This window comes from Bidens hawaiensis, unplaced genomic scaffold (assembly GCF_021521415.1).
Source record: "Bidens hawaiensis isolate Kalapana, Puna unplaced genomic scaffold, B.hawaiensis_p1.1 tig00033471_1, whole genome shotgun sequence".
In the NCBI taxonomy this organism is placed as follows: Eukaryota; Viridiplantae; Streptophyta; class Magnoliopsida; order Asterales; family Asteraceae; genus Bidens; species Bidens hawaiensis.
In genome coordinates this window covers 81545-153633 of record NW_027495725.1, presented here as the reverse complement: position 1 = coordinate 153633, position 72089 = coordinate 81545, and the positions used below count along the sequence as shown (strand labels likewise).

The window sequence follows — 72089 nt, the reverse complement described above, 5'->3', positions numbered from 1 at the left end:
GCGGGTGCATACCTCTTCAAGCCCCCCAGTCTAATGTGTGTCTTGTCTCGCGCGAGCGAGGTAAGATAGATATTAGACTTAATAGTTTGCCCTTTTAACAGGGTTTGTCTTTTCTTTTTCATTTCTCATATGTGCGTTGCGCGAAATTCTATCCCTTTGGTTAAAACGAATCGTCAATGCACGTGGTTGATTGATGCTGACATGCATCAGAGATGGAGACGTTGTGTCAGACCTTTCACGTGCTCGAGGTGCTACAGTTGCCTTTCACGTCTCCTCATACAGTGTCAGGAACACGTGTCGCGCTTATGTTGGCCTACGCCTGCGCGTGGGGGCGCGTGAGCGTAGATCTGATTATTACTTGTTTCTCTCTCTCCCCTGGGCCTATAAAACCAAACCTTTTGAACGGTTTTTTCTTCATCTCCATTGTCATTTTCAGAGCTTTTGCTTCTTCAATTTACATTCCGATTAAGAGCCTTTATCTTTGCTTCCAGATTTCCGTGCTTAAAGTAACCATATTGTTCGATTCGCAATTGTATGTCTGATAACCCAGACACCACAATTTCCCCTAGTAAAGGCCGTGTAAAATCAGTGGTTATGTCTACTTTGAAGAAGACCGGCAAGGGTAAACGGGTTGCCGAGGCCTCGTCAGAGGGAGGGAAGAACAAGGCGGTGAAGAGATGGGATGAGATTCCCTGCAAGTTGAAACAATCTGACTTTGATAATCTCGTCGCCTCTCAGGGTTTTCTCCCTGAGTATGGCTATCTGCTCCCGGCGACCGGGCAAACGGCGGCGGATCCTCCCGCCGGCTATATCTCTTTATACTCTCATTTTTTCACCCACTGTAATCTTCGTCTTCCAATGACGAGGTTTATAGGTGCGCTCCTCCAGTTTTACGGGATTCATATATCTCAGATTCATCCCTGTGGACTAGTGCGCAAGACTCATTTTGAGTTCATGTGCAAAGCTCAGCGCGAGGAGCCCACCCCTCGGCGATTTCAATATTTTTATAAGCCGAAAATCCAAGATTCTTGGTTCTCATTCACACCGCGCAGTCAGAAGGTTAAGTGCTGCACTGTTTCCTTCAAAAGCCTTCATGACTGGGCTGAAAAATTCTTTTATATCAAGGCTGGTGTGATTCCCATCCGCATGACTATGCGGGCGATTACTTCCGCGCTCGCGGATGATGACGTTCTTAAGAATCCATCTGGCGCGTGGGTTAAGAAGTTATCTGCTGAACCATCCCCCGCCAGGAAAATTTGCGAGGAAGCGTTGGTGGGGGTTGGCATGAGCAAGAGGTGGATTGACAGCGGGACTGAGCCTGTCATCCATGTTGATGGCTCAAGTGGGTTGTTTGTTCATTGCATTAATTTTGCGCGAGTATAATTCGTTTTGCTGATATCACTTGTCTTGTTTTATGCAGAAAGCAAGGAATACATCCACGCCGCCTATGACGAGCATACGGAAGGTGGCTCTGTCGCGCTGAGCGCTGGGGAAGTTGCTTTCCCTGATCGCTTCGATGATATGTTCATCCCTGTCGACTTAGAATTTTGTTTTGACAGCGATGCGCCTGGTAAGCCTTTGTATTTGTGCTTAGGCCCTTAGAGTACCAAATTTGGTTTTAACATTTCTGTTGCGCGTATTGTAGATGCGCTCGCTAATTATGAGTTGGAGCTTGTGGAAGAGGAAGTGGAGGAGGAAGAAACTGAAGCGCAAAAACTCAAGCGCAAGGCTAAAGGCAAAACTGGCGCAGGGGCCAGTAAAAAACAGAAAAAAGATGATGCCTCTGTTGCCCAGAATCTTCCTCCTACTCAGGCGAAGGGACTTGAGAAAACCAAGGGTTTTACTTCCCAGTTTTCCTCTTCTTCTTTGCCTCGTGGTGTGGGCAATCCTCCAGTCCACACGAGGTATGGTGCTGCCACCTCATCTCTTCGCGTGGCGGACAAGGGAACCGGCGCTGCGCCTGCTGTTCCGTCTTCTCCAACAGGTATACTTTGTTTATATTTTGTGGTTTTATGAGCGTGATTCCGATAAGAGTTATTAATGAAGCTTTGTACACTCAAATGTTTGTAGAGCCGGCAACGTTGGTGGCTCAACCTCAGGCGCAGCAAGGTGCCGAGACTACGCCGAATGTTATTTTGAAGTCCCCTGTTTTACCCTCGAGAAGGGGGAAAATGGACTTCATGGCGATGCTTAATTCGCGGACTACGGTGCGCCAAGGTATTTATTGCGCTTTTATTGTCTGATTTTTTCCTTTAGTTCAAGTCATGAATCATTTCTCCTTGTTGGTTTTTTAATAGGAATTATAGCTGGCACACAAGCTGCTGGTGGCACTGCTAGCGCTGGCGCCTTTAGTTCTGCTCCTGCTCCAACAAGTACTGATTCTCCTCTCATTGAGATCACTAAGGAGCAGGAGACTATATTACGCGCTGATCTAACAGCGTCAAGACCTCCCTCACCTCCTCCTGCGCGCAGCCCTCGTGAGACTATTTTTGATTTTTCCAAGTCGCAGGAGAAGAGACCTGTTATGGAGGATGATGAGGAGGTCAATTTTGAAGATTCTGATGGCGGCCGCGTAAGTCCTATAGCGCCACGAGATTTCGTGGCGCAACCTTCTTCTCATGGGGCAGGCAGGAGCCCATCAGCTGGCGCTAACCTTTCTGCCGGTTCTCCGCAGGTATAAGTTTATCTTGCTCCGCTGTGCAGACTTCCAAATTAGTGTTTAGATAACTAAAACGTTTCTTTGCGTTGCTTTGTGTTTGTAGGGAGCCGATCACATATACCGCCCGAGCTGGAATATCACTGAAGAGAGCTCATTCCAATCCATGGGCGTGTGTGAAGACTTTTGGGCTCACTCTGTTCCTCCAGCTGAAAGGAGGTTTCAAGAGGACCGCGCTCGCGTGGACTTGCTTAATGACCACCTTTTTGCTGGGTCTGCGTTTTTTGCTGCCTCCCAAGAGCTTCGCAGTGATTATATAAAGGTACGTGATGCCCTTGCGGAGGCCAAGCAAGAGGCTAAGATTTCTGCTTGGAATCTTTCTGATGCCCGAGAGAGGGCTGAGAAACTCTAAGCAGAACTTAGCGAGAACCGGGCAAGTGCCAACGCTGCTTTTGTGAAGCGCGGGCTTGAGCTGCAAGCTGCGCGGGAGAAGCTGCAAGCGGCAGAGGCAGACGCGGCCAAGTACGCGCGTCGAGCGCGTGACCTGGAGTTGGAAGCAGAGGCGCGTGACCAAACTATTGCGCAGGTTAATACTGACAAATCTTTATTGGAGAGTGAGGTTGCGCGCCTGAAGAAAGAGCTCGATGCTGCGCGAGCGGAAAAGAATGAAGCCTTGGCGGCAGCGGCGTCTGACAAAGAAGAGCTAAAACAAGCCAAGGAAACTGTTGAGTTGTTAAACTCTCAGATCCCTGCTCTTGAGACGTCTGTTTCTTCCCTCGCGCAGGACCGTCAATGGCTGATTTCACAGGGTGTGACTCGTTGCGCTTATGCGATGAAATATTCAGACGAGTTTCAGACCCTTGTGATGGATTGTAATGCGGCGTCGCGCTTGGTGGGTCGAGCTGAAGGGTTTAAGAATGGTTATGAATATGGCATGCTGAAGAAGAATCCATCCGACTACCCTTATCAGCTCGACGTTGTCTGCGCTGACATGGTTGAGGTGGGGGAGAAGTACCTGAATACTCCAATTGTCATCCTTGAGCAGGTATTTTAACCTTAATGAGTTTACTTGACTTATTTTCATAATCTTTTGTACTCATACTGTTCCTTGTGACTTGCAGATAGCCGCGCTTGCTGACCAGCCCGATCTTGGCGCTTTAAAGAAATTACTTGATGAATGTGAAGGGACTGGTGGCAATGATGATGGCGCGGGCAACGCTACCTCTGCCAGCGGCTCTGGCGTGGCTAAAGGACCTACTCCTGACGCTATCATAATAGAAGACGACTATATTCAAGACGAACAGCTTGATTATGGTAAGTTTGGAGATGACGAGGAGCGGGCTGCGCCAGATGCTGAGGGAGGAAGTAATGATGAGGACGATGAAGAGGCTGATATTGATATAGAGACTTGAAAAGCCCTTCTTGTGTATATTTTTTTTTTGTATTTGTAGTTTTTACCTCATCATTTGTAAATTTGTAAACTTCTATGTTTTTGGAATGAAATTTTATTTTTCCCTTATTCGCATCTTGCGCATTCCCAATTCATCTATTTATATTGCATGTTTGTGCTCGTTGAATATAAGGTATGCTTACACATTGAAACTTGGACAAGGCTGTAAGGAAATTATTTTATTTAATCCTTAACAGTTGTCATATTTCAAGTTATTTTGCAATATTCTGAATATGCTGACACGTGCCTTAGCATTTCATTGTTCCTCTTTTGCGCGACGTTATCGTGCATTTATTATAGGGAATTATGAATGAGTTTTTTAGCCTTTACGTGTCAGTATGTGTTACTCTGCTTATATCTATTATAATCCCATGCGCGGCCCCGACCTGAGACCATAACAACTATGCTTTGGCATGTGCTTTGCCTTAGTTGTGCTTAGGTATTTTTATGGTCCAGCTGCGCAATACGTAGGATGGATGCTATGAGTAATTTGAGCTAAGGCTCATATTATTGGGCTAAGGCCCTGAGCTAAGGCTCATATTATTGGGCTAAGGCCCTGACGTTTTAGAGTTAAAACTCGTTAATGCGTTTGAACTTGAAGCTCGCGCATGTATGTTTTACTTCGTTTTATTTTTAGTTTGATGTCAATACAATGTTGTCATATTGCTCAAAATTAATAAAGGGAAGTGTGAAACATGTATGCAAAAGGTAATAAAACGCATATTAAGAGAAAATAGCGCGTATCATTATTCATAATGGCTTAAAAAACCTTGATTACAAATTTGACCACATTTACATGAAACATTTTCTAAGTTGTTTCTAAGTTGTGCTGCGTTCCATGTGCGCGGGATCTTCTTTCCATTTAAATATTTTAAAGCGTATGCGCCTTTTCCCAATTCTTCCGAGACTTGATAAGGTCCCTCCCAGTTGGGAGACATCTTTCCCGGGGGTATTGCGCGACTAGCTTCATTGTTTCGAATGACAAAATCATTCTTCTTGAAGTGGCATTCTTTCACGCGTTGATTGTAATATTTTTCTAGTTTTTTTCTTGTATTTGGCTTCACTGATGATAGCCGCCTCTCTGCGCCCTTCAAGTAAATTGAGATCCAACCTCCTTTCTTGCTCATTATCCGTCTTACTCATCATGAGCACTCTATAGGATGGGCATCCAATTTCTGCTGGAATCATAGCCTCCGTTCCATAGGTTAGGCTGAACGGGGACTCGCCATTGCTGGTTTTGCTTAATGTCCTGTGCGCCCACAGGACATTAGGTAACTCCTCGACCCATGAATGGGACTCTCCCTCCAACCTTTTCTTCAGCCCATTCAGCAAGCTCTGGTTCGCGCGTTCCACTTGACCATTCCCTTGAGGATGGTGTACTGAAGTGAAGACCTGGTTGATGCGCAATTTCTTGAGCCAACTGGATATCTTCCTGTCAGTGAATTGTTTGCCATTGTCGCTCACGATTTCCATGGGCAGGCCAAAACGGCATACGATGTGGCTCCAAATAAATTGCTTCATTGCCTAGGCTGTGATTTTTGCCAGTGGCTTGGCTTCAACCCATTTTGTGAAATAGTCTACTGCCACTACCAAAAACTTTACTCGCCCTGGCGCTTGCGGCAAGGGACCCACAATATCGATTGCCCACTTGTGGAAAGGCCATGCAGAGGTCACCGGAATCAAGTTGTTCTTTGGTCGCGTGGTATTTGGCGCATAGCTCTGACACTCTTTGCATTTTTGGATCTCTTTTAACGCGTCCAAGTACATGCCTGGCCAATAGTAACCTGCGTTCATTGCCTTGGCGACCACCATGCGCGGGCCAGCATGTATTCCACAGATTCCTTCGTGTATCTCTCTGATCACATAGCTTGCTTCCTCAGCGTCTAGGCATTTCATGAGTGGTCCAAGATAAGAGCGTCGATATAACGTACTATCGAGCAATTCGTAGTTCTGCGACTTGTGTCTTATCTTCCTCGCCTGTGCGCGATCGTCTGGTACCTTTCCCTCCTTCAAGAATTCCATTATTGGAGTTATCCATGATGAAGGTGTCGTATGAATTACAAGAACAGACTTCGCTCCCACTGACGGGGTTGCTCATTACTTCCACCCTGACATCTTTGCCAAAATGATCGAAGCTGGTTGATGCCATTTTGCTTAGCGCGTCGGCAGACTTATTTTCACTGCGCGGAATGTGTATGATTCTGGAAAAGTCAAATTGTTCGGTGAGTATCTTCGCCTGCTCTAGGTACAGAGGCATGGTGTTCTCCTTGGCATCATAAAGGCCATTGACTTGTGCTGCTACCAGGTATGAATCTACATGAGCCTCTAGCTTTTCAACTCCGAACTTGTGCGCGATGCGCATACCAGCCAGCAGGGCTTCATACTCAGCTTCATTGTTGGTGCTCTTGAAATCCAACCTGATTGCGTAGGTATACTCATGATTTTCTGGATCCACCAGTTTGAGGCCTGCGCCGGACCCTTCGTTGTTTGAAGCTCCATCAGTGAATAATCTCCAAACGTTTTCTTCATTATTGGCTTGCGGAGGGTCTACTTCGCGCTGAGCCTCTTCGACTTTTCCTTCAGGGATTTCCGCAATGAAATCAGCTAAGACTTGTCCCTTGATTGCTGGACGAGGCTTATAGGTGATCGTGTGCTCCCCTAATCCAGCGCCCATTTTGTCAGCCTTCCTGAGAGCGCGGGAAGTCGCAAGACTTGCTGGATGTTGTAATCAGTCAAGACTTCAATAGGATGACCATTGAAATATATGTGAAGCTTGCGCGACGCATGCGTTAGTGATAAAACTAACTTTTCTATGATGGTGTAGCGCGTCTCAGGATCTGTCAGCACCCGACTTACATAATAAATTGGTGTTTGGATTCCCTTGCGATCCACCAATAATACTGCGCCAATGGCGCGCTCTCCTGCTGACAGGTATGATGTTAAAGTTTCACCAGGTAGTGAAGCTGTGAGCACAGGCAGATTTATCAGACATTCTTTTATCTCACTGAAAGCTTGCTCGGCCTCAGGCGTCCACTTGAATTGGCTTTTTTTTAGGAAATTTCTCAATGTGTTAATGAATGGGGTAGATTTGCTTGCATGGTTTGCTAGGAACCTGTTAATTGATACCAATCTACCATTCAACTTTTGAACTTCCTTCATGGTGGATGGTGAGGGCATGCTGAGGATAGCCTCCACCTTCTCTGGGTTCACCTTGAAACCATCCTTGGTGACCATTACGCCGAGAAATTTCCCTTCTTCCACACCGAATGTGCATTTGCTCGGGCTGAGCTTCATGTTTACTTCCTTTAGGCGCCGAAGGGTTTCTTCGATGTCTTTGAGCATTTGTTTTTCCTCCCTGCTTTTAATCACCAAATCATCCACGTAGACTTCTAAGTTTTTTCCAATCTGCTCGTTGAAAATTGCGTCCATGAGTCTTTGGTAAGTGGCTCCTGCATTTTTCAAACCAAAGAGCATTTTTGTGTAACAGAAAACACCCTTGTCAGTTCTGAAAGCAGTCTTATCTTCATCCTGTGGTGCCATTTGAATTTGGTGATAGCCCTTATAGGCATCCAGGAAACATTTGAGCTTGAATGGCACCACAGAGTCCACCTTCATGTCATTGTTTGGGAGGGGGCAACAATCTTTTGGACACGCCTTGTTGAGGTCCTTGAAATCAATGCACATTCTCCATGACCCATTGCTCTTCTTTACCATCACAGGATTTGCTACCCATGTTTGATATCGTATTGGGCGAATGATATTCGCGCGCAGTAGATCTTCTACTTGCTCATTCATGGCCTTTGTCTTCTCGTCTCCCATGACTCTTTTCTTTTGAGCAATTGGCTCCACGGACTTGAATGTGTTGAGAGAGTGCTGCGCCAGGTCTCGCGGAACCCCAGTCATATCAGAATGTTGCCACGCGAAGACTGACATATACGTTGTGAGCAATCTTTTCATTCTCACTCTTGTGTCATCTGATATCGTAGCTCCTATTGTGATTGTTTGTTCTGGGAATTTTGGGTTGAGAATCCATTCCTCTGGCGCGTTGTTTGCCACTGGAAGCTTCATTCTCCCTTCTCGAGGTATACTTGTTACTGCGCATAAATGATCTCGATACACAAATGTTACTCCTGTTGGTGTTGGGAACCCCAACGCGCCATGCGCTGGTGACGGTATGGCGTTGAATTGGGCAATCATTCCTCTACCCAAGATCATACTATGGCATGAAGTGGTGGGCAAGACCAGGAAGTTGACAATTTCAGCTCTCTTGTGCTTCTCATCCCCCATAGTTAGTTCGAATTGTATCTGACCTAGGGGGTGAATAATTTCGTTTGAGACACCTGAGATTGGTGCACTCACGACTTCGAGCATTGCTTGGTCTTCTGGATCCAACTTCCTGAAACATTGCTCATACATGATGTCTGACTCACTACCGGTGTCCACCAGGACTCTTGACACCTCATAATGAGCGATGTGTGCAGTGATGACTAGAGGACTGCTGATAGACGGGCCTCATCTGATTCTTGGAAAGATTACTTGTTGCTCGCGCCAATCCCCTTGAATTTGCGGGCTTCTCTTCCTCGATCTTTGCCCTTGCCTTCTTCCTTCAGCTACACAGATTCTTTTGAATTTTTTACTGGCTGAGGCTCCGTCTGGTTGTTCGTTCTCTGGTCTTGGATTTTTTACCAGGTGATCCAACTTGCCTGATTTCACATCTTTTTCGATCGCATCCTTCAAATGATGGCATGCATCGGTGTTGTGCCCTGTAGATTTGTGAAACTCACAATATTTGCCACTGTTCGGTGGTCCCTTATGGAGTAATGGCATGGGGTTTTTAAACTAGACATTCTCTGTGCTTAACACTTGCGAAGGAGTTTTGGTAAGGGGAGTCCATATTCTTGGTAGAGGTCTGTTAGGTTCTCTGCCGCTTTCCTTCTTGTCACCTTCTCCGCGATTAAGAATGTCTTTTTGGGGTTGGGGTGAACTTTGTTGCGCTTGCTTTTCTGCAGGAGAATAATTGGTTTGTTGCAGCCTGGACCATACGGAGTTTTGTTTGCCCCTCCTTTCATTGTTGCGTGGTGCTACCGTTTGATGCCCTTTATCTCTTGCTCTGTCTTGGGCAATTTGTTTTTCATTTCGCGCAAAGACTCGCGATGCTTCCATAAGCTTAGCCCAAGTGGTTGGCATGCCTTCTCTGCTCACGAGAGCTCTACGGAGTTGATCACTGCGCGCGCCTTGTATAAAGGCCACGCGTAAGAGTTGTTCAGTGATGCCTCCAATTGCAAGAGATTCCTGATTGAAACGAGTTATGTAGTCTTCAATGGTTTCATCATTCCTGCGCACGCAGTGCATGATGTCATCGGGGTCGCGCGTGTGTCTGCGCTGCTGTACAAAGTGAGCCTGGAACTTTTCCAATAGCTCTTCGAACCCATCGATTTGTCCTGTCGGCAAGCTTTCGAACCAGACACGCGCTGCCCCCGTGAGGCAGCGAGCAAACATGTGACACCATGTTGGCATCGTCCAGCTTTCTAGGTTTCCAGTGTTGTAAAAACCTTGTAAGAAATCATCTGGATCTGTTGTACCATCGTACTTGCCTAAACCACTTGGCATCTTGGTTTTGTGTTGAATGGGAGCCTTCGCAATGCGCTCAGTGAATTTTGAATGTTTTACCAAGATGGCTGGCCTATATGGTGTGGTTACGTCCACTTGCCCTTTCGCTTGTGGGTTGTATGGTGTGTATAGATCCATATCAGCTTTGGCTCCAGGTGCTATGTTCATGTGTGCGCGAAGCTGTGAACCTCATGCATGAGTATCTCGCGTCTTCCTCATGCTGTGCACCTCTTCCTCATCACTAATATCAGCGTGTTCGGTGTGAACAGAATGACCGTCTTCCGGCGCGCGCGTCTTTTTTGTTGTTCCCTGAATAGTTTGTTTATCAAATGCGAGCCTTTGTGTTAAGTCGGCTAACTTTTTGTGTTTTACCAACTCATTGTATTTGTCCATTAAACGCCGTTGTTCGTTTATGAGCCATTCTTTAGGGTCATTGGTTTCAACTTCCGGACCCATTGGTCCCTTTTGTTTTGTACCAGTAAGATTTTGGAACGTGAGATCGTCTGGGGGAGTTTCAGTCTGGCTATGAGGTGTTGTGTTGAAGGGATGGTTACTGGTGGTGCGCGCAGTGTCACGCGGCGCCCTCAGAACCTGATGTCCCTCATTAACATCCTCAAGCTCATTATCCTCCAGAACTTGATCATTGTTTCGAACACCGGAAACCATGGTGAAGATTTTCAGAGAAAACTGATGAAATAGTGGTTTTGTTGCCGTGGTCCCACGGATTGCGCCAATGAAGAAGCGTGGATCGACTTACTTGTATACGATCAACGTTCCTCGGGTATGAATGTGCTATATCACCGATGGTTTTCCGAGATACGAGTTCTTCCACCTACAAAATGAGCAGCACCGTGAGCTTACCCCTCAGAAAGGGACAGAGGGGTCCTCTTTGGGGTAACCCTCCGGTGTGAGAATAAGATATTGTAGGAAAAGATAAGAATGTGAAAATGAGTAAAGGATTCAGAATACATTTCTTGCTTGACCCCAACTGTGGAGGTGGTGTGGTATTTATAGTATTAGGGTTTCCAATGATTGGGCTCAGACCCAATTAGGGCCTTTTTGGCCTCCTCCTATTGCTTCGCGCCACGTGTACTTAGGACACCTGGTGTTTTTTCATTGATTATTCTCTGACCAAGGTATTTTACCTGACCCATGTGCCATCACGTGGTGGCACATGGGTTTTGCTGAGTTGTCCACCCTTTATTGGCAGCTGTCAACATCAGCACATTCTTTATTCCTTAAAAGATACCTTCTGGAAGGTTGTCTGATGAGTACAATCATGGTTTTCCTTATCCTGATTTAGATTAGACTATTGTCTCATTTGTTGTGTTGTCCTTTATGCGCCTATCCCGGGGATGCGCAAGGTCTTCTCTTTATGCGCAGATGTTTCATGCGCAGACGTGATATGCGTGAGCATGTGATATGCGTAAGCATATGTAATATGCGTGAGCATATGTGATATGCGCCACGCGCAGATGTGATATGCGTGAGCATATGTGATGCGTGAGCATATGTGATATGCGCCACGCGCTTAGGTTTTGGCTTTGTGTCTTCATGACATCCTGATTTCAAGCCTCGTCTATATCTTGTGGGTTGACCCGCCCCGCTCGATGTTAAGGCGGGTGCATACCCCTTCAGTTTCTTTCTTTTTTAATCATTATCAATTTTCAACTTTGTTCAAGTTGATCATTTTCTAACATTGGACTTTTTAGGAAATATAAATACCAAAATACACAAACGACGAAAGAAAAACACTAAATAATACCTAATAGTCCATGTTTTAAACTTTTAATATTGTGTGAAGTAACTTTCAACTTTTATATAATTATTTTTATTTAATTTTTAAATGTATTTCATTTTTTTTGTTCATTTTTTTGTGATTGCCTATATAAATAAATACAAGTTATTAAGGGTCATTTTTTCAGTATATGTTTGGACCGTTTGGTTCACATGTCATATTTATCCTTGATTTACACATTTTTAAGGATTAGTTGGATTATATCAGAATTAAGTTGGTAAATAAAATAACTTGTTATTACTTATTAGAACGAAAGGAAATGGCATTCTATAAGCTTTAAGAATTTGCAAACCAATTAGGCAATTACTATAATTCTTTTTCTGCTAAAGAAATGCTACAAGCATTCATAAAATAATCATCAATTTAAGTGCCCAAATCTGGTTTCGCAAGCTTTGTTGAAAAAACCATTTCGGTTTATAAACCGGTTTGACCAGACTTTAACCAAACCATTTCAGTTTATAAACCGGTTTGGTTTGGGGAATAACCGGTTTTGCACACCTCTAATGAGAGTATCTAAAACTCTAAATATATGGAAACTTATTAGGGGCCCAACAAGCGAACCTTGGACCATGGTACTCAATTGCCAATCTGGCCCAACCCAGCCCCAGGTCCAAGTTAACCCACCTCATGAAAGTATATGGTTGGTACTTGGTAGCGATGGCAACGAAATATGAACTCAATAGGAATACCAAAAATCCGAAATATTTGGGGCGGGTAATACCTGTCCCATTAGGATATGAGTCCGGAATGGGATTACTTTTGAAATTTTTCGCGTGTTTAGAATGGGTATTGGATTTGTAATATGCCCGTTTATTCGACCCGATTACCTGATAACATGCCCCCATTTACCTGAGTATATGCCCGAATAACCCGAAATTTATTTATTTATTTATTTATTGAACGGCTAACAAAGATAGATAGTCTAGGTACTCTGTACGGGGTGACCCCTGGCAAAAGGTCACTACCAACTAGCCAACCCAGCCCTAAGGAGCCCTTAAACGTCTCCAAGTTAAATCCAATTTTAGGGAAAACCCACCCGTCTGAAGGCCCACTGGTGGTAAAACCCGAACGCCTTTAGAATCAAAGTAGAGATCACAAAGATCACAGTCTTCCTTTATTGAGCCACACATATCCCCTCAAAGTGTTGTAAGTGAGGATTGAATTTGGGTCTACATTTAGAAACTCAAACTTCCTGCCAGTACACCATATTGAAAAGACATTTATTTTAAAATACAAATACCCTAAATCCATGTTTATTTATATCAAAGTTAACATAAGAAGAATAAAGCAGAAAAGAAAAAAAAATGAAACACAAGATAAAATTTTTCTTCTAATTCGTCAACTTTAATCATTATGCGCATTGGTTTCTATGCTATTACATTGGTTTTGAAACCACTATGTTGTAGGACTGTATGTTGTCGTTGAAGCTGGAATCCGAATTTATCTAATAATATTGTGTTATGCAGTGCTGACGCCGAAGCCACCACTGAAGCCACCTGAGCCTGTTGTGGTTCATGCGAACGATGGCTTCAGTAAATTTTATAATTTTTTTAATTTAAAACAAGAATATATATTAAAATATCATTTTTATGATAAAGATGAAAATTATATAAATAAAAAAAGATATTAATAACATTAGTTTTAATATATTAGTATAAAACTTAATATAATACTAGATTTTTAATAATATAAAAACACCCGCATCTTTTAAAATACCCCAATTTTACCAAACACCCCCATCTTCTCCACCAAACACCCCCCATCTTCTCCAATAGCCACTTTCCTCCTTCACCATGTTTCTTCCAACAAACAAGTCATTATGTTCTTTCTTCCTATTCACCAATTTCAAAATAAAAAAAGAAAAGAAAAGAAAAGGCATCATCCCTTCACCAGCTGCGACTAGGGTCGCCCCGGCTCTCACCGACGGGTCTGCTATGGTGTTCGCCACTGACATGCCTAGTTTCGGCCACTCGCGGCACAGGTGAAGCCACCACAACGCACAGTCTAAAATTAGCTTGCGCTGTGTTCCCGAGTATACTTATGGAGAGAAAGGAAAGGAAAGTTAGGTTTTTCCCTTCCTTTCTTTTCTCTCCTTTTTCATTTCTTCCCAACTTTCTTTCCTTCCTATTCTTTCCAGTTTGGAAAGAAACCAATCTCCACCAATTTACTCTTTATTTTCCTACCTTTTCTTTTCCTTTCCTTTCTTTTCTTTCTTTAAATGAATCTCTGGAACACAGGTATTCTTCTTTTCTTTCATTTCTCTCCTTAAATGAAACTTGGTAACACAACCATCTCATTATTTCCATTCATTTCATTTCCTTTCCTCCATTAAGTATAAACTCAGGAACACAAGAGCATTTTTAGCCTATTCCTTTTACTTTTGTAAGGAGGGGTGAGTAGATGAGAGGAAAAATGTTATATGAGAGCATTCTCATTCAATTCTCCATCTCCATCTCTATAATTACACTAAAAACACTATCTTTTCTCTCTTATTTTCAATTAAATAATACGTTTTTATACTTTTATCATTACATTTTCTCTCTCATTCACTCACAACCACTTTCAAAAACATTAAAAAATTATAAAGATGAACAGTGTGCTTCTCCAAATTTAACCATGAACAGTAACATTTTCTCTCTCCTCCTCTCACAACCATTTTTAACCATCTCTAAAAAATGGAGAACCCCCTCACATAATTTGAAAAATCCACTGGAAATGCTCTGAGAAAGTTAAATTTGGGGTTTCATTATTCACACCATATAATTTTTTAATATTTTATGAAAATAGTTGTAAGTGGAGGAGAGAGAAACAATAATGATAAAGATATAAAAAATATTATTTAATTGAACAGGAGAGAGAAAAACAGTAATTTTTAGTGTAATTATATGATATATATAGGTATATGATAGAGAATAGGATGGAATGCTCTTCTCTCTCATTCTGTTACACTTTTTTGTATATAATATTCTTTTATAAAATATGGTTCATTTTTTGATGATCTATTGCTAATATTTTTTTTATTGATTAATAGCTATCTGATGTGACTGATTACTTATATTTTGTCAAACCCGATAAATTTGAGCCCGGTATACCCGACATGTATTTTTAATTAACAAACAGGCATACCCGAAACCCAATGGGAATTCCCGATATCCGACAAATACCCGATGAGTTCAGAACGAATTTGGGACGGGCTTTATTAATCGTGTATGGGTTTGAGAATACTTAAACACATCCTGAGACTGGCCCATTGTCATTCCTAAATAGGTTGGTTTGAAGGCAGTGTTTTAAGAGAAAATATAAAACTACCTTATTGGGTTTTACACATGGGATTGGGTTTACTAAGGTTTGGCCCATTAAAGCATGACCCGGCCCTAGTTCCTTTTTTTAGACAACGATATTGCAGGCTTGCAGCCATCTGATAGGGAGGACCACACAGAACAGGAGACAGGATGACTCTACATATACATAAATTGATAACGACTTAATCGCCCAAATTTTAGCATGTTTATTGAATATTGATTTGAACATGTTTATTGAAACATAATTAATCCTAATGTTAGTAAAACATATTAGAAAAGACCCTAAACATAAAACGAACACAACTTGGTTACGAAAGCTAATGGCGAGCCAGATCATGTGGCAAACGCCATTGTCGATTTGACCCAGTTGTCAGACTCACAGCTTACATCAATTGGAGCTCCAGAGCTCATCACTGAATCTTTTTCACCAATTTTAGTGATTCCATAACATTTTCTTTACTTTACAATAAAACGTGTAAATCACTAGAAATAGCAACCACCATGATAAAAACATTTCCATATATGCATTCCATAACACAAAACTGTATAGACAAAATGTGCTAACTTGACCTGACCAACAAAAATTCAAAATCATCTTCACCATCAAATTCTACTTCACAATCACCATATTCATCATCAAAAGTACTCACAATCATCCTCTTCTTCTTCCGGACGCGTAAACGCCTCTTTCCTCACTCTATTCCCAACTCCAGTCACCTTCTTCTTGCTCTTCGCACACGACTTCTTTCGTCCCACGACCGCCTTCTCCACCTCCACCTCCACCTTCACACCATCATTGACTCCACTTTCCTCCTCAATCTCATCATCAGAAATTTCAACAAACTTTTCATTAACTTTCAGCTTCGGCTTATTCACCGGCACAAACGGGTTCCAACTCCCGTTCCGAACCCCCAACATCACAAAACCCGAACACACATACTTCCCAACCTCCAAAACCTGAACCGGAGGCGGTTCGATCTCTAAACCCGTAAACGCCTTACCGCATTCGTCGTTCGGGCATTTTAAACAAAGCTCCACATAAACCCTAGGAAACTCAAACAGATAATAACAGTACGGACACACAGTCCAAAACTCATCCTTCAATTCATCATCATCATCGTCATCAAGTTTCTTCTTCTTCAAAGCCTCATCGAATTCACTCTTCTTCAAAGGATCCGATAACACGTGCCACGCGTGACTAACAACATCCAACGCTTCATTCGCAAAGGCGAATTTGTTAACGCTAGGGTTTAACAGTCCGTACAACTGATCGTATTTCCGTTTGATTAGAACAGAGTCGTGTGAGTACCGGTTGACTTGCATTACCTGGTACCAGTCGGGAATACTTCCGGCGAGTAAGACGGCGGCGACGGCGAGGATCTCGTTGACGCCGGGGAAGTGAGGGTTGAGTTGGTGGGCTTGGAGGGCGTATTTCCGGCAGTCGTCGAAATGCCGGCGCCGGAGGAATTGTTCCGACAGCCGGAGGAGGATTCTCGGGTCGGATCCAGGTGTGGAGTCCATTGGGTTGGGTAGGGGAGAGTGTGGGGAGACTGTTTGTTTATTAATGGAGGATGATGGGATATATGGAATCTGGGCCGTTGATTACAGCTGTCAGTGTCGGATGAAAATGGTTCAGGTGGTGTGGATGCTCATCAAATAATCGTAGGGGCGTAAATACATAGATTAATTTTCCTAAACTAGGGGTTTTTAGGAAAATCCAAATTTGAACCGAAATAAAAAAAAGTGGATTGTTCAGATTTTTCGTTTAATTGAATAAATAACATGTTTTTAGCTGTAGTTTCTTGTATTGTATGGTTATTTTGTTGGAACCAGACCCAATAGCATGAATGAAAAATTTGATCTCGACCACACGCAAAGAAAAACGCCTAAGCCCTTCACGTCACGCGACGCGGTGCTAGTAAGCGTGAAAATTCGTTTTCAACGAGCTAGTCTTCCAGCTTGACCAATTAAACACTCAAATCCATTACATTGACTTGTCTGATTGATAAGGAATGGACATGGACCATTTCCCTCCATTATAACACCAATTCCCATCATCCATTCGGTCTTTGCATAAATTAAGCGTTAGCTCGTGTTTTGACTCATTAAACGAATTGAGCTCGTATTGAACAAAATTATCAATATATAATCATGCTCTTACCTTTGCCCAGGCTTTACCGTAACTCAATTCACTCTAAATTACATTCTTGTTCTTCATTTTGGTGCTCAAGTACACTTAACTTTCAAAAGTCAAAACTAACCATCAATCTATTCTCTCTAGTTCCTCCTCCCCTGGTAATTAACTACTGTTTTTGTTTAATCTTCACCCCTGGAATGAAACTCCTCTGTCAACTCCATTTGATTGAGGTGTTTCATCCTCCAATTTGATTCAAGTTCGATTATATGGTTCATTAATGAATTTGGGACTTTGATTCATATAATAATCTAATCATGTTAAGGGTATTTTTTACATTTTGAACTTGTAGGAACTAAACTCAGCTTATTTCCCGGTTCGAGTCCGACAAAACCGAACTACTCGCTTATTTACTTTAAACTAACCAGTTTCGCTATTTCATTTCGGTTCGCTTATTTTTAATCGAACCGAAACCATCAAGCTTGACTAAGAATTATTTTAACCAAGTTTCATAAAAAACGAACCTTATTAACTAAAACTCGTTAAGACACTTAATCTTTTCCATATATTATCTTTACCCCGTTTCTCATCCAAAAACCCTAAACCATGAATTGAACCTTCAAACTTCGTACTCATTTATTTTAATCCAGTATTGATTATGTATGCTCAATTAACTAGGATGGCTCGTCATTCCGAACCAAACCGGTTCACTCACTTAAATCTATCTCATACTCGAACACACATGCTTACATGCGAATAGACAACCCTTTTTTTACTTTTAATGTCTTTGGGGTGTGACATTATTTTACAAAACAATTCATGACTATGTCTTTGCTTGTGATAATGCGTACATTGTGATTATGATATCGGCTATGTGTTTATAGCTTTTGGTTGTAGCGGTTGCTCTGCACATAGTTTATTTTCAATAATGAACACACCTTACGCATAGTTCATTCTCAATAATGAGCGCGCTTTTCCTCATAGTCCATTCTCAATAATGGACACACTTGTTTGTTACATTTTCATTACATTCTTATTATACATCAAATGACATGTGAATTGTATTTTCTCATATTACATAATATAAATCTTATGTGTGCTCACAACATTATGTTATTTTCATACATGTTACATATACTAATTGTTGAAGTATTTCAAGAAATGATGACCAATAGATCAGCTATGGACCTAGGATAAATAAACGAATATTAGCGATTGTTTTATTATGTTTGATTTGAAATTTGATGTACTGTATGAACCTTAATGCAACATGAATAAATATTATTTTAAATAGTGTTTGTCGGGGTGTGACAAGAGAGGGGATGATATGGAAACTCATGTGAGTTGAAGAAATAATCCTAAAAGCTTATTTTCAATCACATGTTTAAAGTGAAAAATTAATTTATGTGATTGTAAATAAAAGTTAATAAAAATGTAAAAGTTAATTACTTTTTTCATCTCTTCATAAACACATATATATAACAAATTGTTGTCTAAATTTTTAGTTTTTTACTTTGCCTATTTAATGTAACATGATACATTAGTTATGCTAAAGAAATAAAAAAGAAATTTAATTGTTTCGTTGAATTTATCTGAGTTTTCTCGACTAAAATAAGTTTTCTTTTATATATTAATTTTTTTATAGAAAACTTGGAGGATTCCGACTCTTCAAAACCATAGTAACGAAAATAACTTTTCTTAAAAGAACATTGATAATAGTCAAGTATTTCTTTAAATACATTGGAACTCAAAAAGTGGTGATTTAGGTTTTTTCTCTTTTCAGTAATTCGGTTGATTGAAATATAGATCAAATTCAAATTTCAGAACTTGAAAAACTCATTTGAACCGGTTTTTCAAATATTATTTGAATACATTCTAGACTTTCATATCAGAATAATTCATTCAGATATTATAACCCGAAACCGATCCAATAATCATTCTTGTTAGTATGATAAGTGGAACAAGAGGATCGATGCCCGTAATTTTATAAGTTGTTGAATTAGTCTGTGTAAGCTGTAACTTCAAGTTTCAAATTCTTTTTTATTTTTTACGATAAAGTGTAATTTGTTGCTAGACACTCTTAAAGGCATACCATCTCTAAACAATCTACCTTACTCAAATTCTAACCTCCCTTACAATAGCGTTGCCCATATTATAAAGCATGAACCTGAGCCAGATATCAAACTCAAGAACCACCCCGAAAAGAAGCTTCGAGCAAAACCCCATACCACCCATTAAAGTGACAATGACTTTAAATTTCAACCTCTGACTGTTACTATCTTTCCAAAATATTTGTAAAAAATAGTTCAATATGAAAAAAAAAAATAAACATAAAAGTTCATATATTCCTTCATGAAAGTCTACGGTCCTCATTACTCAATAATTCTTTGTAAAGATTATGAAGATTATTCTTATCACACACATAGAATGGTATCATATGCCATAAAAAATTACACAAAGGTAAATAGTAGTACACCTTCTGTCTCTTCGGTTTCCTTTTATACAACAGTCCTTTCTTCAAGGCCCCAAGAACCAGACCACCTCCCCCAGTTCACCCCTCATCCCTGACAATAACTCGACAACAAATAAATTCACTTCAAATCTCACATTCAGCCTCCAAACCTTCCATCTGATCTTCATGCTTTTTTTCATTATCTTTTTTATTTCTCAAATTTCTTGATTAATAATAACACCCCACCTTAACTAATCATCATCTTGACCATCTGGATTGGATAATAGAAGGTATCGGGTAAACCACTGATCTAGGGTTACTAATTTAAACCACTGATTTGTACTTATATCTAATTTTGGTAAAGAAAAATGCTATCTTTTTGTTTCTTTTTCCTTTTTTGAAACCTACACAATTAAATGTTTCCATTCATAGAAAATTACCCTTGATTTGAACACTGGCTTATTCATTGTTTTCTTAGTGGATTTGGATGCCAAAAATGGCTTGTGGCAGTGGAAGTATGATGGTTAGGGAAAAAGTACAGATTAAAAAAATTGATAATGCTACAGCAAGAAGGGTGACTTTCTCCAAGAGGAGAAGAGGGTTGTTTAAGAAAGCTGAAGAGCTTTCTGTGCTTTGTGATGCTGATGTTGCTGTTATTATCTTCTCCTCTAATGACAAGCTCTTTCATTACTCCAGTTCAAGGTATTAGGGTTTTTATTTTTATTTTTATTTTTTTTGTGTTTTTTTGCGTGTCAGTGTGTGGTATTATCATATTTTAATGTGTGATGCCTCATAATCTTTTGTGTACTTGTTTCTCTTGTATTTTGTGTTGTAGGGTTTATAATGAAGTTCTTTAATCAGGGTTTAGGATTCACTGTCTAGTTTGTGTGTTTAATTTGATTAAATTAATGCTTTGCTTATGATCTGATTGTCTGGAATCTAGTTTTCACAATGGATGTGAGACTGAGATTAACTTGGTTTGTACTTTATTCTGGTATAGTTGTTTGGCTGTTTTTATGAGCATTCATATGTTTCTTGGATTGTTTTTTATGACATAAGGGGTAGCAGCGCAACTTGTTGCCCGCTTGCCTTCTGTTTCGATGTAAAAAAAAGACATAAGTTATAATTCAGATGCAAGTAGCTGTAAATGAAAAACGCTGTTCAAAGGGGTGGAAGAGAGGGGAGGATGGTTCTATGTATGCACTATTTTTTACTGATTTTGTGATTCAAACCTATGATCTTTCTGTCACAAATGGAATTCAGATGAGTTGTTTAATAGATCTAAAGTAGCTTAGAGAAGAAACATTATCAGATGTCATTGTTCTCATGGTATTATGGCTGTTCTTTGAGATAAAATACAATTGTTTTGTGAGAAGTGTGAGAAGGCTTTAAAATAAAGCACACTACCTATACCATGTAAATAGGAAACTATACTTTAGAAACTACTAATCTCAACCACTAGATCATAGATCCAAGAGCCTAGATCTATTCTTATGCTTCTCACAAAACTGTTGTTTTTTATGTTAACGCTACCTTATATATGTATATATAGGTTGCAAATCGATGCAATTAAGATGTTTAGTAGATTTAAGTTAGCTTGGGCGAGAAGTAGAAGAAACAAACTCCTTTACATGGTCACATGCTATTTATACTTAGTGTCTTAGATTCCATTTATATGAAATGTTTGAAGCATGCTATATTTGTTACATGGTCACATGCCATGGAGATGTCAAGTATCTAAAGCATCTTTAGATAAAGGAGCACTAGAGGAATATGTGTATTCAAAGAATGGTGCACGTAAATAAGTAATTTTAATCGGAAAAGTTTAAGAAAAACAAGTAACTCATTTAATGCGATGTCCTTTAATTTCTAAAATGTAAAAAGAAAGGAAACATTTTGTTTGGCACCGTGGGAAGAGACTCAAAGAGGGCAATACAAACCTAAAGATTTTCGCAACTAAGCTTTTAAACAACCTAAAGAACTAGAGTTTGATATTCATTATTTAACTCTAGAATTTTAGGAAAAAAGTTGCTATATACCATATGACCTAAAAATGTCTAGCAATGCATCTTTCTAACAGAACACCCGCTGGTGCATTTATAAACTCATGTTATAGAAAAAGAATCACTGTTAGCTACGTGCAGATTTAGATACACTCTCGAGGCAAACTATGTTATTGTTCTCTTGAAGTTCTCCATCTATGAACATGTAACAAACTGAGCGATAATTTATATAAATTGATAGACTGTTTAGATCTTCTAAATTATATGTAATACTAATGATTTGATTGCGAAGGCTATGATCACGTGATTTTGTGGCATAAACATCCAGTGTACATATTAGTGTTTTTAATGCACGAATTTTCTTTTGCAGTATGGAAGAAGTACTTGAAAGGCGTAGCTTGCACTCAAAAAATATTGAGAAGTTAAACCAACCTTCTCTTGAGTTACAGGTAAGAATGGCCTTTCTCTTCTTGCTATGCAGATACTTCACAATTGTTATAATCATTTCTTTGTGTCTTATTGAGGCTTAAAGGAACCCATAAGGTTGTGACGGCCATTGAGCCAACTACTCTAGTCAAATCATAAAAATTAACCTTCACAAAGTATAGCTAAAAGACTGTAATAAAAAAAACATCTCTTTACTTTTAGTTTATTGCAATTTGTATTCTCATAAAATATGATGATCAAGTCTTGGATCTTTAGTTGAAAATTGATATTACATCACAATAATAACTATGGTCATGAATTTGGGAGTCAAAAAGGGATATAAATTCCTACTTTTTGTTTCAATGCAACCTATGTATAAAGATCTTGTTTTGTCATTCAGCTGGTTGAGGACACCAACTATGCCAACTTGAGCAAAGAAGTTGCTGAAAGAACCCTTCACTTAAGGTATACATTCATTAACGCACATACATGAATACACAGCTAGGGGAGGCTCAACTTTTTGGATGGCCCAAAGTAAAGATTGAGACCGGAACATGAACACTTAATCTAACAAATATTTATGTTCATGTTCGTTTATTTAAAAATGAACATTTGTGTTCGTTTGTTTAAAATCTAAATGAACATAACTGAACCAAGATAAACGAATATATATGAATATATATGAACAAATGTAAATGAATATATAAATAAAGACAAACGAACATAAATGAAAACACTTAAATGAACACAAATTAACAAATATACAACCTTTAAGTAGCTAGATGACTTATCTAGATAATATTTTAAGTATTTTCTATTAATACATAAACAAACATAAATAAACAGACATATACGAACATAAACGAACGTTGATGAACATAAATGAACGAACGGAACATGTGTCCATGTTCGTTCGTTTAATTAAATGAACACAATTTGTTTGTTCATTTTCGTTTGTTTATTAAATAAACGAACATAAACGAACTTCCCACCAAATAGTTCAAGGACAGTTCACCGAGCGTTCGGTTCGTTTACAGGCCTTCATCCAATAATACAATTTAGTTTATAATAAGAGTTTATATTTAATAATTAATACACATAAATTAAAGATGTGGCATTGTTATTACACTTCTTAAAGTATCATATTAATACCAAAATTGAAAAAACAAATTTAACTACAAAAAAACTAAGAAAAAAACTTCATTTTTTTATATTAGATTTTAGAATGTTGGTCTTCTTTTATTTCCTATGATCTTTTTGTGGAAACATAAGAATTTGGAATATATATGTTTTAGAAAATAGATTAAAGTAATTTATGAAAATTTGGGGCCCTCTCAGATTTGGAGGCCTAAAGCGGTGGCTTAATTTAGGTGCGTCCACTGTGGAGCTGCTCTTTTATGTGAAACAACTGTCTCTATATGTGTGTGTGCTTATGCATATGCATGTATGCTGTTTGCTAACGAGTGTGATTCTTTATTAAAAACAGGCAGTTGAGAGGGGAGGAGCTACAGGGATTAAGTATTGAAGAGCTGCATCAGCTTGAGAAGTCGCTTGAAGCTGGATTGAGCCGGGTTGTTACCAAAAAGGTGTAGTTGCTTTGTATTAATTTATGGTTATTTTTTCCTTCTGTATCAGGCAAAACTTGCAAATTTTACGATTTTTCAAAAGCTTTTAGGTTACGTTTACCTACATGTTTATTATCTCATGCAACGGTATTTTACATCATTTTCTAAACTATGTGTCTATTCAAATGTTTTAGTTGAGTAAATACCTTCTAATTTTCACTAAACTGCAACAATATCATCTAAAGCATTTTTTTTTGTTTGCAAATACATAAAGTTCTGAACACTTTTCATATAAAACGAAGTAAAAAAAGGTGTACAGATCATATGGTTGAATAAAGTTGATTGAGAAATGCCAAGAAGAGAGCCTTGCGAATGAGTCTTTGGACATGAGCTTATTTATAGTTCTACTGCATGTTACAGGGTGAGGTGATTATGAACGAGATTTATCGTCTTCAAGAGAAGGTCAGAACTCGAACTTAGTGATTTCATTTTTATACTTTGTTCTTAAGATAAATCATATATAAATCGTGTTAGAAATTTGTGACACATAAGGACATACCACTGCCTTTTAGTTTTGCAGAAGATCATTGTTTTAAGTCAATTATAAAACATGCAGGAAGAGAAACTCATGGAGGACAATGACAAACTAAGACAAGAAGTAGGAGTCATGTTCTCTAAGGCTAAGCTAGTTTTCTTTCTGTTTCCCATCTCTATTTGTATTAAGATAACAACACAAAATGTTTTTCTTTGCCACCTGTTCCTCATTACATTAAGGGTGTGGTTTAACATTGTTAAAAGTTGTACGAGTTTTTTAAGATGTTTTAACCAATTGTTATACTTTAAAGATGATTACAAGAAACACAAAAGCTACACAAAAATGGGTTGCTAAAGAAAAACATTTTTTGTTTTGTTTGACTGCTATATTTGTTTTTTCTAACATCTGAATGGTGATTGAAGCTTTTGACGATGTCTAATGCTCAAAAACGATTGATTTGTGATTCTGCTGATGATGGGGAATTATCAGAATCTACAGATATCTGCAACTCTGCCGGTACTCCACAAGATTATGAAAGCTCCGGTACCTCCCTAAAGCTGGGGTGAGCAAATTTCCTGGTATTTGGTTATTTTCTAAATTATAATATGCATTAATTAGTTGAGGGCTTGTCCTTTTATTTAATAAAAACCTGTCCTTTTAGTTGGTGTACATGCATGTAGTTTCAACTACATGTTTGATGGATCGAAAATGTTTTATAATTACATTAATCACATCATTTGTGGTGATGGTGCAGGCTACCTAACTCAAGGTGGTGAGAGCTTTATAGGATTTCTATAACTATCAAGTATGTAAATGCCCCCCCCCCCCCCTTCTCTCTCTCACATTTGGAGTTATGGTTGTTGGATGTACAATCCATGTTCTATTACAGACTGCTACAAATAAAAATAAATAAACGGTTGCAAACTATTAACGGTTTTTGTATAAAAGTTGCTCGCTACCATGGCGTTTAATCCATGTTTTGGATGATGCGTAAACATAGAGATGGATTATAGTGTGCGGACAACTGTGTTTAATCCATATTTTCTTACCATCCAAGAATGAATACCTTCGTTTAAGCGTATTTTTGGTGTTGAAAGTCTCAATTCTAAAAATTGCTTCTCAAACTTATGATATACTTATGCCGAGTGGCGTTTGATCTCTTCCGTTGCTTCTGATGTACTTTAACGGCTGATATATGCTGTTCAAAAAAATTAAAATACAAACTTGGCTAATATATCTGTATTGAAGCTGTTTGACCTTTTCATCAAGGATTCAAGGATCACAATTAACTTTCTGAGTTAATTATAGGGTCATGTTCTAACTTAAGCAACATGTTTGCTATCAATGATTTTCGATTTATAGCGTTTTGACTTCTAACACTAATTATTTTAAAAGCTTTCGGAAATCCTATAAATTGACGATTTTATTTTTTTAAATCAGATTCATATAAATAGTGATTTAAGATTACTTTTATAACCCGTCTGGGCCTCAACACTTCTGTATAATAACCTTTTTTTAATTTGTTTTTGATCGTGTTGCAATCAAAATTTACTTTTGTCTTTTGTAATCGTTTTAAATTCCTAATTTATTTATTAAAATTTACATTCCTAATTTTTTAATATATGTGACCGTATGGAGAACGTATGTTAGAATTTGACAATTAAAATTTTGTTTATTATCAAAATTATGAGGAGGGTCCATTAAAAGTTTGACTTTCAGTTAGCGTTTTTTTATGAAAGATTGTCTTGTTTCACACCTCAGCCTACAGCGGAATGCCGGGACGTGAACCAATTGTTTACAGCTCACAAGACACTATCATAACAATATATATATATATATATATCACAATTTCAAATTATTCTATTTCATATAATCAACAAAATGCCAATACAATTACAATAAATCCAAAAGAGATAAACCAAACCACTAAACAATTTGTGTTTTTACTGATATAACCTAAAGTCCAAACTACGTCTTCAAACACTTCAATCAACCAAGATATCCTACAATATACGTAAAAGTTAGAATATATTTGTCAACACTAGGTTGAGCAAGTAATCACCAGATTAAAATAATATATAAATATGATAAAAGTACGAATCATGCTATAATGAGTATCAACAATTAAATATAAACAAATAGTTGATGTCGTTTGACCATGATTAATCGAACACAATCAATGGCTACTAAGACTGCACAAATAATAAGTAGAGTTGTTGTTTGGCTATGACCCATCGAACACGATCTATGGCTACTAAGACGACGTATGATCATACTAAATGAGAAATACTGTGATGGACCTCTTCGATGCGATAAAGTAAACAATTAAACAATTAGCATATAGCACTTAATTGATCAACCACACAATAACAATGATTCTTGATTGAGAAATATAAAATATGAAACAATGATATAGTATGCATAAAGTCCCCAAAAAAGTGTTTAAAACAGTAAAATAGGGGAGTGATTACTCACCTTGATTGATAAATGAAAAGACCGAGTGTTTGATTATGCTGGGGTGAGTCATAACGAGTAATCTTAAATAAAAGAAATTTTATATGGGTTTACACTATGAATGTCAAATAAATTTAAAAGATTGGTGAAAGAAACAAAACTTGTAAAGGAAACAGACTAGATGCAAAAACAGATTTTGACAACAATATGTTAGAACTTTCGGACGCGTCTTTAAAATAGTAAACAGTTTTATAAAAATATGATATTTTATAGTAGACTGAATCAATGTGTTCCGAACAACTTTTGTTTAGAAAAGTTTTTTTTAATTTGGCCCATAAGTATGATCATACTTATTGTAATTGTATGATCATACGTCGCCCAACAAAGAAGGTATGAATCTGCGCACTTTTCGTGCGATGGCTGTTCTGGAGTCGCCTGGATGAACTAATATGAGATTTAAACATGGTTGAAGAACTAACTCGATGAATTAAATATTGGAATCTAGTTTTGGTCGTTTTTGAGATTTAACCAATTAGTTAATGGTCCGATTAGCTTGGTCATTGATTGTTGTCCAAAACAAAAACATTACCATAGGAATTGTTTTAGTTGTTTTGAGTGTGATTTTGATATGATGATACTAATGAGTACTACATATATGAACATGTAACATCAATATTACCTTGGTCTTGTATAAGAAATAAATTATTCAAAACACAAAATAAAATTGTAAGAACGATTAAGGGTGACTTTAGCATATAACCAGATAATCTCCTTATTCTTTTGTCTCCTCAACAAGACACATCATGACGTATAGATTATGTGGGGTCATTGACATGAATATATGATGGTTTTGCCACCATGTTAATTGAAAAGAATAACTAGAATGAAGGGAACATAAAAAAATACAACTTGTGTTTCAAAACGTCTTGCTTACCTTGTGTTTTTGATAAAATAGGGGAATATGAGAAAATTGAATATGGAGTTGAGAGGAGAGATAGGTGAACAAATTTGGGGGATAGGGTTTTATCTTTATAATTTTTAATTATTTTTTTTTGTAAAAACATATGTATGGTAATCTTGGTGAATAAGTTGTGTTTGAAATATGCTAGAAAGATGTTATTCTATTAATAAAAGATGCCAAATAAAATACTATAGATAAAAATTAATTTAGGATGACCATAACTATTTATGTTACATGCTAAAATATTAATCTAGGTATTCCCGGTTCAACGTGACAAATTAATGATACACATGTAAACAATGAAATGAACATACAATCGCGTATTTGCATGTACGAAAACAATGTTAATAACTCGAAATGTTTAATTGATTAATCAATGATAATAATAATAATATAGATGATGAACGAGAACTTTCTTAATGTCCTCATGCGATTACACAAAGAACAAGTTTTCGCAGAAAGTTTCGAAGTTGACAGTTTTAACCCTAGACTTTGATTAAATGCAATAATGACATAAAATACGACAAATTGACTTCGTGGAATATTCCAAAAACATAAACGGACATAAAATGAAAAGTTATCATAATGGATATAGATAATAAACCAAAAATTTTAACGGGTCAGATTTCGGGTTCAAAAATTGACAATTGTTACATCTTGCTTTTTGCCATTTACTGTAACAGCTATTTATATTCTCACACTACATAATATGATAAAGTTATCAATCGAAGACAATACTCACCAAATATGTACATGCCATTCCTTTGAAAGAATGTATCCCCTAGACCGGCAGAAAAATGATATCGCCAGATGATTGACAACAATCAACAATATAGCATAAAACCTTTTGTGGTTTGCAGGCTCAACTTTTGACTAAGACAAGTCAAAACACTTCATATTTAATAGTATCACGCTACGTATCAGGCCACCGCTATATGGTTTTCAAATCACGATACATCTTGGTAATATATATGGTTTTCAACAAGTAACAACTTAACATCACAAGTGTTAGGAATCTATATTTTCATCAAGATTTTTAATCGGACCACCAATCCGTTCTCCTTTCATAGTTTCATCTTTAAAACATCAAATTGAGCATTCAAACAGATAAAACGTTACCGACATCGCCATCCTCATCAACTCGACATGAATAGAATAACACTTCGTCTCATAGTTTCCTTGTCTTGGTTGGATTATAATATTTACATTACAATGTGTTAAGAATCCGAATGTTACAACATATGATATATGATGCACGCCTGTCGTATAAGTAGTAGAATAACGATGTCTCCATGCTAAGCATCCCCTAATGCAACATAGTTTCAATCATCAACTAATTAATAAATAACAACAATGCAATTCCTTTCATTTGAAAAAATAAAGGCCAGAGTTTCACTGCTCTAGCGGTACCTAGTGAATTTCTTTAGGGAAGGTCGTTGGTTCGAGTCTCGTTCGTGACAAATTGTCGCACGCGAGTCAAGGAATTTTTAATATTCTATGAATTTAGTTAACATAAAATGAAAATTGGTACAGAATTGACTATTGAGGTTTCGTTTATGGATATAATACAATAATTGCATCACGAGTTCAGGATTAAACCATGAATGGAATCAGGTATATTGCTAGGATTTTATGTGATTAATTTTATGCAGATTTTAACAGACATTAAAATTGGTAACCGGCGTGGCAAGGTTTCTGCAGAGTTGGGGACGGTAAACACCGCGCCGGGGCGGTACATGGTTACTGGTGGAATGCTTGGATTTGTGTGTGTGTGTGTGTGTTGGGGGGGGGGGGGGAAGGGGGTTGTTGCCTGACGTGGAGGTGAGGTGGAGGCTATAACCGCCCCTGGACAGTAACCACAACATGTGGTCTAAAGTCAAATCACTGAAACATGTCACTCTAATTTGTTCTGCACAAGTATGATCTTCAATCGTCCTGTTAAAGTCAACAAACCAGAATGCAGGGCAACGGGTAACCCACTAAGAGTCTTAAAATTTCGCACACATAGTAATCACAAGCACACATCTAGGCGAAGAGAAGTACCTCATGTGGACACAAGAGCAAGACCTTCCTCTTAGGCATTGTCTTTCAAAACATTAAAATTAAAATTTCTCTGTATCTTATATATAGAGAGAAAAATGTTCAATACATAATCAGTACAAAACCACTAGAACCGCTTAGACAGTTATACAGTGTTGAGCAAATGCAGTGGGTGATTGAAATAAAAACAGTTACATAGTTTCATAACAAACTGATGCATTAAAACTAAAAAATATGTACAAGTGTTTGTGTTTCTCATTTCTCACAGTTCCACTTACACTACTAGAAGTGTATTATGCAGCTCTCGTGGTTTTGTATAAAAAAGTTGTGATGCATAGAGCGCGCCATATATAGTGATGATATCTAACGACAACATTGGATATTTAGGAACCACCTGAGTCACTCACTAGTAAATACACAATCATTCAAAATGACTACTATGGTCACACGCTAACGGAAACAACAATTGATGAACGTATCTGATGGTGCAATGCCACAGATTGTTGACTGACTTAACTATGGATCTAAGTGCTGCAAGTGGCAAGTACCCGTAACAAAATCTAACTCGGCCCGTATGTTCGACCTCGCATTCTCATCTACTTTTATCACATACCACAGAATCTATAACCATAATTTGAACTAGTTATAACCTCTTGCTCGAATAATAATTTAATTTCCTTAAAAGGGTACTTTAAATCAACAAATTTAGGCAACTTCTTTAACTTAATTTCAAATCATGATCCAATTTCAAGCACTAGCATTTCGTCGAACACCTTCCGTGCATTCAACAAAGTTACATTTCATACACACAGACTAAAAGACTACACCTTTGATCTAGTGCTTCTTTCTTCTACCAGGAAGCTTCTCAGTTGCTAATCTGTATATCCAGTAAACCTATTCTTGAAAAAAGTTAATATTAATTACTGGAAAGTGGTGATCTGGTAATTAAAAGAGAAGGGCGTACCAAAGCGAGTACATGAGCGGCTATGAGAACAACGACGACGAAGGGGACGACTTGAAGGATCCAAGGCTGAATGGAGGCTTGCTGCTGCTGAGTAAGATTCGCCATTAAAGGGGCGGAGAAGATGATGATGAAGAAGCGGTTGTTGAAATGAGTCAGATTTGGGAATGACCCTTTTCTCAAGGTTTATTATGAATAGCTTAATGGAATATAATATATCTTAAACTGAAAGAAACAAGGTTTTTTTTTTAAGAATCTCTCGTGTATACCTATATTTCGGGGTTATGTCCAAGGTCAACACCATCAGACCGTACCTCTCTGATTAGCGGAAACCAGATGAAATCCGTGAACCATCGCCCCCTGTCGGGTTCAATCTCGAAATTAAAGTTCCGATTCGTCCCTTCACCCATCTGTCTTTCGAACCGGCCTAAGTGGGAATCAACTCTGCGTCTCAACAATCAAAATTCATTTTTTTTCAATATAAATTAATAAATTATCAATCCTAAATATCAATAATAATATTTATAAAGTTTATTTATTAGATAAATTAACTATTAGGGGCCTTTTAGATGAGTTGGACTTTTAGAGCCGGTTTTTCTATAGTTAATAAATAAGAGATTAGTTTTCATAATCTCTTAACGTAAATTTAAAAACTTCATAGACCTGAAGGCTGGGCACCTCTCCTTTCTTTTTTTTATCGCCACCAAATAGCAGCCGCACGTTGTTGCTGCACACCACCGCCTGCTGCCGCCCCCTTCCGCTATTGTTTCCGAACACCACCGTAGCTGCGAATTGTTTTCGTTTTGTCACCCAGCGTAGCTCCTTAACTCTCGGTGTCTCGACTGGTTATTCATTAACTGAGGTATATATTATTTCATCAGTAGTTGTTAGATAAGTTGATTTTATTATTATGCTCGTATATGCATCGTAACTATGATCCTGTCGGGTTTTATTAAGTGTTGATTATTTGTCTATTTTCGTTGTGCATATTAATTAATTGGTATTATCTAATATATTATTGAACCGGGTTGGATAATACAAAAGTTTGACTAATCAGAGCTTTTGTTACAACATACGAGCCAGAGTACCGATCTTTTAACCAGAATTAGAACACAAACTTGAATTAATTTAAAGTTTTCTAGATCTATTTAATTACGGGCAACATTAATTTTGGTCAATATTTTAATTGTTTTGCTTGACTAAAAGATTGCTTGATTTATATTATGATTGTTATAAAATATGTAAATCTTGTCTGACCTTGTTTTATGGTTGTTGATTTTATTCAGTGTTTGGTTTTGGACATCTTGATGATTCAAATTTGTAATAGACAATGTTTTTTTTCCTTTATTATATTTTTGTAAATATTATAACAAACGACTACCCAAAGACAAAGACCGAGGACACTAATATTGGCAAGTTCTCCATAATTGGATTAAATTACCGGTTACATCTCACTTTGTATCTATGAAAGACATAATAGAATACCCATTAAAGCACAAGAGAAATAAAGAGGAAGGCGAGGTGTTACAAGCTTTTTCAACGGTGATTGTTGGATCGTATGAAAAACAAGTAATGACATCATATTTAACAACCATTCCTTCTCGATGGCTAAATTGGGGCATGACATAAAGGCTACCACATTCTTATGGGTTACAAAAGATCAGGCCTTAAATAAGAGAAATAGTATAAATTCAACTTTGTTAATTTTCAGTTATAGGTCATTTCATGTGTTAGTTTGGTTAGATTAAGTTTTTACTTTCATTCCTTTGCAATTTACGGCTTGTTGTGAGTTTTCTCTCGTTTTCCTGTTATAATATTGGCAAATAAAAAAAATTAGATTAAAGAAGACACATTTGGGTCATAAATTAATAACTTTATAATAGTGACACCAATGCCCGGCCTAGGCGTTCATGAAGTCCATTTAGACCGCTCCGTTCTATACATTTATTATTCAAACAAAATACACCAAATGGACATGCCAAGTTGCCAACTTTTACTTCCATATACATTTCTTTGAAAACAGATCGGCTCTAAACTCAACTTTGACTTTTTATCATAGTTGACATTTTGACTGTTAGTTTTCAATGGCAAACTTCTTTGCAGTTGACTTTTTGTCGGTTGCCTTTCTTGCCATCGCTTTTTCCTTTTTCAAAACATCTGCCCCAAATCTTTTACTTCATATCTATATTTGTAACAATACATATACTAAGATGGTGAGAGATAGGGAGTGTGCATCTCACCCTGAACATCTTTCACGATTTCTTTTATTTATATCAGTGTCATATCATTTTATCTCAATCCATCTTTTAATCGTGAAAATGTAAATCGTTCACCCCTAATCCATTTGTCACTCATTTAAATAAATAAAATTATAGAAAACTAAAAACTAAATTAACATTATTTTTTAAAACTTAAAAATTCATTAAAATTACATAATTCATAAGACACCACAAAACATAAATTTAAATTACTAACTTCATAAAAAAATTAAATTAATCCTTCACATCAGATTTGCAGGTGTCGGAGTCATGATGTTGAACCACAACCGGAACCATAAACCCGGTATGATCTTTTAGAACATTCCATGTGGCGATGTAATTAAAACTATTGTTCGTAACTTGGTTTCAATACTAAATGCGTCTACTTCGATCGGCGCGTTTGACAGTGTCGCTACTTAAAATGGTTGAATTTCATAACATTGGCTTTTAAACTACCCTTCCACTTTTAAACCCTTCCACTTTAACAGTGCGGATAACAGTTTAGGTTTGATATGTTGATAGCTTATACATTTGTTCATGTTATTTAAAGACAAATTGTAATATTAATTTTGTTGTGTTATGTTTATTCAAAGTTTAAAAACTAATATGCATGTGTTAACCCAACTTTTGAGACTCATTGAGTTCGTAGTGTTTAAGTACACTAAGTTATGGTATCAAGTATGGTCCAGGAAACAAAGTTTTGAACGAGTTTAGCAACACCATCAAGTAAAAAACATTTCACTTTTGAAAAACCTCAATGAGTCGATCATATTTCAAACTTAAGATCATAATATCAAACTTAACCATCACCCTTATATCATTGGACTAGAAGACTCAATTACGTTTATTTTATCTTGAGTAAAGTGCCATTTTCGTCCTTGCGGTTTAGCAAATAATGTGAATTTAGTCCAAAAAGTTTATTTTTTGCATATGGACCCTCCACGTTTCCCAATTCTTGCCAATTACATCCAACTCACTAACTCCGTTAAATTGAATCGTTAACTCAGGGGTAGACATGTCTTTTCACTATTTCTTTATTACATGAGTACAGTGCCAAAATCGTCCCTGAAGTTTGGTCACATTTGCTAATTTCCTCCAAAAATATTTTTTTTTCGCAATTAGACCCTCAATGTTTCCCAACTGTTGCCAATTTCGTCCAATTTGTTAACTCGGTCTAAATTTCACGTTAACTCAGGGGTGTTACTATCCTTTTACATATTTGTTTACATTGTTATTATTATTACGCTGAGCTAAACCCCTTATATGACTAAAACTAAAGAAGAATAAACAAACGGATAATATGTTGGATTTAAACATAGGAATCGTGAAATGTTATATATGTCATCAAACAAACACATAATAACAATAATGTAAACAAACATGTAAAATGACAGCAACGCCCATAAGTTAACATTGAATTTAGACCGAGTTAACAATTTGGACGAAATTGGCAACGGTTGGGAAAAATCGAGGGTCTACTTGCGAAAAAAAATATTTTTGGACGAAATTCGCAAATATGACCAAACCTCAGGGACGATTTTGGCACTTTACTGATATAATAAAGAAATAGTAAAAAGACATGTCTACCCCTGACTTAACGATTAAATTTAACGATGTTAGTGATTTGGATGTAATTGATAATGAAAAACATGGAGGGTCCATATGCAAAAAATAAACTTTTTGGACTAAATTCGCATTATTTGCCAAACCAAAAGGACGAAAATGACACTTTACTTGTAAAATATCCATTTTGTGACATCAACATACAACAATGATACATGATATATATGATGTTGTATAAATCTATTATAAAAATATATTGATATTCATGCGCAGCCATTGGATATTATTTGTCTAACAGCTGTAATGACAGTTGGTGGGCCACGGCTCCACACTGCCGCGCAAGAATGCATGCATTTAGTTGACATTTTATTTTACAATAAATGCTTATGAAACGAGCCACGCTATATTACATAAGTTATTATATAACCATTAGTCATTCTCATTTATTCATTATTGAACCAAAGACAAAGGAGGAGCCATGATTAAGTGGTGGTCCTATATAAGGTGGCAGATGGTGGTGGTTGCCACCGTGTTCATGGTTTTTTTCACAGTTCCGGCGAGTTCACAGCCCCAAACAAACGTACTAATTCAATCATGTAGTACAGTCAACGCCACAAACCTCCTAAATTTCTTCAGTAATCTTAATGATACTTTTAAAGATATCCGTAGACAATTATCAAATAATAACACCTACTTTGCTTCCTCAAATATGCCAAGTAATTCGGATCCTGTTTATGTAATGGCTCAGTGTAGGAAGTATATGTTGACAAGCGACTGCGTCAGTTGTTTTGATGTCGCGGCTAGTTTGATACGTAGTTGTGCTGCTTTCAACGGTGCCCGAACAGTACTTGACGGCTGTTCGCTCAGGTGAAAACTCGTCCACTTTGTTACTTTTTATGATTTAATTTCATGCAACTCTTTCTTCTAAATGAATTCAACAATTTTTTTTTTACTTCCTCATACTTAAACCCAGAATATTTAAATGTTTAAGAGACTCCGTTTTTGTCACTGATTAACCAACCCCAGGACTTCTATATTCAGCCCCAGGTTCACATGTTAAAACCATTAAATCACCACTAAATTGGAAATCAGACTGAGCCAGTTTGTGTATATGTGAACCTGATTTATTAACCAACACTGTTATCTTTCTTATGTGACACCAGACATATGCAATCTAATTATGTCCAAAGCATACATGCATGCATGCAAGCAAATTACATAACTTGTTTAAGGGGCGTTTATTAACCACCTAAAAAGTAAAACATGCATATCCAAACTGTTTTGACGGTTTACGGTTTGAAACATGAAACCAATCGTGTAAACCAAACATATATGATACATTTGACATTTACTATTTATTTTACTTGCATTTTGTCAATGCGAAATTGTGCATTTACATCATATTGATATAAAGATACGTATAAAGTTATTTATTCACACACGCTACATGGCTCCCATAATTTATTTGACCTTAAAAAGTTATTGAAAGCTATATCATTTTAATATTTTTTGTTTTCTCTCCTTTCAGATCTCAGATTTGATTATGTTGTAGACTTGTATCTAATTTTTTATTCATCAAATAAATAATAATATTATCCAGTTTTAATGGAAAAGTCAAACGTGATCATGTACGATATGATGTCTTTAAAGTTCGATTTGGTTTTGTTTTCAGAACACCAAACCGCCCATACCATTTTATTAAATGATATCTTCTTACGATTTTGCTCCCCCCCAAATTTATAACTCAAACACACAATAACTTTACTCCTAAATTAACTTCATATCTTCTTATAACTATCGGACTTGAAACACTAAACATGAATTTTAAAAGCCGAATACAGTGTTCGGCAGACATAATGTAATGAACCATTGAGTGAAAAAAAAAATGTTGTTTGCTGTTAAATGGAATTGAATCACCTATTACACAGTAATCTCATTTCATACAAACACATCAAAAACTATTCATCAGCATACACTGTTTTTTTTTGTTCACTCTTCTCTCTCGACACCACCACTTGACCATCACAACTATTGCCACCACTGTTGCTGCCGCTTGCCGCCATCCCAATAGTAATCAGTCAATCAGGGATGAAGAAAAGAACGAAGAATATTATTGATTGTGATTAGGTTTCGGAATTTTGGCTCTAAATATGTCATAAAAGTGCTTATGGTATCCAAAGATTTCATAGAAAAACTACAGCCTGTTATATAGTGGAGGAAATATAAACAGATAAATTACAAATAATAAGATATGCTGTAAATAACTTCAAAACATATCTTTTATATCAAATATAACTCTAATATAAATATATCCTCTAATATTAACTACAATTCTAATTAATGTGCAAAATGTAGCTATTAAGCTATATTTTCAGTGTTTTGTGAATCTTACTCTTGAATTCGATGTAGCAATCTAGCCAATATCATATCCAATAGAACTTTATATTGAGAGTAACACTTATGCTTCTTTCGAAGGTATGAGAGTAGTTCCTTCTCCGATCAAACAACACTGCCTGGAGAAAATAAAGTCTTATGTGGTAATAGTACTTCATCACAACAGAGCGTTTTCGAAACGGCTGTGGATGGATTATTGTCCAATCTTTCTATAGCAACTCCAAAAATAAGTGGTTTCTATGCTGCAGCCATATCACCGGTTGTTGGTACCAATACAAGTGCTTATGCTATAGCGCAATGTGTCGAGACAGTAGCACCAGACAGCTGCAAAAGTTGCTTGCAAGATACATATGCCAACTTAAGAAGTTGTGCCACTGATGCTACTAATGGGAGTGCTGTTAATTTGGGGTGTTTTATGAGATACTCCACCAATGCATTTTTCAGAAACAATGAAACAACTGACATCACACCATTTCTACGAGAAGGTGAGCTAGTTTTCTTTTCGAACTATGATATCTAAAAGGTGCATAATTAAATCATGGTCACTTATCATATTTTTGCAGGAAGTTCATCAAGCAATAAGGTAGCCATTGTTGAAGGCGTGGTTGGAGGTTTAGGTGGTCTGTTGATCTTCTTGCTAATAGGTGTATGTTGGTGGTATGTTCGATCGAAAAAAATACCACCAGGAGGTATGCATTATCATTTGCTAGGTAAATGAGTTAACTAGATCACTCAAACAGATTAACTGATATCATTTCCATCAGCTGATTTGCAAGGCTCAAAGGGTTACAGCTACATTGATCTCAAGAAAGCCACAAATGATTTTGGGGACGAAAATAAGCTTGGAGAAGGAGGGTATGGAGATGTGTACAAGGTACTCATTAATTCAATTCACCTTACATTCCGATTTTCTCTATTTCAAACACAGAACCAATGAAAATTGATAATATATCTAAATTAATCCTCAAGCCATCCATCTTTTCCCATTTTTCCTGTCAATATTGGTATCTCCATGATACGACCGCTTCGAGATAGTTAGTCTCCCAAAGAAGCCAGAGAAGAAAATGAGACGATAACTTTACTAGAATTTTTATTCACATCCCATTCTACAACCATTTTTCTTTAAAAATGGGATAAAATGCATGCTCTAATGGTTAATACAAACGATCCAACAATAAACATATTACGGAGAAAGTGGTATCAATTTATTTACAATTTTAATACCGTGAAGGCTTCCCTTTTCATAAAACTTTCATGCCGATTATAAGCATCTATGAGACTATGACTAGCTTCTCCTATCTGCCGAAAGTACCTTGTTTAGGCAGGTAAATACAGGGAAATGTGGTTTTGGTGAGGTATTCAAGGTATAATACAAAAATGTGATTTATAGAAACGATAATAATAAATTGCGAATATATATAATGCTTCCTGCTTGTAAAATATCTCCAAGTATACACTTTTCTCTTAAAAAACAGATAATTCTGGATTTTAAGTAACTACTTTGAAGTAGAATGACTTCTAACTACTAATTTATTTTAATGATTTAATAGGCAATTCTTGAAGACAAGAGAGTTGTGGCTGTGAAAAAGCTTAAAGTTGGATGTGCTGGAGCGAAAATAGGATTCGAAAATGAAATCTTACTTATAGGTCAAATTCGTCATCGAAATCTTCTTGGTCTCCTTGGATGGTGTAGTGACGAATCCAATCTACTTCTTGTCCTAGAATATATGCCAAATGGAAGTCTTGACAGGTTTCTATGGGGTATGTTTTTTTTAAAGAATTTGATGTGGATTCACAAGAAAACCTTTATTTCCTAACATTTGATATGCTTAATTATATTCATTATAGGTGAAAGAAAGAGCACCCTAAACTGGAAAAGACGATATGACATTATTTTAGGGATCGCTAGGGGTCTCGCTCATCTGCACAAGGAAGTCCATGTTAGAATTGTGCATAGAGATATAAAATCAAGCAACATTCTCCTTGATAATGATTTCCAACCAAAAATAGCAGATTTTGGATTAGCAAGGTTTCAGCCTGAGGATAAAAGTCATGTTATCACCAAGTTTGCTGGGACACTGTAAGTTTTATTCACAAGATATGCAACTATAATTCCTCATATTGCATCCAATCACATTCTTGTATTACAATACTAGGGGCTACACCGCGCCAGAATATGTACGATACGGTGTTTTATCAGATAAGGTTGACACTTTCAGTTTTGGCATCGTGGCCCTTGAAATCATTAGTGGTCGAATGTGTACTCACGAGAACTTTGATGGAACGTCAACTGATTATCTCCTCGAACATGTGAGATACAAGTTTATACCCTTTCCCTTTTCTATTTCATCAACATCAATTAAGAAATAGTAACAAGAAGAAAAGAAAAGTACCCATCTCATTAGATGCATATTATACTGCTATGTATATATATACGAATTATGGATAAAATAAAACCCCTAAGATGCTATAAAATTTTGCGGAAACCAGTTATAAACAACAAAAAAATATAAGTTTTATGTATTCAATTTTTTTTAAATGTGATGATGAGAACAATTCTTTTTATTTATCTTGGTAAGTTGAACGTGAATTAAATATTTAAGCTAATTTTCGTAAATTAAATAGAATTATTTTGAGCTCCTAAATGTTTCGCTACAATTGGTGACAGGCGTGGAAGTTGTACGAAAATCAAAGGGCCATGATGCTAGCTGATGAGACAATGAATGCCAATCCAGACGAAGTAAAACATGTGGAGAAGATCATTGAGATTGCTTTGTTGTGCACTCAATCACCCGTTTCAAAAAGACCAACCATGTCTGAAGTTGTGTTGATGCTTCCAAATGATCTATCATTGGGGGAAAGACAACTAACAAGACCTAATTACATTGATCAAAATCGAAGGATTCAAATATGATTTTCATAGAAACTTCAAAGGCATGCATCCTAATGCCCAATAGACTTATGATGTTCATGTTATTCGATCTGTTGTTTAAAGCGAAGATAGGATCAAACTGGTTTCTTGTATCCAAATCTCTCCTCTTCATTCCTTACAATATTTGCAGGTTCCTTAATTTTCTTTCTTCCCCATAAAGGAAATAGGGTAATAAAGTGGTATGCTATATGTATATGCATGTTACTTCTTGGGTTGTAATTGCTATCTTATTAGGTTCAGCCACTTTAGCCGTTCGGAACCCACAAACCATTCCGACCGGCGGTCAGAATTTCTTCGAATATGTCCTTGAATTTATTCGAGATGTGAGTAAAACTCAAATTGGAGAAGAATATGATCCTTGGGTTCCTTTTATTGGAACTATGTTTCTATTTATTTTTGTTTCTAAAAACAACTTAAATATTGTCTTCAAAGACACTTTTTGAAAATTTCTCAAAACATTTCTAATTAGAAATTTTTGAAGTGAATGGGCTTGTAGTTCATAAACAAAAACGCACCTCCGCATATATGTTTGCAAAACAGCTTTTAGCATATGGCAAAGCATTTATTACGTTTCAACTTGTTTTAAAGTCCTAATGAACTCATGTAATGCTCATCATTCTACCAGAACATTGCTAGGATGGGATTGAGATCGAATAACAATTGACTTGATGAACAGAGTAAACTAGCAGCGAAAACAGTAACCAAATCAATAACAAACAACAAATTCACTAATGAACAGATTAAATCATAAGTCATCACAGAGTTTAATTCATACCAATTAGTCAATTACAAAGAAAAACTCTCCTTAACACAATCACTCAAACTTTCTGTTACACAATGAAGCAACACTATTTTTCACACATTTGAATTGCTCAATTGATGAATCAAGAGCGGTGACAACATTTCTAACATTATGAATGCTGACTCCTACTAAAGGACAAATCATTTCAGAACATAAATGTCCTTTGGTGGAGTTATGCTCACCGAAGACCATATTGGTCGAGCGGTAGCTTATGACTTTTTTTATAGGCGGTCGTGGGTTCAAGTCTCGCATGGAGTATTTAGTTCCGGGTTGAGCCAGGGGATTTTCCTAATTTTGGGTATCCTCTTGAGCGGGCGGGCCGGGTCACTATTAGGGTATTTTTTGCCCATAAGAAAGCCCAACAAATATTATCCTACATGGGTTCTGTTGTTATTATTTTAGTAATAAAGAAACAATATATATTTTTTTTAGTTGCTTCACGGATGAAAGAAAAGAAAAACCAAAGTTGGTGTCATGGTTTGGGCCTTATGACCGGTGACCACAAGATGCTTTCTGGTGGACTTTGGAGTTTTGCTTGGGCTCCAAGACAACAAAAATATATAAATAGGTTTTGTTTTCGTGCACATATTCCGCACATATCAGACACAAAAAAGAACTGAGGATTTATTATTTATTATTTTTATTTATTTATTTATTTTTTGGGTGATCTCCTCTGCTGTCGAAGAAAACAAGAGACAAAGAGAAGAAAGTGTGCTTCATTCTTTTTATGTTTTGAAGATAAGAGAAGTTTCAAGTACCGATAGTTTTCTCGTTGGTGACACCTCTTACTCGTATTCTTTTGTATAGTTTGATTCCATATACCTGAAGATTAATGCTTGTTCCAAGTGTATGATGATTGTTGTATGCCTCTTTTATCTAGAAAAGTCTTTGTATTGCTATTATTGGTGATAGTAGATTTAAAGCGGCTTTAGTAGTCCCGTGGTTTTTACTCTCACCTTGAGAGGTTTTCAACGCTAAAATTTTGTGTTCCTTATTACATTTAAAATACCCTATTTGTTTGCATCCTCATTAATTCCGCACTTTTTTGTATACCATATATGGCTAGGTGGTCGTTTTTCCCAACAGTCACCACGTTATGCTCCTCGGACGGAAGGATGATCTATTTGACAGAGTGATCGAGGGTGTCAAGGCTTTCGCTTATAAAAGAAGTGGAGTCATGCTCAAGAAGCATCAATATGATCTTTAGACTAGACAAGTGCCCGCGCGATGCAGCGGGTATTTGAACGCGGACCCTGTTAATCACGTAATAACTATGAGTGTTCATGGTTCGGTTAAAACCTTGAAACCATTTAAACCAGTCATTAGTTTTGTTTCATAGCTGGGTTTTTTTTTTACTTTTGGTCGGCTTCAAAATTTTCAAAACGCAGTGAACGGTTTGATTCGCGTTTTATACCGGAAACCGACCATATGAAACCAGACCAGATTGTAAACATTGAATGCTTTTTTATTTTTTTTATTATATAGTATTAGATATGTTTTGTTATATATAGCTCGCTGTCTGCGCGCAGTATGTACACAAATATGACATCGAACGCATAACCGGTGTTACCGTTCCAGTAAGTGCATGACTTCACAATGGTACGCGCACAACCTGACGATAGTATGCTCGTAATGCGAAATTGGAAGCTTAACCGGTGTTAGTAAACACGTCACACAACAAATGTACGCGCGCAATCGGGTGTCTATGCACACGTAACGCTACATTGAACACTTCTTGACTCACAACCTTGAACGTGTCTTGACTCGCAACCTGTTCTGCCTAACACTGTTCTAACACAAAATTCGTTTTGACTTGACCCCTTTCAACCCGAACCCGTCCCGACCCAAACCAAATTAACCTTTTTTGTATCAACCCGTTCCAACCTTAACTTAAAAGACCCATGACCTAAACGGTGAACGGCTGAACCCGCCCAACCCGTTTGCTAGTCCTTAATGGTAATCATGTAACACATTAAGTTTTTAAAATGAAAAAGATATAACAATAACATACTCAAATTGAAGATAATGAAATACTCGTTTTTATGGTATAATGTTTATTAAAAAATATTAACGTCTGAAAAAGTTATAAGCGTTTAAACGTTGTGAGGGTAGCTGCTTTAAAATAGGGGGTATATATGCAACTATTATATAAATTAACAAAATATGATTAAAGTTAAAAGACCAAACTCGTAATTATTTTTTAATAAATTAAAATCAATGGTACATGTTTTTGCTAAAAGACAAAATTGTCCCTAAAATGCCTTAGTTTTATGCATTATGGTTTGTACTTAAAGTAACAAGTTTGGTACCTTTTAAAATTTAAGAGGTCCCTTACTCATTCTTTATATATAGTATAGATATAGATAAAAGGCAATAATTAGAAATACAAGATTCCATTTCCATTCATAAGAGGATGCACCGATCAGTTGTTATTTTCGTCTAAGGGTTTCTTAAATACAAAAGATCGGTTAACTGTCTTCACAAGTTAGATGATTTTTTTTTCTTTTTTGTTCGGACAACCAAGTTTATTCAATGCTCTTCTCTATTTATTAAAATGAAACAAATTACATGAAGGAAAGGCACTTAGCTACAATCCTCTGAAGAACTATCAACTGATCTAGTTCCACTGATCAGTTGATAAGATCATCTTAAAGGAAATGATGATAATAGATCTGAAAGTAGCCATAGAAGTAACAAATCATCTAGATCACGTTTAGATGTGGAACCATTCGGAAATCTAATGACAACTGAAGACACCAAGGCATTAGCACACAATGAAAGATGATGATAAATTAGAAAGAACCAAAATCCAAAACTCAACATGATGATAGATCAGAAAGAACCAAAGACGATGATAGATCACAATAGATATGATGCTTGTGATTTTAGTAAACACGAATGTCATTTTATTGTGTTCAGATTTACATAAGATCAAAAGTGATATCATAATGAACATCATATAATTAGGAGGTATAGAGTACAAACTATTTCAAAACTATTATAATTTCAGGCACTAAGTAACTATAAAAGTTTTGAGGGGCAAAGCCCAATTACAAAGGGATTCCAAGGGGGTACAACCGTTTTGGCAGAGATCAGGGCACCGCCCCTATGAAGTCTAAGAGGCAACCCTCCTATTAGGGATCGCTGAAAGTTGCTTCAAATTGGTGAATAGTTTTATGTAAAATTAATGATGATAGTGGGAACTCATGATGATCAGCGAGAACCGATGCTCAGTGATAACTTGATTCAGTGGTGACAAGAAACTGTAATAGTAGTAGCACTAGTAACTTGAGTTCGATGATAACAATAATCGGTACCAACTCTCTGCTTAAGTGTCTAGTGTCTACTAGTGAATTTTTCATTAATGATGTTATAAGTGTCATACTCTTTCACAAGGGCTTCCATTGTCTCAACCTAATCCTTTGACTGTCGTGAACCTATGAAAGGGAGTTTTCTGATATGCTTGGAACAGTCGAAGTTACATTCCCGTTCTTGCAGTTCTTTTGGTCTTATCCGTTTATTCATTTATGATACATGAAATACTTTATTCTAATTGTAAATCAATACATGAATCAGAAAGCTATCAAGAGATTTGAAATATGAAACTTATCGATGACATAAGTAAAAGAAATCAATGGTATAGCAAGAATTAATACTTTCCACCTATAGGTTGATATTGCCAACCTCACATCTCACTTTACTTCATCTATAGTTTTTATAATATTGGCTTTACTTCATCTATAGTTTTTATATATAATGTTTTACAGTTTTTTTGTTTACACACATTTATTACTATTCCAAAATAGTGTTTTTTCACTTTATAATAAAGCATTCAAAAATAGTGAAAATTTAACTTTATAATTCAGAATTTCAGCTAATGTTACTCCACCTTTTAGCGTTTATATAGCATAATAATAACTCTAATATGAAATCTCAATGATGCAGAGACATATTTTCTTTTGTTGTGGGTAAAGCATTTGTTACCAATATTGAAAAGTTGAGATTTAGCAACATTTACGATTCTTAGAAATTGAAAGGTCAGCAGCAATCCGGCACCGCCTGCTTGTTGAGATCCTTAGGTATTCCAAATCTTATTTCAATTGCCTTTGCCTCTCTTTTGCTTATGTAGTTTTGGGCTATCTGTGTTTGTTGGTATGTTGATAGCATGATTGCTTTTTGCCTCTATTTTTCTTATGTAATTTTGGGCTATCTATGTTTGTTGGTATGTTGATAGCATGTATGTTAAGCGGTTCGTTTATATTACTCTTTCAGTTAGTATAGTTTATGAGTGATGCTTCGTCATCCTGCCACGAATGCGTTTACGCCTGATGCTTCTTCGTCTTCTGTTGTTTCTGGTTTTTAAAATTCGCGTGTTGAAAGCTTGTTTAGGTTAGACAAGTAGCTGAAGAGGATTATCACAAAAGTAACATTTTTAGGATAAGGGTTTACCAAGAAACCTTCAAATGAAGACTAACCGAGTCAAGATTCGGGTAACGCGTAAAAAATGGCACTTCATATGGGACACATATGGATGGGTTCGACCAAGACATGAACATCTTTGTAATTTGAGTAATGTAAAAACCTATGTAACGCCGCAACGGCGCGAGTCTAATACCTATTTTTTAGTTTTTTTAAAGACGAAAATTCTACAATTACCTTCTTAAAAATGTCCACATGTTTGCCACTTTCTGACAAGGGGAAATACTCATCAACGGCTGTGATGAGGCTTGATGACCCACGGCTCCATCATGCCGTGCAAAGACTTCTAAAATCAACAATGTGTGATATGTTGCTTTTCATGTAATTATATCTAGCATTAATTGGCTGGTGGAATTTCCTCTCAATGACTTAGTCAAGACCAAGAAATTATTAAACACGTCTCTTCTTAATTATCAAATTATAGTGGTAAACTGAAAGACAAAGATACCAAAAGAAAAAAATGAAACAGGTGGTTGGTCGGTCTGATAGTGGTGGTGGTGTTGCTCATAAGCACGGCTGAGCAAGTGACATCACAGCCTACTGATAGATATAGCACTCTGATGACATATTATTGTAGTGTGTACAGAGCTATGAGCGGAGAGTATTTCTTGACAAACCTTAATACCACCCTGTCAAGCCTCCGTCGGCAGTTAATGACCAGTGGCTACGCCGTGGCACGGGCTTTGTTCAATGGTGTGCCAGTGTGGGGCCTTGCTCAGTGCAGGGGATATCTTTCGATTGCAGATTGTCTGGATTGTTTCGACTATGCTGTCAATCAGCTAAAAGTATGTGAGCTTGGCAATAGCGCTGGTGCAATTTACACCGACTGCGATGTGAGGTACATATATTTCATTTTCACACGTCTTCTTGCTATGTAGCACGGAACGGGTATGGGACCGTGGTACGGGGACGATACGGGTACGGGGAACGGCAAAACTCAAAAATCCAATATACGGGTACTTCTAGGGTACGGCAAAAATAAATAAATAAATAAAATAATAATATATTAAACAAAATCATATATATATATATATATATATATATATATATATGGGAAGGATAATTTGAGAACCTTTTTGAGTTTTAAGAACTTCATTCTTGACCACATATCCAATTCAATAGATTGGATTATGAGTATGTTTGACAGAGAGTTTTTAAGAGCTTTTAGGAGCTTCTAGATTCAAACTTTTAAGAAAAGACTCATACTTAATTAAAATCCTTGTTTGGTTGAAGAAGCTTGAAGCTTTTAGGTCATGAGAAAAAACTTAAAGTTAGAAGCTCATACTAGTAGTGTTTAGAAAAAGCTACAAGCTTTTAGCATTTTAAATTACTTAAATAACCTTCCAAAATAGATACATTTACTATTATATTTTTTAGTTAAGCCCATTTTGGTCATTTTATATATTTTATTAAAAGCTCCAGCTACTCTGTCAAACATCTAAATATATCTAAAAAACTACAGCTAACAGCTACCAGCCACCAGCTACAACTACCAGCTAGTTTTGCCAAACATACCCTATGTTTGGCAAAACTAGCTATGCTTGAGATTAAATGTGATTAAAAAATTAAAGTATGAGAGAGAATGAAGATGTACAATGATTACAGTAGTTTAAACGTCTGTTACAGCTATGTAAAAAAGTCGATTCGGTGCGTAAAAAATTTGTATTTTTTTTGTGTATATGTAACCTACATATATTACGTATGTGTAAAAAAAATTAAAAAAATTGTTACGTTAAGTTCTTTCGAGTTCTTAAAACTAAAAGTGGTTTTTAAAAGAAATCTCATATATATATATATAGAGAGAGAGAAAGAGAGAGAGAGAAATGTAAAGTGTGAACTTAAAAACAACAATGCATCAACCAAATAATTATCAATAAAAAATAAATATATATAATTTTCATCTATATATAATGCCAATTTTAAACATTGTATGTATAAAATTATAAGTTGAAAGATCAAATGTAAACTAGTCTAAATAGATAGGGTTAAATGTTAAAATGCATAACATGATTTAACATTTTTTATATAAAAGTTAATAAGTTTTAGGGACTAGATGCAAACAAGTGAAAGATCAAGGGGGTTAAATGTTAAACCTAAAGTTTATTTAGGGTATGTTAGCAAAGAGTTTTAGAAGCTTTTAGCTACAAGCTTTAAACAAGTTTGAGAAAAAGCTTTGTTTGGTTGGAGTAACTTGAAGCTTTTAGGTTAGGAGAAAAAGCTTGAAGCTAAAAGCTCCAACTACTAGCGTTTGAGAAAAAGCTTATAGCTTTTGGGTATGTTTGGCAAAACTAGCTGGTGGCTGTTAGCTGGAAGCTGGTAGCTGTTAGCTGTAGCTTTTTAGATTTATTTAGGTGTTTGGCAGAGTAGCTGGAACTTTTTAGATATATTTAGGTATTTGGCAATAAAACTAATTGGGTGCTAGCGCAGTGCTGCGGAGTGAGCGCGCAACCTGACATCAACCGCATAATCAGTGTCGGTAGGTGATTCACTTGATAATAATGCGCGCATAACCCGAATGCAGACGTGTACTTCGTGCAAAGGCAGTAAGCCCGTAATCGGTGGCGAAAATCAAGAAACAAAGCTAAAATATACAGTAATTTCAAATAGATAATTTTTCAAACCAACCTCTTTTGATCTGAAACCCTTTCCGACCCGACACCGTTTTAATCTGAAACATGTTCTGACCTGGCCTCTTTCGACTCAAAACCGTACCGACCCGAACCAAACTAAATTAACCACTCTTTTTTATCGACTTGTTCCGACCCTAATTTGGTCTTACACATGACCCGAGCTCATCTGACTCGACTTGTTGCCAATTATAACCGGTAAATAATGTCACACCCTGACTCAGGGCCTGGGTGCGAAACCCGTTAGTTGGTATCTGGTTTTGAAAATATATCAGAGTTGCGGATTATTAGCGGAAGTCTTTAAAATATATTATTAATTTATAAAATGTCGGGTTAGAATACCCGTTTGGATATTGTAAAATATCAGCGGAAGTCTTTTCAGATAAAATATTATTATATTGAAATCTCGGGAGTTGAATACCCATTTGATAATTTAAATACATATCTTTTGAAAATATCATTCTTTATAATATTCTGAATAAAATATCTGAGCCATCAGATCACCTCTAATGACTATGTCTCCAATCTTCTATCAGTCTTGCCTGTCAGTTCTATTCTTTTACAGTTCCCTGAAATGTGGGGGAAAAATACGTTAGCACACAGCCGGTGAATGATGCCGACTCAATAATAACAGTGTGTAAACAATAACAATACCTTTGTGACAATACTCATTAGACACCCAACTCAATTGGGTTACAATTACCCTAAGTACATGTACAATTAATCATATACACAATATCATTTCTCTGATCAGTCCCGTAGACTACCAAAGGCATGTTTGATAATATGCATGGCCTCGAGGAAATCCGAGTCACCATGTATGTATGGATCCAGACACATGTATACTCTTAATTTGAGTATGCCCGTTTCTCATTATTGTAACACAAAGTTTTAAGGATTCGTAAATCCTATGTAAACAGTTCAGACTCTAAAAGAGTTGTAAAAGTTTGGGGCGTATTCACCTTTTATGATTGTAATCGGTTTCTAACATTGATTCCTGTATATTGATCGGTTTCGGTTACTGACCCCTGTCTGTAAATCAGTTTCTGTTACTGATTTCCTGTTTCTGTTTTCAGCTTTCAGATTGATTGACTGGCTGTTATCTCGGACCTATAGTACGAGTATAACATTTGTATAAATATCTAGATCAACGATCTAGCTTCAGACCCCGTAGTCTGTTTTGTATAGCTGTAACATTGACAATTCGTTTGTTTGTATAAAACATGTGGACCTTTATTCCCTTTGTTTATTTATTAATTATATATCAGGTTTCTTCTTCAGGAAGAAACATTTATACCAGGTTTCTTCTTCAAGAAGAAACATTACTTTGTCTATAACCCGTGTATGAATAGTATATTTCTTAATTATTAAGAAATACTATTTTTAACTATACCCTTTGTATATAAGTGATAACGTTTCTTAATTGTATTTCATTCATGAGTTCTTAATACTATTAAGAAATACTGTTATTTATTTTGGTACTTTTTTAAGCAATAGTATTTCTGCCATTTGTATTTCATTCATGAGTTTTTTTTTTGTCTACTGAACAACATAAAGCAATGATTTATTTCATTTCTATATGTTAACCAAACATGAAAATGGATTGGTGTAAGGCCCCAATTCCCGGTACTTTCATTGGATTTAATCATTAACACAATCTAAAAATCAGAGTAAATTAAAACTTAACGTGGAATAGTCATCCAGTCTTACAAAACATAACTTTGAACAAGTCTAAATACAACATAAAGTCATCCTTCGTAAGGATGCCAGTCGCTTCATGGATAACCAATATCTGCCTTCAAGCGCCATGCTCCCTAATTACATGCGTGCAAGTCAGCTACGCTGAGTGACTTCTAAATTAACAGGTAACATACATTCATATTCGTATCCGAAAACACACATACCATATTTAACATGTTCTTCACGCGCGCGCGCGCGCACAGACACACACATATATATATTAGAAGGGTTGCATGCCACCCTAATCTGCATTGATCGATATTAGAAGGGTCTGCGACCCTTTCACACACATATGTTAGAAGGGTTTGTCACCTTATCATACACGGATATTATAAGAGTTTGTCACCCTATCATACACAATTATTAGAAGGGTCTACCACCCATCAGAAACAAATATTGATGGGTCTGTCACCCTAACATAAGCATACATACATTCATATATTAGGGTTGACAATGGGTCGGGTCTCTAATGAGTTAGGTAATGCCAAACCCATACTCGATTATTCAAGAATGTCGCAAACTCGTCCCAAATGTCCGTCGGGTTTCAGGTATCAAATAATTTATTAAAAATACTCCCGAATGTACCCTGCCCAAAATCCGTCGGGTTTCCATATATTTCATGATTACATTCATTTCAGAAGTGTTTCTTAGTGCAAGAAATGCGAGAAGATATTCTAACCAATCAAATGATATCCTTTTATTTTATGATTATTTAAATACAAGGGTATGTTTGTAAAATATGAAGTGCTTTGTTTTGTAATTAATACTTATTAATGACTTAATTATTGGTAAGTTACAAACTATATTATTTTTTATTTCATCCAAAGTTTAAACTATTTAAATTTATTTGATCTAAATTCATTTTAATCTAATACATGGCTAGTTATTATTTTTTTTATTTGATCTTAAACGTGTAGTGTTTGTCTTTGATTTTAATCAACTATTAAAATGTAGGCGTATCCTATGTAATGTAGATATAGCTACACAATGTAGCATAAGGATACTTTCAAATGCTGTGTAATCATAACTAATATAGGGTAGACATATCTAATGTAGCGCAGACACACTTTTAATGTTGTGCAGTCATAATTAATGTAGTGTTGACATATCTAATATAGTGTAGACAAAACTAATGTTGTGTAGGTACACTTTCAAATGGTTGTGTAGTCATAACTAACGTAGTGTAGACATATCTAATGTAACGTAGACAAAAAAAATGTAGTGTATGAACACTTTCAAATGTTGTGTAGTTATAACTATTGTAGTATCTAATATAGTGTATGCAAAACTAATGCTGTGTAGGAATCAGTTTGTTTCTATAATAAAGTGTTGGCAAAACAAACAAAAATAGGCTTACTTCAATACATTGTATGCACAATATAAACAAATCCGTAATATACAATGTAATGTTGCAAAAATTATGTGTTTTATGAACAAATTTTAAAAATAAATAAACAACTTACACAACCATGAAAAAAATCATATTTTTAATGAAAAAAAATAAAATAGTATTAGCCTTCTAATGAGCATTAAATAGGCAAAAAAAAGTAACCACTTAAAGCATTAAAATTTGGTTTAATGAGGCATACACTACAAAAGACGTATCTAACTTTTTTTTTATTAAATTATATGTCATAAATATGTGTTTTTAGTTAAAAATTTGCCATTTATAATATAGAACATTGATTAAACACAATCAATGGTACAGATTCATTTCTCGCATGATCATTCCCACATATATATAAAATAAAAACTCATTTGAGTTGTGAAAACCCTATGTAACATCATTTTTTTACATATGTAATATATGTTGTTACATTTAATAAAATAAAAAAAAATTGTTTTGCTATTATTTTTTTATTAACTTTTATATATGTTTTTAGGAGAGAGAAAGTGTAAATTACTTTTACATTTTTTTATTAACTTTAATTGTGAACCAAAAATTTTAAACTTTAATTAAAAGCATGTAGTTGAGAATTGAATGAGTTTATAGAGTTTTCACAACTCAAGTAGGTTTTCATTTTAATCTATCCATATATATATATATATAGGGGAGGGATATTTTGAGAACCATGTTAAGTTTTAAAAACTTAAGAACTTAATTCTAGGCCACACATTTAATTAGGTGGATTGCAATATGTGGTTGTGATTAAATCTGGCAAAAAAAGTCAAAGTATGAGAGAGAATAAATATGTAAGTGGTTACACTAACTTTTACGTCCGTTACACATGTGTAAAAAGTCGGCTCGGTGCGTAAAAAATTCTGTAATTACGTGTATGTAACTTACATATATTACGCATGTGTAAAAACAATTCGAAAAAAAAAATTGTTACACTAAGTTCTTTCGAGTTCTTAAAACTCAAAGGGGTTCTCATTTGAAATCTCCCTTATATATATATATATATGATGAGTTTTATTACAGAACTCCTAAATATTTAAAAGTTTTGTATATTAATATTATTTGAGTGTACTTAGTGAAATGCAGACTGAGGAATTAAGCGTATGCATAGTATTTGATCATAAATCAAATGTGGGTTGGTAAAAATAGATCGTACTAGACTAATAAGATGTTTCAAAATGCAGTGTCCAGTCTAACCATCGTGGTTTGTTTATGTAGGTATGATAACTATGAATTCTACCTTGAGGCTAATAGCATTAACGATGTGGTATTATGTGAAAATTTGACATCGACTCAACCAACAGCGTTTAGAAAAGCAGCAGAAAGGTTACTGTTAGATCTTCAAATTGTTGCACTAAGAACAACGAACTTCTATGCAGCTTCTACAAGGAAAGTTGTTGGTGGTAATGCAACGATATACGCGATTGTCGAATGTAATCTAAACGTAAGACATAATGTGTGTTTAAAATGCTTAAATTTGATATCCAGATCATTATATGATTGTCTTCCTACTACCTCTGGGCGAGAAAAATACAACGCATGCTTTATGAGGTATGACAGTACTCCATTTTTTGGACAAAACCAACGAACTGATATTACAACTCTCCTTCGGGATGGTGAGACATCATACTCTCTAGAAATGATATTTTTCCATCTTTTCTTTGTAATTAGAGATGTCAGATTCAATTGAATGGCTGGCATTGTGTGATTAATATATCGCACATCTATCCTTTAAATTAGATTCAAGAAAGAAGAGAGACATAATCGTGGTAATTGTCGGAGGTGTATGCAATTTGTTACTTGCATGCGCATTTTTGGTATGGAGTTGCATATGGAAAAGGACCAGTGGAGGCCAACAAGGTGAACGCAATGTGACCTTAGATGCACCTGCAGAGCTGAAGGGGATAGTTAATTACAGTTATAAACAATTGGAGGTGGCAACCAATAATTTCTGCACGGAGAATATTATAGGGAAAGGTGGTTTTGGCGAGGTATTCAAGGTAATAAAATAAAGCTATTTGTACGAATGTTGAAAAATAAGATTGGTTAAAAAATACAAATAATAACAATAAAGAAGAGCTATCTTTGTGTGAATTGAAATATCTTGCTTATTAAATATATTTAAGTAACTGCTTTGAAAGTTAAAGGAGTCCTATGATTACCAGGTTTTGTAATGGTTTAATAGGCAAGTCTTGATGATAAGCAAGTTGTAGCAGTGAAGAGGCTTAAAGGTGGATATGATAGAGCAAAAATAGAATTCGAGAACGAAATCTTACTTATAAGTCACATACGTCACCGAAATCTTCTCCGGCTTCAAGGATGGTGTAGTGAAAGAGACAATCTACTTGTCCTGGAGTATGTGTCAAATGGAAGGCTTGACAGGTTCCTTTGGGGTATGCCCATTTTAGCTCTTTAATGGAGATTCATAAGAAAATCTTAATTTCCAAACATTTTCTACATATATATACGCTTAGTCATATTCATCATAGGTGAAAGAAGGGGCATTCTAAACTGGAAAAGACGATATGACATTATCTTAGGGATCGCTAGGGGTCTCGCTCATCTACACAAGGAATTCCATGTTAGAATTGTTCATAGAGATATAAAATCAAGCAACATTCTCCTTGATGACGATTTTCAACCCAAAATTGCTGATTTCGGATTGGCAAGGTTCCAGCATGAGGATCAAAGTCATGTTATCACCAAGTTTGCTGGGACCTTGTAAGTTTGATTTACAAGATATGATCCTATCATTCCTCAAATTGCATCTAATCACATTCTATTATTACAATGTTAGGGGATACACTGCACCGGAATATGTATTGTATGGCATTTTATCAGATAAGGTTGACACTTTCAGTTTTGGCATTGTGGTCCTTGAAATCGTTAGCGGCCAAAAGTGTACTTATCGGAACTTTGATGGAGCATCAATGGATTGCCTCCTCGAACATGTGAGATACAAATTTACACCTTTTTTCCGTTTATATATAATTAACATACATTAAGAAATATTAACTAGAATAAACAAAGGATCTAATTAACTAGATTATTCTTACATTGATAGGGAATGATCGAGAGAAAATTTAAAACTCATAAACAAATATTTTTAATTAAAAAAAATATTCTTATTTTTTTTCTTTCATTCTTCTTATATGCTGCTATTCTTCACCATAAAAAATAAAAATCGATTTAATATACATATGCAATAGTGTTGTATTATATATGTGCACTAGCGTGTGTTGCATATGTTCAATAGTGTTTAATTGCAATATTCAATAGCTTGTATTGTATATGTACAATAGTGTTTTATTATATGCAAAAATATTAAAAAAATAAAATAAAAGTCATATATTGTGACATTCGTGACAAAACCGGATACACCGTAGTTCTTACAAACTCGAATAAGCGTTTAAACCGTTTATTGCATAATAAGCAAACGAATAACCGAATGGGTCTGGTTATAAACCGGATATCCCGAAGGGCCATCTATAAGAGATATACGTTTAGTATAAGCTAAAATATTAGTAATATGGCCTTATTTTGATAGCAAACAAGTTAAATGAAAACATGCTCGTTTAACTACTCGCTATAGGTTTAAACGCGAAAGATGGTTACAAACCAAGCATTGTATCATCCGTTAAGCCGAAAAAGACTTACCAAACACTTATTTGAAATGTTTTAAGGGACCCGTGAAAATATTTTTGATTTTTACAAACATATAGTATGTTTTTATAATTTTACACAAAACTAGCCGAAAAACACTCGTTTTCGCACTGTTTAACGCACCCGATAAGTTTTTCGCGCCAGAAACCGAACCTGAACTAAATTTGGACTAGGATTTTAGTTTTTGGGCCTTTAGAATCAGAAACTTGGGCCAAAATGGGCCTAAAATGGGCCCATGAACCTTCCGATCGGCCAGCCCAACCCACCCCCCATTATTTTTATAAAACTTGTTATGTAAGCCAAATTTATTCATTCCATTTAACCAAACGCTCAAGTCCAAGAAGCTGCAATCTAATTTTCCAGAAACTCTTCAAACCCTAAGGTAAACAACTTAAATAAGCTACTTTTACACTTGTTTAACATTGATTAATACCAAATAAACATAGTTTGATTGCCAAAAATCATTCCTAACCATGTAAAAACCCTAAAAATGGTCCATAAATATGTTTTGATCATACACATGGTAAGGAACTTATATTGATAGTTTTTTTGGCCATAAACACGGATTAAAGGGTTGAAACGGCGTTTTTACGGTTCAAAAGTTCGTTTTTGTGCACCAGCCGAAATCCTAAGTTAAGGGCTGTTATGTTGATGAAAAATTGCTTGGTTTGTGATATAGGACCTATAACTAGCCTACATAGGAGCACAAGAGCTTGAAAAGTTGATTAGAAAGGCAGAAACGAACCAAAATCGCTAAGGTAATGCCGAAACACTCGCTTACGGGCTGTTTAAGTTAAGGTTCTGATTTGCATATTATTAGGCCTTTAAATTTTGCAGGGAAATCAGGGACCATGTCATTGAGTTCCTTTTCAAATTTGGTAATTTTTCGACCATCCGAGAATATTTGACGAATTTATTACCGAATTGGGACATTTATTTGGGAAAAATAGCTAAAATACTTCAAAAATTATGAAATTTTTTTGGGAACTCAGATTTGATGTATTTTGATCACATATTAATTTTGGGATCATTTAGAGAATTCTAAAGGTGTTTTGTGTATATGCGTTCGTGTGAATTTTTATAGCCGAATTTGGGCTGAAAAGAATATTGCACGAGCTTTTTACATTCTGGAATTGATACAGATTATTTTGGGACATGATTTGAGTATTCAGGAATTTTGATGGAATTTTTGGAAATTGTTTGGGATAAACGGACGATTTTCAGGCGAAATATAGCTGATAAAATGAATTTTTATAAATTAATAAATCAATAAATAATTCTAGAAATATTTTTATAAAAAACTAAATATTTTAATTGATAAGTGGCTAAATTTTCATAATTTAATGATTAACGGTTAATTAATTATACTAATTTGAAGATTAAACAAATTCAGTTTTTATAAAAACCGGCAAGTTTGCGACTAACGAACCTGCGGGAATATCAAAACACCAAGAGTGATCAAAAATCATATTTTTGGATTAATTAAGTAAAAACGAACTTTTTTATGAGAAACCTGGACAGTCCGGATAGATTGTGCACGTTTCTTTTTAAATGAAACTGAATAAATGGAAACGGGCCCCGAGGCTAATCCGGTACCCCAGTATGTGATCCTTCTTTATAACTTAATCATTTTATTAACCAATACATTTACCCAAGCTTATTGGAACATAACTGTTTTCTGAACGCGTAAACGAACAACTTGGCCCAGCTAGGAAAACGGGAATCTGAGCCAAGTTCGGTTTTAAGTATTAGACTTTGAACAACATCACAACCTAAGCCTATTACCACTTTCTAGACGTTCCAGCTATACCCAGATTAGTCATACAACCCAGTTTAGTACCGAGATTATAATAATATTAAAATATTAATATTATTATAATATGGACTATAGGGACTAAGTGATAGCAAGGGAAACGAACCCCGAGCTGATCTCGCACTGAGTGTCTGCAAAACCGTGAGTTTCATGACCCCTCTTTTCAAATTGTTTACAAACTTTTGGGGTGAAAAGCATGTTCATATGCATTATCTATCTGAAAACGGTTCAGAACGAAAAATACCTGAACCTTCATATATGAAAAATTCCTACAAACATAATGATAAACTACGTGCTGAGGAAAGGTGATTATTATCGTAATTGATATATTAAATGGAAACACTACGAATGCCAAAACATAATGAAATCATACGTGACAACCTGTTTATACAAATACGCTATATAATGCTAAACACAACAGGTTGAGGAAATAATGTGGTCTGTAATGGCCATTGGTAAATAATGTGGTCTGGAATGACCATGGGGCTATTGTGGGCGGAAGGGGGGGCCACAATAGTACTAACTAAAGTTGAGTATGGCCTATGAGCCAAGTTCTGCTGCAACTTATTAAACGAACTAACTTGATTATGACATGAATGTTAAGAAAATAATGTGATTATGCGTATTGTGGCGGATGGGGAGCCACAGTATTTGGTGATACGTGATAAATACTATATGTGTATATGTGTCTATATACATGCTATGTGATTAGCCGTAGGAAATACTATGTGTAGAATATACTAATTATTTGCGTGTACACTATATAATGTTTGAGTTTACGTGGAATCATTGTGGGTGAAAGGGGGACCACAGTGGTTGATGTTAACGCGGAACCGTTGTGGGCGGAAAGGGGGCCACAGTGGTTGAGTTTATGTGGAACCGTTGTGGGAGGAAGGGGCCCCACAGTGGTTGGTTAAACACGGAAATTGGAAACAGGTAGTACGAACAAACAATCACGATTTTACCGAAATTTCGAATTCATATTATAAACTTACATGTGTGCATATGCACACGCAAGGATATGGCTGTACATATTTATACAAACGTAAATACATATTTTTACATACGCGCGTACATACAAACTATGACTGTGTGGTACGCAGAACTGATTTCGTTAAACTTATGAAACTCACCAACTATTCGTAGTTGACCTGTTTTAACATGCTTTTCAGGTAATCAGATATGAGAAGTAATTTCCTGTGCGTTACGTGTCTGACTGATGATTGATGTCGTGAGCATTTGACTTAGAAGTAAAGTAGATGAAGAACCGGTTTGATTGTATCACCTAGTTTGTAAAAGAGATTAGAACGATGTAATATATTGTAAATTAGTTAGTAATGTTACTTTATGAACAATGTATTTGATACCAGTTGTATCTGTTGCATTTCCGTTTTACGCTTCCGCAAATTCGCTTTACGGGGTGTGACATATATGCAACGTATTCTATATGTGTGATAGTCTTATATTGCATATATACAATAGTGTGTATCAAATATTAAAACAACAGTCTTACATATATGCAATACACACCATTGCACATACCTATCTACCTATATTATTAAAGCAAGACAATGTTTTCACATGTCATTCAATTAGACCCTCCACATAGGCTACCAAGTGTACAAGTTTCCATTTTTACAATTTCCCATTCATGAATGACAAAATGAAAAATATGAGTTTCCATTTTTACAATTTACCCTTCATGAATGATAAAATGAAAACTATATTGTTGGTGGAAATCGAACTCACTACCTTGCTTTTAAGATGCTTGTGGCTTACCAACTCAATTAGGATGAATGGTGCTAGCCTTTTCTTTTTCTTAATTGTTATAGATTCATAACATTCCATTTTCTTATATTCTTTTAACCACCCGTGTATTACACGTACTCTATCCTAGTTGATATATATATATTCAAGATCAAATACAAATCATTCTTAACATGAAAATAGTGAAAACCAATTTGCTGTTATTATTAGGTTTATTTTAATAAGTGTTTGCTGTTATTTTTTGTTCTTATTTGCTGATTTCCGATTATGAGACGTTATGAGTATCTGCTGATTTACATTTTCTTGTTATTATTAGGTTTTTCTTATGCTATTTTAAGTATTTGTTGTTATTATTTTATTACTAATTTTGATTCTTTTGCTGTTATTACTAAGGTTTTTTCTTTGTTATTATAAAATATTGCTTATGCAGATTGGTATTGTAGTTAGTATTATTTCCTACTTTCTCATGTTAAGATCATTTTGCATATGAACCTTTCCATATATATATAGGATTGGTATCATCATAGCTTTCTCAAACATGATTTTATTATTTAAGCTATTTTTGGAGAATTAATTTATATTCTTAAATGTTTTTTTGCTACACTTGGTGACAGGCATGGACATGTATGAAAATAAAATATCAGTGAAGCTACTTGATGAAACATTGGATGTCAGTCCAGACGAAATGAAACATGTGATCAAGATCATTGAGATTGCTCTGTTGTGCACCCAGTCACAAGTTTTGAAAAGACCGACCATGTCTGAAGTAGTTTTGATGCTTCCAAATGAACCCTCACATGGGCAAAGATAGTTAACAAGACCTAATTTCACTGATTACAGTTGGAGGATTCGTATAGGATCATAGATTTTAATTACATTGTTACGCAGAAATGGTTTGGAAATGTTTTTTGCATGGTCATTAAAATTTATATACTCTATGTTAAGGGTGGCAAACAAACCCAAATGGGTTGTTTTGCTCAATTTGGATAACTTTTAAAATTAAGATGGGTTAGGATGGATCAAAAGAATTTTGCAAGAATGTCAACATGTGTTGAAAAAATGCTAGTGACTTTTGGTTATAGGTTGAATGGGTTTGTTCATAGGCTATGCAGTTAATATCGGCGATATATCGGTTATTGGACCTCAACTATAATATCGATGCAAAATATCGGTCCCGATATTATCGGCGATAATGACCGATATATCGCCGATATTTTACTTAATAATATCGGTTATATCACCGAGTTTCTCGGTTAGGCAATTTTTGATGTTTTACTTATATGATTCGTTGGTATAACTACGATTTCCCCTGTAAGTGGTACTTGGCGACTAGATATCGGCCACACAGGGATTTACGACAGCAAATTCCGACATCGGCGCCACAAAATCTGCCGGAAACGATGAAGAAAGTTGGCGCCGGAATGGAAGAAGAAGATAGAGAGCGGCTGCAATTTCTTAGAACCTGATTTTTTGGTTTTAGGTTAAATAAGTTTGGTATTTGACATTTAACCCCTCTCTCTTTCTCTATTTTACGTAAAAGATCTAAAATTAGTTTGTGTATTATAACAATTAGCCCCTCTATCTTCACTAGTTTACATTTTGGCCATCAAACTTATAAATTTAACATAAAAGTATAAAACATTATATGCTTATAAAAATTATATATATATAATTATGCATGATATTAAAATTACCGATATCTCACCGCGAAAACCGATATCTCATGTATCGGTCCTCGACCGATAACCGATATTTTTCCTCATTAACTGCGTAGTTCATAGGTTAGAATGGACTAAAACAAAATTTATCGAATTTTATTTCAAACAAAACTCACGGAACCGAATAGAAACCGAGAGATCGAAACCAAACATATACCGAAACCGACTGAAATGTAAAAAAGCAAAATCGAAGCGGAAAAAAACTGAAAAAACTAAACCTGAATAGAGACAAAACCGAGTTTTTTTATTTTTAATGAATGAGGAAGACGGTGGAAACATTTTAGTGTTTTTACTTTTTGCGTTTTCGATTTATATTTTTGAGTTATTATTTTTTTATTAATTTTTTTGAATATTTTTTTATGGGTTTTTGAAACCCTTTGCATTTTAACCTTTACTTACTTCAAGATGGGTTAACTTTACCCATCTTGACCCATACCCATCCTAAACCAAACAAAACCGAGAAATCGAAACCGAACAAAAACCGAGAACATTGAAACCGAATAGATACCAAAACGGAAAAAAAAAAGCAAAATGAACCGTAGAAAACCGAATTTGAACCGAGACAAAACGAGTTTTTTTTTTTATGAACGATGAGACATTTTAGTTATTTTAGTTTTTGCGTTTTTGATTTATCTTTTGAGTTATTAATTTTTTATTAAATTTTTTGAATATTTTTTTGAGGGGTTTTTGAAACCCTTTACATTTTAACCTTTACTTGGTCAAGATGGATTAACTTTATCCATCTTGATCCATACCCATCCTAACCCTCTATTTTAAAAATCCATCCTGACCCATATCCATCTTCGCCCAAACCCATTCTAACCCATCACCCAAATCCAACCCAACCTACTCATATTGCCACCTCTACTCTATGGCGCAAGGCACAAACTTGCCTCAAGCAAGTAGTTTACAAATCCCACGAATACTACAAGTTTTTGTCAGAAAACTATAATCTTCTTACTGAACCGTACAAACAACGAGAAAACACGATATGGATCTTTAATTCAACACAAACAAAAGATACAATCAATAATCGTTCTAGGGAAAAACTAATAAACATATACAGCAATCACCATTACGATGATTGAATACAATTGCTAAAGAATCCAAAAGAAACGATCAAACCCTAGATCATAAACAAAGAAGAAACGAGATCTAAATTCAGCCATTCAGGAGAGTATCTCGAAAATGAATAACTCGTTACGCTTAACACAAGTTTTATATTATTTAAAACAAACGCATGGGCCTTGGGTCTTGACCTTCATAAGCTTCCATCCAACTCATTGCACTTTAGCCCATCTATCCATAAGCAAGTCCAAATTCAATTCCATGAGCAATCCCAGCTATTAGCTCCAAGCCCAATAAGTCAACAACAACAAAAAATAGAAATAGTAATTATGAGAAATAACAAATGTGTGTTTGATATTTGAATTGACGCTATATATTTTTAACAGTTTTGAAGTTTTGTAGATACACACGTATCTCCATCTATGCCTTGAACATAGATGCTAGTATGGGAAAAATCAAATGGTAACGTCTGGATTTGTATTATAGCCACATTGCCCTCTTCTATGTTAGATTGTAAATAGCAAAATAAATAAGTAAACAAACAAATAAATGATAATAAGTTAAATATTGTAATAGATGTAAATATAAAATGATCTCTTATTATTTGTGTGCTCAAGAAGTATGTTTTACAAATAGAATGGGAGCCGTAGTTATACGATCAAGACTCAAGAGTCGACACCTCGCTCTTTGATTAAACACCTTGGCCGGACATGCAATATTTTATTCAAATGGTGAAAAGAATGCGTGATTACTATCCCACCACATCACTTTTTTCCATTTCACTCATTCTAAAACCATAAATATGAACTCCCTTTTCATTCTACATCTCAAAACCATTTTTCAGTTATTTAACTCAAATATTTATTTTTAAACTGCAAATTTCAATTTAACAAAACCAGAAACAATTACACAACCAAATATGTCCACTTTCCAATTAAAATATTTAAGTTTAAATGATATTCATATATTAATAATAATAACAATAACAACAGATATAATAATAATAATAATGATAATAATAATAATAATAATAATAATAATAATAATAATAATAATAATAATAATCTACATATTGGAAAACCATGTCGGATCGGCACAAAAATTTTTGGTACCACGTATACTTGGTGGTGTTCCCCCATAATTTGAGCATTTATAATACTTAACAAACAATAAAATATAGTCAAAATATGAGATACAAAATATAATATAAGTTTAGTTGAACAACTATAGAATAAATTGTAGTCAAAATATGAGATACAACATATAAGTTTAGTAGAGCAATAATAGGTTAAGTCAGTAAATTAATTTATTTGACAAATTAATCATTCAATGTGTATATACTATATACTAAATTTGTGATCACTATTTACTACTATGCAGACCAAACAAATGGTTTAACTTTGTACTATCTACATCTGTAAAACAAAGGGCATGCAATATGCCAATATCATCCAAAAACCGATCTTCCCGAAAACTCGAGGGGCTACTTTACTTATCGCTGGTCGTGGAACCAAGGGTATTTTCGTCTTTCTTATTCTTCTGTGATGACGGTGCTCCTTTCGCTGTCACACTTTTGGATATTTCCTTAACTTGAGCTGAAGCAGTATCCATTCCCTCTTCAATAGGAAGAGTTCTTTTTGACCCATCCAAAGCAACACCAAGAACAATATTTTCTTCCACATTTTCAACTGCTTTCGGTTTTTCATCATCCGCATTTTCATCTCTTCTACTGGTCTCGGGATTTAACGGTTTCTTAACTTTTGGATCAGAAGTTATTTTATTATCTTTGGTTTTAGAGTCTGATGAAGACTTGTTGTTTGACTTTGTTGAAGACCTTTTGTTTTGACCTTTTGACTTTTCTTCTCCGTTGACTTTGTAATCAGGTTCGATTAATAACAAGGGACGGTTTGAAGGCGCTCTACCACGAGTGAAGACTGAATCTGCAAAGGGGAAGCTGTCCAAATCTGAGTCGTTATACGTCTTTTGAATTGTACGGATTGGTGTTGCGAGTTGAGCCCGGTGATGACTTATTACTCTCAGAAGATCCAATAAGATAGCTTCCTGCTTTCATATAAAAAGGTTAAAAATATAATAAGAAAAAAAAAACTATTTCAGCTCAAGTTCCAAAAGCTATCTTACCTTCACACATAAGTACTCTTCAAAATGACAAGTCTTCACAAAGCACGACACAAAAATCTGCATAACATAAATCATAAACCGAATCCGTATAATCTTAATAAGCAGAACATACATGAAATGAAACCAACCAAAAGGGACTGATTTTCGGGGTCAACGTTCTCAAGGAAAACCCTCCTATGCAATCTTTGCTGTTCTACTTGAGGATTTTTGGCCAATACTTTTCTCATATCAGCTACAATAATCTGTAGATATAACAATTAACAAGCCATGCATTTAAAAAAGTATACATATAAATGGCATACCAAATGATGAATATTCATGTACTTACATTAATCTTATTAACATCTAAATGACTGATAGTTAGATAAGTTTTAATGCGCCAATGAGTCTTCTGAGTCACATTTCTCACTACATTCATAGTAAACTTGTGGTTTGGAATATGAATCGCTTCACCGTCTTCACCTCTTATAATTGTAGGTGACCACCACCCAACATTCTGAACATGAAAAAAATGGACCCGTATCAGAAGAAACATTTTTAGAATAAATCATGTTGGCCATCATGAAGAACAAGTCAACAAACCTCTACAGATCCAGAAACTTCATTGCCTTCGATCTTTGCTTGGATCCACTCATTGACCACAAACGGACGGGTTGCATGAATCATGGCACTTGAAAGAAAGTTTGTAAATATCTATATAAATAAAAGAACATCAACTGGGATTGTAAAGTAATAGTTGCATGATATATGCATACAAACAGATATACACCTCACGGCCAGCAAGTGTCAACAACACAGTCCCGAGACCACCTGCGGTTAGCCATTTTTGGGTAGAAAACCTAGCAACTCCATGAAAAGTGATACAGCAGCAACCCACACTGCAGTGTATACTGCTTTACCAGCAAATTGGAATCCCATCTGTCAACACAACAAATATTAGGCGTGGCAAACTGGCCAAGTTCGGGTTACTGGTCAAAACGGGTTCGGGTTAGAACAAATTCTAAGCAAAAATGAGTTGGGCTCAAAACAGAACGTATTAAAATAAGTATCAATTTGGTCCGGGTCAAAACGGGCCATTTTAAAAAAGTATCAATTTGGTTCGGTCAAAACGGACCGTTTTAAAAAGTATCAGTTTGGTTCAAGTCAGAACAGACCGCTTTACAAAGTATCAATGGGTTCGGGTTAAACTCTTGTTAAACTAAGTAGTTTTAGAAAAGTAAAATATATTAAAACAGTTTTTCTAACTAAATTTAAAAAAAAAACTAAAATTTTATACAAAATCACCCCCCCCCCCCACACACACACACAATTGAGTTGACCCAAACTGGCCCGCTGACTAATTTGAGATGATCCAAATGAACCCATATACAATTTAGTTTTGCCCAAGTTCAGCCATTATTTAAAAAATAGGCCAGGATTATCACTATAACAAAAATTTAAAATTTAATGAACTCATAAACATTATAACTGTGGAACATACATTTCTGGTATCGGCACCATCCCTGGTCTCCATGAAAAAGGTTTGTGTTTGTTGAATTGCACTGCATTAATGATTTAAACAGTTAAATTTATAACTTATAACAAGGAAACTTACAGTTACTAACAAATCATGATAATCAACTTCTATTAGACAAACTGACAAAGAAAGAAACAGAAAATTCACCTTGACAGACAGTAAGCAAGTGCAAGCACGGTCAATAATGATTTCACAAACGTTAAAAGCCGATTCTTAACCATCTGGCTAGCTTCTGATGGCAGGACAACTGGATCCAAAACTCTGCACAAAAACAAGATTCTTTTAATGAAACAATGAAAAGTATTGACTTCCATATTGTGCCTCAAAGTTGTGAACCACCTGCAGATAAGTATGGCTCCGGTCCATAGCAGCAACGGTTGAAGATAAGAAGTCATAACATAATGTGTATTACTCTTTCTCCAACTCCTGTCACTCTTCTGAAAAATGTAAAATAGAACTTTAAGCATAAGTATTAAAAATTAAATATTGAAATAACCAGAAAGGCACAAACATGAAGAAGAATGTTTCTGGTTTGGCGCATTAACGGCCCGAGACCCCACACAGCAAACACTACAATACTCACTGCTGGCAGTAGCTTCAGTATAATAGGTCTATCTTTATAACCACTGCAGTAAGTTTTAATGTCACTTCTAATATATTTTCAGTCAAATTATTCAAACAATGTTTTTGAAATAAAATTGATCACCTTGATAAGGCAAAAGCAACATTCTTCACAGAAATCCCAAAATCTTGGACTGGATTAAGTGAGCAGTTGCACTTAAATATATTAAATCGGTCTGGTGTAATGCTCAGTAGTTGATGTAATCGAACCGAAAGATTGATACTCAAGGAATCTTTTTGCGCAAGAAGTTTATGAAGTTCATAAATATAATGCACACGCCAAATAATACGAACATTAACAAGTGAGATATTTGATTATTCTCGGCCAGAGAAACATACAGAAGCAACTGATGAGAGACAGGCAGGTAATATATGCAATTTGTTGCTTTCAATCAATCCCTGTCGAGTACACGTAACATTCTGCGAAAGATATCAGTTCAAACCAACATAATATAAATTAGATAAAATTTCAACCAATAGTAACCAAGTTTCTCAGGTGTTTCATAAAGAGCTTTTTTTCTTTTTTTAAAGTCATTCGACTTTCGTGTTCCAATCCTATGTAATTTTTTTTTATAAATTGTAAATAAATATTAAAATATATGAGGGAAATGATTCAAATGAAACATATTTTGTACCTGAAACTGCTTGTTTTATAACTGATTCTTGTAAATTCCCAATTTGGGGTTAAAACTCAAAGAACCAGTCTTAGCCAACATTTGATGAGAATTCAATTACAAACATTCAGCAACAGTAATTTGCATTGCAATCACCATTAAACACGGTCCAAACCCTAAAACAATATTTTTTTTAAAAATTTCAGGATTGTAGACAAATGATTCATCAAAAACCTGTAACTGATGATTCCATTAACATATAGTTACAGAATTATGTAAACAACAAACAAATTGAGAAACTACATGTACAGAATTAAGAAATTAATAACCTGTGGTTGATTTATGGATTGCAAAATCAGAAGAATTATACCATTTTGATAAGAAATTAATAACCTGTATGGCAAGAAACAATAACAAAATTGGGTGGCTTGGCTGGCATCTTAAATTTGGATTCATATATTGCATGTGACCAAACCTTTTTAAGATATTTATTTAAAAAATAAACACAGTTACGTTAATTAGTTAATGACAATAACATATACAGAACAAATATAAAACTTACATTAAAATAGTAAAACCAAACATAAAAATCTTTGGTTTATGTCATTTCAACAAATTGATTATTCATACAAGTCACATATCGTGTTCAAACTACAGAAACATGACTAAACAACCTCATTTACCATTCATAGTTCTTAATGGTGACCTCTCATCAACACTATTTTCAATCATATTCCTTTTGGGAGAAGACTGATGATACACATTATTCTTGTTCTCTTTCACCGGGTCAAACCGGTCGGTCAACTCCGAACACCCTTTTCCACCACCACGATTATCATCAAATCCCGACATTATACTCCTCAAAGCACCCATCACTTGCCCGTCTTCATGTGACAACTTTTCATTCCGACACGCCATCAATAATTCTCATCAACTTTTCATTTTCTAGTGACAGTTTCTTGGCTCTTGACATGCATTTTTTAACAAAGCGAACACGGGTTCTAAATCCTTTTCGAGTTCTTTAATCATCAAAGCCTTCTCTTGTACTTCTATCTCCTTAATCACCATTGTTGTTATCATCTTATCCCAAGATTCATGAAACATATTCATCTCTCCTTGCATTTTTGCAAGTTGAGATGAAAACGAAGCAGTTGAATCATTAAACTCTTGCTCTAAAGAACTTATAACTTGCTGCTGGTCAAGATTTTGTTTTTCATACTCATGAATCCTCTCAGATTCCAACTGTTTAATATCTTCTTCAAGATCATTAATTCTTGTTTCTTTTTGTTTGAAGTCTTCTTTAAGGTTGACTTCGGTTTCCACTTGAGCTAATAGTGAAGCTTCTAGTTCCCGTCTCACACGATGGTTAACTTCCAAATCGAGTTGTAACTTTTCAGCAACTGATTTCCATATTTGTAACTCAAACTCGACTTCGTTTGTTTCACAATAACTCTGATCGAGTTCTTCATTTACATTCATCAGCTCGTTTTTTGTTTGCACCAGTTGATGTTTATAACTGTCAATCTGCTTATGCAATAACAGCTTTTCTTCATCAATCTTTGATCGGGTCTCCAAAAGTATGGATCTTAATGCCACCATCATGACTTCAGATTCCTCCTTTTCCATAATTATTTTTTCCATTAGAGAGTTATAACCCTTCAAACGCGTGTCTTTACTTTCTAACTCACGTTTGCAATGATCCAAATCTGCAACCATTTGTTCGAATCGAGCGGTCCGTTCTGCTTCTTTGACAATATTATTATCATCCAAAATTTTAATCTCTTTCAAACGAGTCTCTTTACTTTCTAACTCTCGTCTGCAACAATTTGAATCTGCAACCATTTGTTCAAATCGAGCGGTCCATTCGGCTTCTTTGATATTATTAATCTCATTAAAGCAAGTCTCTTTACTTTCTAACTCGTGTCTGCAACACTGCAATTCTGCAACCATTTATTCAAATCGAGTGGTCCATTCGGCTTCTTTGACATTATTATTCTCCTCCAAAGTTTTAATCTTGTTTTGAAGCTTTATGATTGAAGAATTATTACCCGCATCTTGAATCTGGGATTCTTTTAGCTTTTTGAGATTGAGAACCAGTTCTTGATTTTCTTCCTTAATTTCTTGAATCTTACAATCCTTCTCAATTAACATGCTTTCAAGTTTCGATTTTGTGTCCAAAAAGCTTGAATTGGATTCTGAAATTTGAATCTCCAAACACTTCCTTCGGTCCTCTTCTTGAACGAGAGCTTGTTTACACAACTCTAATCGCGTTTAAGATCTTCTGAAAGTGTAATTTGAGAATCTAGCTTTGTTTCCAAAGTGGATATATCATTATAAAATGTAGATTTCTCGATATCCCACTCGTTTTTCTTTACGCGAAGATTGTTTTTAAGCTTTTCATGGGCTTCTTCCAAGTGCTTGAATTGTTCATTCTTCCATTTAAGTTGTTCTTCAAGCTTCATTTTTTCTTCTTCCAACTTTTCAAACAAATCTCCTCTTTCTCTCGTTTGTTTTGAAGCTTTAGCCATTTTGCTTTCACTTGCACACTTTTTTTGTGAAACTGATAAAATCCCTTCTTTTAGAACCTCAATCTTGTCCATAAAAGCACGGTTTTGGTCCTCGAGGTACACAATCTTTGCATTTGCTTCCTCTAACAAAGAAACAAGCATTTGTTTCTCAGTGTCACATTCCCTAACCTTTGAATTAAAATCAGCACGAAGCTTATCGTTTGCAGAAGTGAAACTTAAAATGATTTTCTCTTTTTCTTTAAGTTTACACTCGAGCTCTTCTAATGACTGCTTTGCAACATAAACTTCATCGGCTTTTGCTTCTATTTCATGAGCTTGTCTCTCAAGTTTCAGATTGAGTTCTTGGATTATCTTGAGTTGATCATTGTTTGATTTCTTCAAGTTCTCACAGAGGTTGGCTTTCACGAGATTTTCTGATTTCAACTTTTCGATTTCAGCTTTTGCAACATCAAGCTCTTCATAAAGTTTTTCAGTCATGTTCACTCTTTTTAACTACCTGTGACATAATAGCGTTAGCAACATGAAGTGCCCAATATTCTACATATATTACATAAAAACTATGCTAGCAGCAGACATTATAAACACAATAATATCATCTTGTTCAAGCCTACCTCTATCTTACTGTAAAGGAACAAATAAAAGAAGGCATTGAGGCGTTTTGGTTCCAAAAACTGGTATATGACAACCAAATAAATTATCTCTATTCTGTTTTACACATCAAAAAATAAAAAGAACTGGCATTCTTGTGGTCTATTTTCAACCAAATAACCATTACTTACAACCAGAAATCTGTCATCTATTTTACACATGAACCTATTTATCAAATAAATCTTCCATAATTTCTTCATTAATTGTTTTTACATAATTTGACCACTTTCACCAAACTAACAGATCAACAGTTTTGTACCAGGTTTCTTCATCAAATTCAAAAGCATCTTCCTAAAGTTACTATCAAAGATAAACTAGCAGCCCCTTCTTATCTTAAAGTCAAACTGTAATTCTTACTTCCTCGGTCCAAATCAAAGTCAACATTTGAGTTCTGAAGGGCAAATATTTATTTCTCAACTTTAAAAACTTAGAATAAGTGTTCTGTTTTCTAATTAAGACCTAACAAACTGCATCATAATATCACTAGATGATACTATCACATTATGATGCAGTTTTTGTCGGTTCTTTCTCCCGACTCGAACAAAAGGTATATTATTAATGATGAATCATGTTTCCAGAAATGGCAAAAAAAAAACTGTTTTGACCCAAAACCCATTCCGACCTAGACCCAATGGCGAAGTATCATTAGGGTCAGGGTCCCCCCCCCTGTTTTTTTTCGCAGCAGTGTAAATGTATTCGTTTTTCACCCGAAAATTTTATACGCAGTGTAAATTTACCCATTTTCGGCCGAAAATTTGAGCCCAATCTGCCCTGCTTTTTCGCAGTAGTGTTAATGTATCCGTCTTTCGCCTGAAAATTTTATACAGTGATAAATTTTCCATTTTTTCCCCGAAAATTTGAGCCCGGCCCCCCTTGTTTATGATTTTTTCTAATGCATTTTAAGTCCCCCCCGTTACAACCCGACCCAAACAACCCTTTTGTAATTTGACCCGACCCGTTTGGCAGTCCTAGATGATAGGTAGGTGAAAAATGGATTAAATTCAGTAATGTTGATGAGGACAAGAAAGAGTGTAGTAACAACATCAATGGAGAACATATAACAATATGGAAGTTAGGGTTTGGAAAGCGGAAGCAGAAGGAAGAGGAGAGAGCAATGTACCTGATGATCAGAGTAATGATTACTGTTGGAATAATAACAGAGCATGAATCGAAATGACTGACTGTTGAATGTGATCAGAGTATTGTTGAATTATTCTGGAAGTAGAAGAAGAAGAAGATCGAGTGAAGTGATTTGAGGAGGAAACGTGGGTTGCAGGTAACTGAATCCTTATTTTAAATTGGTCCCGGTAAGTTACCGTTTTACTCTCTACGACGTCGTTTTTTGTGTTAATTATTGTCTTTCATCTTTTGCAAAGAGTAACTTTTAGCCCCAGTAATTTAATTGCAAAGCCTAACTGAATCTCTAACTTTAAATTGCTCCCAGTAATTTAATCATATTGTGTTTGTGTGTATTCCAGAAATTGGACTAATTTTTTTTATTTTTCACTTCCTCAGTTTTTGCTAGTAACGGTAACATTTTTACGTAGGGCTAAAAATTGGTTTAACCCTTTTCTTTTCGGTTTTAATTGAAATTATAGTTATTATTTCCTTTCTAAATAATTAAATTAAACGTTTGGTGCATTTCTTGATGGTTTTATTCTTTTATTTTTGTTTTTTTATTAAATTTTGGTGCGGTATATTTTTTTCATACATTTATTTTAAAAATAAGAAAGATGGGACATTCACTCGAAAAAATGAAAGAGGCGGTTATCTTTAAATAGTGAACAAATTTTATGGGTATATATATTTGTGTTTTATTAAATTATATGGATGGAATGATGGTTACATTGTAGTTTGCTATCTATAATTCTATATCGAGGGGTGCTAAGTCACATGAATTCAAATAAGCGTTGATAATTGTAGATTTATTTTTAATTTTATGTAGTTGACAGATCATTTATAAAGTTTTTGAAGTGTATTTTTAACCTTACTATCTATGCTATATATTGATTTTCAAATAAAACGTATAATTTCAACATGAATAACAATTTGGTCAGATGTAAATACTTATTTGGAGTCCTTAAAAAGTTATAGTCATGAACATGGGTATACGAGTCAATTTAAATGCAACAAGAACTACAGTTTTTCTTAGGCCATTTGTTATCGGTAGGTGAAAAGGGCAAGGGGTAAGGTGCACTTTTCGACACTTCACAAAATGGGCTCACATTTCATAGCAAGTTGGATATGTTATGGTAGGAGGAAATGTGAGTATGGGTGAGGTGACGTGACATGATACTGATAAATGGCTTAAAGAACAAATGGCATGTCAGGTTCAAAAGAGAACGCCATTAATGTTGGTCATGAAAATAAGAGCAGGTTTCACATCAAGCATGTAAGAGAGGGCGGGGCACCAATATGGCTAGGATGCATAGCTTTGAAACCACATGGTAACACCGTCGCAACTCCATGCGGCTTCATTTTATGGCAAAGGTTTGCCACATAAAATTGATTCATTTTTCACATTTATTGTACTTTGAGAACTAAAAAATAAACAAAAAATTTTAGGGTACTTATGGGTACATGTTGCCAGTAATTTTATAGTATATGGGTACTTGAGAGAAGAAATAAGATAGCAGTTCAGAATTCATTGATGCAGGGATAGTACCCATGAGTGTCCATTCCACTCTAATGCAAAGGCATTCTTGCCAGATGCCTCCAACGTGGCTATTTCATGGCCCCATAACACTTATCTTACAACTATTATTATGTGAATATTTATGAGTAAAAGACAGCATTTACAAATTTTATAAAGATAATATAACAATTAGCCAAATACAATCTGTAATGTGTACAATATTAATTTATATCCCTGAGGTAATAGAAATACTTCAAACTAAAAACATAATACTTGATTGATCATAAGTTACACCATTCAAGACATTCAAATGCTGATCATAAGGGAATGGTTTGCCATTAGTCTTTTCCCCTTAAATCTTGATATGTCCAACTCTCAATTTATTTTTCTAAATCACTTCTTCAATCATTTTTATTTATTTATCACACTATTTGAAGCTTGATGCTGTGATTCTTTGGCAGAATTCGCTGATCGTGCATCTAAATTTGAGTGAGCCATTTTAACCTTCCAGCACATCCAACCGCATGACGAGGCCTTTGCAAGTTCATCATCACCAATGCATTCCCCACTTTTATGTTCGGCCTCCGTCTTCTCTTTATGAAGCTTTTTCAATACATAAACCTCAGCCAAATCAAGACCAACTGTGGCCATAGCTTCTAAGTTTATTGTATTGGAACACAAAATAACCCAAATGCAAAGCATGGGTAAAAAATGTCAAATATATAAGTATCCCGGTTGCTTGGGCAACAAGCAATTCTCTTGATGAAATTGGGTGCTAGCTACAAAAATAAAAATAGTAATGGTGGCCTAACTATTAT

The 72089-nt window shown here is 35.6% G+C and overlaps 1 protein-coding gene and 4 pseudogenes across 4 annotated transcripts; 3 read left to right on the top strand and 2 right to left on the bottom strand.

Moving 5' to 3' along the window:
• Window positions 1–19464: 19464 nt before the first annotated feature.
• Window positions 19465–24508, top strand: LOC143584817 (MADS-box protein JOINTLESS-like). The gene is made up of 8 exons (XM_077066772.1): window positions 19465–19699; window positions 19881–20104; window positions 21776–21854; window positions 22232–22296; window positions 23318–23417; window positions 23817–23858; window positions 24013–24054; window positions 24354–24508. Exons 2-8 carry the CDS (start codon window positions 19890–19892, stop codon window positions 24495–24497), a joined length of 687 nt encoding a protein of 228 aa, XP_076922887.1. The 5' UTR covers window positions 19465–19699; window positions 19881–19889; the 3' UTR covers window positions 24498–24508.
• Window positions 24509–34646: 10138 nt separating this feature from the next.
• Window positions 34647–39481, top strand: LOC143584815 (cysteine-rich receptor-like protein kinase 2; annotated as a pseudogene). Its single transcript, XR_013144431.1, has 7 exons — window positions 34647–35035; window positions 36644–37047; window positions 37126–37436; window positions 38113–38323; window positions 38411–38642; window positions 38719–38872; window positions 39231–39481. The product of XR_013144431.1 is annotated as a cysteine-rich receptor-like protein kinase 2 (transcript).
• Window positions 39482–45335: 5854 nt separating this feature from the next.
• LOC143584814 (cysteine-rich receptor-like protein kinase 2) lies at window positions 45336–58595 on the top strand (annotated as a pseudogene).
• Window positions 58596–62058: 3463 nt separating this feature from the next.
• LOC143584805 (mechanosensitive ion channel protein 2, chloroplastic-like) lies at window positions 62059–64847 on the bottom strand (annotated as a pseudogene). Its single transcript, XR_013144427.1, has 10 exons — window positions 64737–64847; window positions 64565–64662; window positions 64373–64486; window positions 64190–64250; window positions 63479–63627; window positions 63292–63402; window positions 63038–63205; window positions 62838–62951; window positions 62710–62766; window positions 62059–62631 (listed from the first exon to the last, which is right to left on the bottom strand). The product of XR_013144427.1 is annotated as a mechanosensitive ion channel protein 2, chloroplastic-like (transcript).
• Window positions 64848–65710: 863 nt separating this feature from the next.
• Window positions 65711–69816, bottom strand: LOC143584813 (uncharacterized protein At4g38062-like; annotated as a pseudogene). Its single transcript, XR_013144430.1, has 4 exons — window positions 69757–69816; window positions 67447–68484; window positions 67216–67347; window positions 65711–67107 (listed from the first exon to the last, which is right to left on the bottom strand). The product of XR_013144430.1 is annotated as an uncharacterized protein At4g38062-like (transcript).
• Window positions 69817–72089: the final 2273 nt, after the last annotated feature.

Excerpts from the sequence above, each read along its gene's own strand:
- LOC143584817 (XM_077066772.1), top strand. The coding sequence starts at position 19,890 with ATGCCAAAAATGGCTTGTGGCAGTGGAAGTATGATGGTTAGGGAAAAA. Across the intron at positions 21,855-22,231 it reads AACCTTCTCTTGAGTTACAG|CTGGTTGAGGACACCAACTA; the intron begins GTAAGAATGGCC and ends TTTGTCATTCAG. Across the intron at positions 23,418-23,816 it reads GCCGGGTTGTTACCAAAAAG|GGTGAGGTGATTATGAACGA; the intron begins GTGTAGTTGCTT and ends TGCATGTTACAG.